General features: G+C 46.8%; 2 long non-coding RNA genes across 2 annotated transcripts; both read left to right on the forward strand.

The window, feature by feature from the left end:
• The first annotated feature begins 14316 nt into the window (after positions 1-14316).
• On the forward strand, positions 14317-43692 carry LOC135812620 (uncharacterized). Its single transcript, XR_010552876.1, has 3 exons — positions 14317-14610; positions 28264-28653; positions 43553-43692. It is a non-coding gene; the product is annotated as an uncharacterized LOC135812620 (long non-coding RNA).
• A 5318-nt stretch (positions 43693-49010) lies between these two features.
• LOC135812621 (uncharacterized) lies at positions 49011-54024 on the forward strand. The gene is made up of 2 exons (XR_010552877.1): positions 49011-49041; positions 52959-54024. It is a non-coding gene; the product is annotated as an uncharacterized LOC135812621 (long non-coding RNA).
• The last annotated feature ends 18065 nt before the right edge of the window (positions 54025-72089 follow it).

Below are 72089 nucleotides of genomic sequence, written 5' to 3' on the forward strand. Positions count from 1 at the left end.
GAAATGCGCGCATGGCGGATGGTCGTCTTTTCCAATTTCACCAGACTTCAGTCGATCGATACTGCAAAAATTTGTATGGTAAGTATGGTTGTTTTTTACACCGTTGGAAAGCCTGGGACCTCAGCTACGAGTGGAGCACCATTTTAGTTGTCTCCTAGCAACAAAACTCACAGAAAATGCGATTTTACTGTAAGGGTCACATACGACCCTTACGCTTATGTGAGACCCATAAAGGGTTAAGAACAAGGCATGCCTACCGAATATTGACGACCTCTTTGATACCGTCCAAGGCAGTGCGTATTTCACCAAGTTAGATCTGAGGTCCGGTTACAATCAGATTCGAATAGAAGAAACAGATATTCCGAAGACAGCAATAAATACCCCATTCGGTCACTTTCAGTTCACAGTGATGGGTTTCGGCCTAACAAATGCCCCGGCAACATTCCAAACCTTGATGAACAGTGTCCTCCAGCCATACCTGCGTAAATTCGTTGTGGTGTTTCTAGACGATATCCTCATATTCAGCAAATCATGGGAGGAGCACCTCGATCATGTCAGAACCATCTTAAACGCCCTCAGGAGGAATGAGCTATATTGCAAACCGTCTAAATGTGAATTCGGCCGGACAGACGTTCTGTTTCTTGGGCACCGGATAGACGGCCAATGCATTTCTCCAGATCCAGGGAAGATCAAGGCCGTGCATAACTGGCCTGTCCCGACGACGGTCACGCACGTAAGACAGTTTCTGGGATTCGCTAATTACTTTCGAAGGTTCATTAACCATTTCTCGGCCATCTCCAAACCCCTGGAGGAACTGACAGGGAAAGATGTGCGCTTCGAGTGGAATCAGACTCAACAGGAGGCATTTGAGCGATTGAAGTCTGCTCTGCTGGATGCACCAGTGTTGCGACTAGCAAACGTCAGTCAGGATTTCCGCGTTGAGACTGACGCAAGTGACTTTGCTGTGGCAGGAGTCTTAACGCAGCAAGCAGAGGACCAGTCCTGGCATCCTGTGGCTTACGTGAGCCGAAAGCTGTCTTCTGTGGAACGGAATTACACGGCCGCCGAGCGAGAAACTTTGGCTGTAGTGTACGCCCTGCAGTGCTGGCGAGTCTACCTATTTCGCCACTTTCAACTCTACACCGACAACATGGGAGTTGTCTACCTCAGGACCAAACCAAACTTACCCAAGAGAGAGGCTCGATGGATTGAATTCCTGGCCGACTATGACTACACGGTACATCACAAGCCAGGGAAGTGTAACATAGCAGACCCGTTGTCACGTCGACCAGACTTGGAACTGAATGGAATCGAGTTCTCTCTGGATGTGAATCAAGGAATTGCGAATCAGATCTCAGCAGGGTATGATAGTGACCCAGAGCTTTCGCCAGTAATCAAGCGCTTGATGGCTTGCAGCAAAGACGCCATGCATGAGCGATACGTCTGGAACAGTGTGGACCGGCGGCTGTACCTAGTAACATCGGGCGATGCTCGCCTCTGCATTCCTCGCGGTCCGGTACGGCTGCAACTGCTCAAACAGAATCATGATTGCCTGACGGCCGGCCATCCGGGGAGAGACAGGACCTACCTGAAGCTGAGCAGATACTTCTATTGGCCAGGCATGAGAAGTACTGTGAAGGACTTCGTTAAATCTTGCGACCGGTGCCAACGCGTAAAGGGTAGCCAGACCAAGGCAGGACTGTTGCAGTCCCTTCCAGTCCCCGAACAGCCCTGGACAGACATCAGCATGGATTTCATCATGGCACTGCCGCTGACCTGCCGAGGACATAGCGCCATTCTAACCTTTGTGGACCGTCTGACGAAGTATGTGCACCTGATCCCGACGACTGTTCATGTTGACTCTAAGGAGGCAGCCCGATTGTACGTGGATCATGTGTTTGCTGCCCATGGCTTGAGCAAAACGATAGTTTGTGATCGAGATCCGCGATTCACGTCGGCGTTCTTCAAGGAGGTTTTCAGTATTCTTGGCGTGGAGCTAAAAATGAGCACGGCCAACCACCCGCAGACCGATGGCATGACTGAGCGTGTGAACCGTGTCATTGAGGATACGCTAAGAGCTTTCGTCAACCATAGGCAAAACAATTGGGATGAACTCCTATCGCTATGTGAGTTTGCGATCAACAATGCCGATCAAGCGTCAACAGGTAACACGCCATTTTTCCTCAACCATGGATGCCATCCAGTTACTCCCTCGAGCTTATTGACGAAGCAGAAAGCTGGAGCTGGCATGGACACGAATGGTCCGCTGTCATGGCTGGATGGCCGCGTAGAGGCACTACGTGAGGCACAGGATGCCATCGTGGCGGCGCAGGCCCGGCAATCATTGTATGCGGATCGAGGACGGGTGGAGGACGCCCTGAAGGAGGGGGATGAGGTGTTGGTCTTCAGGGACTTCCTGCTGACGCCCGAGGAACGAGACAGGCCTTCACACAAATTAAGGCTCAAGTGGTATGGGCCGTTCAAAGTGCAGAAGAAAGTGGCCCCGAATGCGTACAGATTAGCTCTTCCAAGAATCATTCGGGCCCATCCAGTGTTCAATATTGCTGCCCTCAAGCTGTACCATGGCAATGAGATACCGGGCCGTACTCAGCCGGCACCTCCACCCCTAACCGATGCGGATGGCCATACGCGGTACATTGTAGAAAAGGTGTTGTCGCACAAGAAGAGAGGACGGCGCACGCAGTACCTAGTGAAATGGAAGGGCTACCGAGATGCCACCTGGGAGCCGGAGGAATACTTGATGGATGAAGCAGGAAACGCTATTATTCCGCTGAAAACCTACCTGGACCGTTTTTCATAAAATTGCTATTTAATTGGCAGCCACAGTTGTATTGCTAGTTTCTACGTGTTGCAATAGAAATGTAGCATTCTGCATGATTAGGATAGTGCTTCCCTGCCAGCCAGGCGTTATTTGCAGAGGACATGCACTGGATCTTGAGTTCATCAGTGTTGTTTTCGGCTACCATGCATTCCACATATCCATGCATGATCATTAGTTACCATAACTGTTCCTTCGAATTGGTACTGTTCTGACAGTTGAGAGGGGGGAATGGTGTAACAGATTCACTGTTACTACTAACACTAGGAATAGGATACACTTATCACCTGCTATTATCACGCTGCTGCTGTTAGGTGTTATGTCCATCATTGCTTGTTCATGTATATAAGAATGTATTATGGCAAGGATGATTGCTTATTCCAAGAATGACTACTGAAGTTAGTTGGACTGTTACACTCACACTAAATGCAGCCAGTTCGCCGATGACACGGCACTCATCGCGACGCATTACATGAGGGATTTGTCAGCTGCATTCCTCCAACGTGCCGTGGACGCAGCAGGACGATGGTTGAAGGATTGGCATCTCCTCGTCAACACCACGAAAACCGTCGTCCTTTCCTTCCAACCCCAACACACCATCCACATCACGCTCCACTCGACTCGGCTGCAGCAGGTCCACCAACATAGGCACCTTGGTGTTACACTCCAAGACGATTTGCGATGGACCCAACACATCATAGAAACCACCAACAAAGCCAAAAAACTACTACACCAACTCCACAAGACACGTGGCACAATGAACGCTTCCAGCCTATTGTTAATATACACAACCTACATCGTTCACGAATATGGCAGCCTTGCCCTCTCGAACACCACACAGCAACAGCGGGACACACTGGAGAGAATTCAACGCCGTGCTATACGCATCTGCCTTCGGATTCCCCTCTTTGCACCAGTTCACCACAGCTCCCTCCTCCATCACGCAAAGCTCCCCACCCTTAGCTCACGACTCCTTGTTAAACAAGCCCTACTAGCATGGGACATCCACCACCAAACCTCCCCACCACACCTGCAACAACCACATCTTGCACCACAACGTCAACACCAACCATACACCCTTCGACAGACAAGGACCTACTCCATCGGACACGCACACACGAACAGGCACCGAGATTCCCCCATCAACAGTGCCCTCACCCTCTACAACTCACTCCCTATCGACATCACAACCCAACCTCGTAGAAATTCTTTCCGAAACAATGCATCCAGTCTTCTTTTGAGCAGTACCTGCTCCTGCTCCGCGCATCCCCCTGGTTTCTGATATCTCGAACGTGTACTTAACTATCTCGATAACCCCTGCTAACGTTATTGCCCCCGCTTGTTTTTCATGATCCATTGCTTCTTGCCTCCCGGTTAATTTCCATCTAGCTGTTTCTGGCTAGTACCAGTTCTATCGCACTTATTAATCATCCTTATTGGCGTCACGCCATCGTGGAATAAAAGAATATAATATAATGACGAGCACTGCACAAAACTGAAAAACAGGAATCAGAATACGTACGGTAACAGTCAGTACTAGAGAACAAATGATTGTATACTGAAGACTTGCTATTACGAAACGTACGCACACAGTCTCGACTCACGCACACACCCTCACACCCACTGACTCTCAGCCTCACTCAGCTCACCTTCTCCCTCACTGCTCGAATCACAACTTGCTCCATCATCCACACCAGTTTGACTCTCCTCCTCATTTGCATCGTCCTTCGTCTCACCTTCACCCTCAATGCCAGCCGTAGATGCTGTTGCCTTCATGTCAGTCGTCGTCCTCTCCGATTGTTTCCTTGGTATGTTTACCGTGAATTCATTGTCCGGTTGTAATCTGCTGTAGATCTGCGCGGTCTTTTATTTGCTGCTTTGTTTTGTGGATTAGTTGCTGTTGTTGTTAGATGTGCAGTTGGTGTTCTCATTGCCGCCATGGTTGTTGGTCCTTCTGTTGAATCGGGCACTGGTTCCGGTGGGACAAATCGACCGCCACGTGTGCTACCCACCAACACAGACCTCGAAGGATGAGGGTCAGGGGGAGGCAAAGGTGCTGTCACCACTCGAGGCACAGCCACAGGCAAAGCACCCAGCGGCACAGACTTAGGCACACCCTAGGGCTGCGCCAATGGCGGTTCCGCACGCACCTCTAAAAAGCTCCCAAGCTCAAGCCTGTCGAACACTGATGTCAGAGGCGGAACGGCAGAGAGCGGCAGGGAACTATCCGGCCGTGCAGGTATTGGATTTTTCCTAGGCCTCCAGGGTTTGGGCCTCTCAGATTGTGCACTCAGTGGAAGGATGTGAAGTGGAGTATGTTGTTTAATACGTGAGTTCAGGTGCTTAACAGTCCTACCAACATACCGACTAGCACAATGTCACAACTTGTTCGAATCATCTTTTTTCCATCCCTTTTTCTTCCTAAATATATTTTTCCTTACCCTTTAGATTGTTTTTGCGTGGTCTCCATGCATCGTGTCCATCGCTTACATAAAGTAATCCAAATGTCACTTAAGCTCATCCTACTTACTGCAATACTACTAATACTAGTAGTAGTATAAGAAAACCCATGACTTGTTTAATTAAAAGGACTATTTTATTACTAACAAGGAGCACACACGTCCGGTTCTTTTAAGAACTTCAAATGGGTGACAAAACAGCGCACAGTACCGTGAAAGAATAGCTCAAAATATCAACACAAAATTCATGAGGTTTCCACATAGAAAAGGGGAGGTGTCCGACTGTGGGGATCACACGGTCCTAGGCTCTGAACTATTTGACTATGGCTTTGGAGACGAGGTTCTCGCCTGGTTTAAGACATTCTTGGCTGACCGAACCCAGGGAGTTGAAATGCCCTGATCTCTTCCAGGTGAGCCATACCACTGCATCCGCGGCATCCCAAGAAGGTCTGTCCTTGGCCCATATCATTCTTGATTTACGTCCACTGCCTGCCCCACCAATGTAACCATGGATCAAAGGAAAGAAAATAGTAGTAGTAGTAGTAGTAGTATTCTTTTATTTTCCATCGGAAGCCTCAACAGTGATGAACACAACTCTTAAGAGGGCCGATAACAGGGTAGAGGGGTGTGGGGTGAGAAAAAAAAAATAATAATAAGAGATATTTAAACTAAACTAAACTGATACTTGGAACAATAAAGCAGCAGTAAGCAGTAAGCAGTAAACACTGGTATACAATACAAGCGATGCAGATCAATGAGGCCGTTTGCTGAAAAGAAGATCTAAATACTTCTGAAAAGACGCTGCGTCTTTAAGCATGGGCATAATGGGATAATGCAAGAATTAAAGAGATGTTTTTAAAACGAATTTAAACTAGGAACGCAGTAAACACAGTTATACAATACAGGCGGTGCAGATCAATGAGGGAGTTTCCTGAAAAGAAGATCAAAATACTTCTGAAAAGACGCTGCGTCTTTTAGCATGGTCTGAAGGTGCTTAGCAAATGTAGTGCGGTGCTGGGTGCGCCACTCCACAGGCAAAGAATTAAAGAACAGGGCAGCACGATTTGAAAAGGAATTGACACCGTCAGTCGTCCGGAATTTAGATATTGCAATAGCAGCATTAAAAGAGCTTCTTGTTGTCCTAGGGCCGGTTGAAACTTGAGGGAAAAGGTCCGTCAGATTTGGGAGAGGGAACACGACATGATTAACATGGATAAATTTAGCAATGCTACGAATAAGGTAATGTTCAAACGGATCAATCGACAATCTAGCTAACAGCGGCATGACGTCATCTTGTAGTTTCGAGCCACAAGCAGCGCGTACAGAACGACGATAAACGGACGAGAGTCGCTGTCGGTCCTTGGCGGATAGCTTCATTGCAAAGCAAGAGCAGCAGTATAATAAGTCAGGCAGGATAACCGAGAGGATAAACTGCCGTGTTGCCTTCAAACTTAGTTGCCGAAAACACCGTCGAAGAGCGCCAATTTTCGTGCAAGTCTTCCTAACGATAAAGTCTATGTGACCAGACCAAGAAACATCACTGTCTACAATGACTCCCAGGATTCTCGTGCTAGACACTTGAGTCAGAGGCTGTTGGTTAAAAACGATTGGAGTTGAGAGGGGTTGAGAAGACTTAGAAATCATCAAAGTTACAGTCTTTGTTGTATTAATGCGCAGCCCAAGCTCGTCTAGATCCACAGAAATTGCAGATAACGAATCAGTAACGGCAGCGACGGCCTCAGCTTGTGTACGTCTGCTGGCATACAACGTCATGTCGTCAGCGAACATCGGGAGCTTGCAAGAAAAGGCCTCTGCTGTCAATGGGAGCTTCCGTACATAGATGTTAAATAGCACCGGACCCAGAATGGTGCCCTGTGGCACGCCACTAGTGATTGCCACCAACGGAGATATTCCAGTGTGGGTAACCACCCGCTGTTGTCTGGCACAAAGGTATGATCGGAACCAGGCCAGGGCCACTCCCGAAATACCGACAGCTGCGAGAGCAAGAAGAAGCTGCTGATGCTTCACCATATCGAACGCTTTTTTCAAATCAATACAGACAACCGCCGTATGCAGTCCAGCGTCGCGCGAGACAAGCCAGTCGTTCGTAACCTTGGTGAGAAGCTGTCCGGTAGAACGGTGCTTCCGAAAGCCAAACTGGTCCACATGGAATGGGCAACGATCATTAAAAAAAAGATGTATACGAGAAAACACAAGCCCCTCCAGGAGCTTGGCTAGGATAGATGTTAAAGACACTGGGCGGTAGTTAGAAGGGCAGTCGCGGGGGCCTTGAGTTGACTTCAGAATTGGTGTAATGTTTGCAATTTTGAACAAGGATGGGAATTGACCAGACGAGAGGGAAGTGTTGAATAAGATAGCAAGTGATAGAGCAATTACGTCTTTTGATATTTTAAGTAGACACGGAAGAATGCCGTCCGGTCCAGGGGCTTTATTACTTTGGAGGTCACCGATCCGAAGCTTCACCTCTGCTACTGTAACGGCTGAAAACGTAGTAAGGTCGTCGGATTTAGCAGGTCCCATTGGGAGCTTGTAATTCGCTTCCTTATCTGTGACAATCGAGTGAAAATAGTCGTTCAATCGCTCAGGTGGGATGGTAACCGTTTGCTTCGGAGAGGAACGCTTTGTGATCATATTCAAGGCTTTCCAGAACTGCCGAGGCTCCCGTTCATACCGCTGGCACTGGTCTGAAAAGTATAGATTCTGTAGGTGTCGATACAAGTTATTGCACTGGTTGCGCAGCCGCTTGAATTGTACAGATAGGCTCTCGTCTCGAAAGTTAGTAGCTTTTAGTTTCTTGAAGACCGATTTGCGCTTTCTAATCAAGGCAAGGAGGGGCGAGGTCATGAACGGGCAATTTTTCCGACGGGACTTCCTGTGTTTCCTGGTTACGTACGGTGCGATGATATCAAGCACAGCATTGACTTTCCCTGTCCACTCGTCCAACATCAGGTCTGGGGTACGGGATGTAAAGATATGAAGATCGGAGGACAGCAGCATATCGCAGAAACGCTGAGCGTTGAAGTTCCGGTAGTCTCTGCGTGTTTGATGGGTAGTAGTATTGCTCCGCGCATCCATGATGGGCACTGGGACGGAAGTAATGACGAGGCGATGGTCTGAAAACTCACAGTCCACGACAGAGGCTGACGGAACTCGATCAATGTTCGTGAGAATACAGTCAATGGATGTACGGGTAGAGCCTGTTATTCTTGTTGCTTCAGTTACTTTATTGGCCAGTCTGCACGGAAGTAGCAACGTGTCTTTGAGATGGTGGAACGCACTGGACGTCTGACGCAGAAAGTCCACATTTATGTCACCTAGCAACACAATATTCTCGCCGTCCAGCTGCTCCGTGGATGTAGCGAGCCGATTCCAAAACTCTACCGGCTCGGATGGGGGACGGTATATGCAACCAAACAAGGTACTATCTTTGCCTGTGCCAGCTCTAAGCCACATCAACTCTAGACTGGAGTGTGAGTGGTCCAAGATGTGCTTAGCCTTAACATGTTCCTTTACGAAGATGCAGATCCCGCCTCCTTTACGACATGGAGTGCAGGAGGATAGGCAAGTGCATCCATCAGTGCACGGCCTGTCTCGACGTAAGAGAATTGTGCCTGGTACAGAAACCTCAGTGTCCGAGATGCTTGAGTCGAGCCACGTTTCCGTAACCGCCAGCAGATCTAGGCAGTGCTCATCTATTAGCTTAGTTATAACATGGGTTTTATGTCGTAGGCTGCAAATGTTTATGTGGCCAACATTTAGTCGGTTGGATGGATGAATTGTAGAGTAGAATGCTGGGGTTGAGGGATTTGGAGACGAAGGGGTGAACACAGGAGCATGCGGGTTCAGGGGCTGTGAATACCGGTAGGTGGTGTGTGGCATTATGTGAGTGCTGGAGCTGTGCCGTCAGCACCAAAGCGCCATTCACGAACTGCAAAACCGAGCGAGTCCGGCCAAAATGCTTTGTCCTGTACGGTGGTGGCGTCCGACGCCAACACTGTGACCCTGGCAAACCCTGTTCGGAAGCGCTCCGAGGTGTACACAACACTCTGCACGATGTGTACATCCTGTGCCAGACAATGCTCTGCAATTGATTTGGCATCACATTCGGGGTCCACGTTGCCAACGTAGAACACTTTGACTCTTGGCTTACCCGTTAGGCCTCGGTCACACTACGGCAGTTTGAAGCTGGACGCAGCGTCAAGCCGCAGCACTTGCCGGAGACGCGGGGTCACACAGTGTTTTGTTTTGTTTTGCAGCTCATGACTGCCGCGGCTTGACGCGTTTGTCTACGTCACAAAACCACCAGGAAAACTCAATGACGACACGGATTCCCACGGAAACAGGCCTTTTGCTTATTATACAAAAAAATTGTCGGACAAAGTTTTCGAATTTTTCCTTGATTTTTGATTACAAGAAGACGAAAGGTACTAGGTCCACGCGTGCACGATCGTTGTTGTTTCTTTCCGAATTTGAAGCCATTTTCAGTTGTAGTGTCATTGATCAGGCAAGAAAAGTCCGCATCGCAGCTGTGTTTCTCCTGACTTCGTCATACTGGTTGTCCTTTTTGGGGCTCTTGACGACAGCACAACACTCACAAGTCAACAGGCTCCAGTTGGCCGATGACCCACTCAAACAACTGGTCCTTTCTCGACATCATTTTCTTCTCAGAAAACGCCTCGCTCTTCCGCCAGGTTCGGAGCAGAGCAGCCTCGGCCTCGTAGGTCCACGGACTTATCTCGAACAAAAAGAGGGAACAAAACAAACCTTGAACAGACGAATGTCGAATAACTGCTCAACTCAAGCAAAGTGTCTTGAAACTAATTTTACTTGAAAGACACTGTTTTTCCGCCAAGCGTCACTCCCATCAGCGGCAACGCAGCCGATTTCCCCACGTCAGACGCAGCAGCGTCTGACGCTCAAACTTCCCGCGTTGCGTCAGTTGCCATGGAAAAGCTTATGATTCTGACGCTGACGCAGCATTTTTGCCGTAGTGTGACCGAGGCCTTAGTGCACATCGGGTGGTGCTCTTTGGAAGCTTGGGTGCCAGCCAGCGAGACGATTCCTGTCGCCTGTACGGCTTGGGAGGCTGGCGTTGTGGCCTTTGGGCAGCTGGGGCAGCTGCAGGGGCAGTATTTTTGGGCTGCAATGCTGGTTGTTGGTGCAAAGTTTCTGCATACGTGGGTCGATGTTGTGGGGTGGAGGATACGGTTTTGGTAAAGCTTGGTTCAGTGGGGTCATTGTTCAAAGTTTGAATCACCGTATCGTACCTCTCAACTTTGGCATGCAGGTCGTTCCTAAGTTCCCGTACTTCCGTCTTCAGGCACAACACCTCTCTGGCAGAATCGTTGAATTTAGCTTCTATTTCTCTCATGGCGTGTAACTCAGTCTTCAACTCTCGGACGACATTAGTGAGTTCAGACAGAGCTGAGCACAGGCTGGCAACAACACCCTCATTAGCAGCCAGGGGGCTCGTGCTAGTAGGTTCACTTACTTCTTTGTCCTCATCCAGCGATGTTCTGAGCAGGGCAACAAGATCGGGTCTGGTGGCTTTTCGTGGGATTTCCAGTCCACGCTGCCTGATGAGGTCCCTCAGTTCCCCGTCGATCAGGACTGCAATGTCCACTTCAGCAGCGGGCTTATTAGCCATTTTATTACTAAATAAAGGACTTTTCCGGTGGCCTAAAGCCCAGGAAATTACAAAAAAGGCCGCTTTTCGGGAGCCAAAAAAGGTGCTGCCGCCCCTACGAAAAAAGTAATGTTGCGAGTTATGACTAATTGTTCACCAGCGTAACCAGATCACATATAGTCAGCCAATGCAACAACATGGCAACATGTCACCATGGCTGGCCAGTACATTAGAATTTTCCGGGTCAACTTTCGCTACTGTTGCAATTCTTGATGAGTTGTTGTTGTGGGCCAGTTCTTCTTTCTTGTCATTTTGGGCTGCTGTTCAGCAGGTGAAGCTTTTTCGCGGCTAAATGAGAGTTTCTACGAGAGTAGGGATTATTGCCACGATGTCTCAGTGCTGCTAGCATAGCGACAAGGCATATGCAGGCAATCCGTGAGTGCTTTCCTACCGCTCTAATGGATTCGGCTACCGCATCGCCATTGGAGAAATTGAAATTTGATTATTTCCTCCCGTGAATTTTAGTGGATAACCTTATTCACGACAACTTGTTGGCACTTGAGAACATGTTGTAGCGGACCACGGTGGTGGTCTACACCAAATATTAGGACGTCATGTCGCTGCTACTGGCCCTTAAAAATGGCATTCGTAATGTCCTCCATTGGACAGGCAGAATTGATCGATTCGCTCCACGAACTCATCTAGTTGCCAGTCAAAAGTCAGATGGGTAAACATTACAGTCATGTACTAGGTAACTTGAATTGCTGTGCGGATATTGTTCGTGTTTCTGGGCTAAATTGTTGTGAGCAGGCTTGGCCCCTTGTTCTTATACTTTCTCTCAGTGCGTATGTTAGTCGACGTGTTGATTTTGCACAATATTCAAGGATGAATGAAATACATCCAAGGAATAATGAAATCCATTCAAGGAAGAATTGACATTTGGTGGTTACAGACATTGGCTCTTTTAAATAAGGAGTAGGGCCCTCAACTTTTAGAAAATCGCTCATTCCAGTTGAGACAGAGATTTTCACACAGCACAATCAGCGGAAGCAGTTACAGTAGACGAATCTGAACTGCAAGTCAAATCGTGATGATCAGACAAATCGTGGTTCGAAACTTTCTTTTAAACCCGATCGCAAGAAGGGAACAGTGAAATGGAACATCAAATCAAAGCGTTGGGCCAGACAATAAGTCAGTCGACTAGGATAGTTCTGGCGGAGTGGAGATGAAAATAATCAGCACAATGGTTGTACGCTTCAAACATACAGTGACGCTCACACGCGCACACACCATTCGACCACTGGACGCTGGATTATAGCGATGCCACTGCAGAAGCCATAGCAGCTTGTGCTGGGATTGCAGCATTCAACAGCTTGCAAGGCTGAAGAATTGACCGCCACAATTCAGCCTGGTCTACACCACACAGCTATGAAATGGCTTTTTCTGGCCAGTGAATCCCTACTTTTTGGTCTTTTCATTTCTGTTTCACGCACACACATCACACCACATCCTCCGGCATGCATTGGCGATTGGTAACCACCCAGGAGAATGAAAGAAAAGTCAGGAGTCTGAGAAAGAGAAGAAAGATGTGTTTGATCATAATCGTCGGGAATCGAACCAGCAACCTATCGATCGGAAATCGCTGCACAAACCACTGCACCATATGGGACACACACACACACACACACACACACACACACACACACACACACACACCATGTACCGTCGCAAGAGAAGCACTTAAATCTGCAAACGCACTGGGTGTGCACCCACAGATTTTCTCTTTATAACGTTAGCAAAGATAGCGGATCTGATTCTGATTGAAACAGATCAAGACAAGCGCCAGATAACTGTCTAATCCACACAACTGGTGAAGCCATGAGAATCGACCCCCCCCCCCCCAATGCACACGTGGTCTACATCACACGGAGCACATCGGAATAGAACAGCCAAGACAGTTACCTATGCAAACTCTACACTTGCTGGGGTAACCAGTATAGACAGCACGCTGCTTTGATAGAAGTAGACACTAGATGCACTGGTACCTTTAAGGGAAATACACGCACACACACACACAAAGAGAACATACAAAGAAATAGGATAAATGTCGAAAATCTAAAAAGTGAATATGCGGAGTTATGGACGTAGAACCTGTTTGCAAGACAACAGGAATCTAATTTTGAGTTCTAATCGAGTGGAAGGATGGATCAGGATATTTCCAGATTATAGGGCAAAGCAGTGATAGCAGCGTATCATCTTCAACAAAAGTTGTCTTCAGCATTTTCTTTTTTCCTCACATCGTCTTTTTCCTTAATTTTAAGTCAGCCGGTTCTCGAGCAACTAGTGGCTTTAAGAACTTGAATTTTGGAGATGACCGCGTTGGGTAGCTCTCAATACCTGTTTAGCACAACTCCATGAATGACTCCCGCTGCTACCTGGGCCCTCGCGAGGTGTTTGTCTGGCTGGACTGTCTGTGTAATTTTGTATCCCTGGTGATTGTTTCGTTTGGAGAGCACTATATAAATGGTGCTTTTTAGGCACAATCTTCCCCAGCCTAGTCAAGCTCAACTAATAAGGGACGAATTCCACACTGTGTATTGAGCAGGGAGTTGCGCTTTCAGGTTATCCAAGTGGAAAGTGCGACATGCTTCACATGTCCCCCAGATGGCATTCATGGGTCAGTCAAGTGTCAAATTCGACAGTAAGCATGTTCCTCATTGGAGCGACCAAATTCATCACTATTACCGCCGAGGTGCCAACTTCTAAGTTCGTATTGTTATCGCTCAGACAGGCTAGCGACTAGTAGTTGGAGGTGACATCGTTGTGAATAGCAACTTGCTCTCGGCGTCTGAATTCCTTGATCCTAGTATTTGAAGAATATCGGATCTGCTAACTATGTATCTGTGTGTTGATGATGTGAAAAGCCCAGCCCAGCATCACTTACAATGGAGAAACTATGGTGAGAACAGTCGCTGGTCTTATGTACAAGGCACAAACTTACGTACTAACTAACAATTTAGGTATGGCCTTCCCTGCATCGACTATTCGCCACGAGCAAACAGAGAGACATGGTGAATAAAGAAGCTTTCTTTTTCCGAATTTTCACGCTCAGAAAGTGTTTTTTTGGGACGGTGTATATTTAATGCCGTTTCGACAGTCAGGTATGGTTTAAGCACCAGTTCTCTGCTTTTGTTTTGTATACAGTATCTTTCATTTCCTTCCCCAGTGGTTGTAAAGCGGTAAATGAAGTATTGTTTTCCCAGTAGAGTGTACCTAGTCCCAGTGTTAGTGATGTATTGAGCTAGTATTGTGACACTGTACCCATGTGTATGCTCATGCAGGTCAATCTGTCACTCTAACCGCTAGTGGCACAGGACAAACAACAACACCATTCACAGTGACATTTGGTGATGGACAACCTACAGCCAATGTTACCAGTTACTTACCTGTATGTATTGTGACCAGTGGATCAGGACCATTCATTCGACTAGAGAAGACTGATGGTAGTCTAGAGTTGGGTGAGACAGGTGCCTTCACCTCGGGAGTTAATAGTGCACAGGTGGACACCACAGCACATCCTATACTGGACACGTCATACACTGGACTGTACCATTGCAGAACAGCCATAGTCAACTCTACCCAGACATATCAACTCAACATTGTAGGTAAGTACAAACCGACTTCTTCATCCTCTGGAGTAACGTCCAGCTTTGACTCTATACTCTACAGTATGGCTACTGATGCATACAAGGTGAAGAGAAATACAGCAGTGGCTTACTATAAGCCACCCCAGGAAAAAAAAACCTCCTGCAGATTTGAGCTTTTGAAGTCGGTTTGGAATTTTGGTGCTCTGATCTATCCTTGGTCAGATCGAGCAGTGCTGCTGTCATGTACCATTACTGTTCTTTTCCGGTAGATGGCTACGGCCTAGAGTCTTTTCGGCCCTACCTTGACGCTTTGGCAGCCCAAATAAGGAGCCGTGACTGCATCAAGCAGGTAAATTTTGATCGTATCCGGGGACATTGCGTAACTCTGGATAAGGAAGAGTGTCTCCAAAGGCTGCTGTCGGAGGGCTTGACCGTCAGGAACATTGCTGTGCAGGTACGTCCCTTTTATGGTGATGATGTTGTCCGGCTACATGTAATTGGGTGCCCCTTTGTCCTCGAGGATGCCACTTTGGTCACCATGCTAGAACCATTTATGAAAATTGTCCATGGACCATCACGGCAGAAAGTCCGCCTTGCAGAGGGGGTGGATGTGATGGTTGAGAGCGGGAGACGGTTCATACTCGGTACGCCCCTGAGGTCAATCCCCTGCACGCTAGTTGAAAACAAGATTGCGCCTTTGGCACGAGGGACAAGAATCGACATGCTGGGAATGTCACCAGCCGGGTCACAAATCCCGTAGCTGCCCGCGCCGCCAGACATCCCGTGAGACCACTGTGATACAAAAAGAACTGACCAAAACATCAACAGCACCTGTTGAGGATAACAATGCTACGTCAGCAGTTGAACCTATTGAGGATAACAACGCTACGGTAGACTTGAACTCCAGTGAGCTCAAGCCCAGGGCAGGTCAGACAACCCCCGCCGTGCGTGGCAAGTCCAGTGCTGAGCACACTCCTACAGATGATACGGCACAAGACGATGACGACAGTGATGGCTTCACACCAGCTCGTAGGCCGAAAAAGAAGAGTCAACAAACGGCCGACCAGAGACCAGGTAACCAAGCTGCAAATTGTGAGCCCCTGGATGATGCCTTGAGTAGTGTTCTGCACCGGACAGGATCACATTACGAGGTTCTAGCCGACAACATGAGGAATTTTGTTCACTGCAGAAATCCGCCATTGTTGTTCCCGACAAGGCCCCTGCACGATCTACTCAGCACCAAGTCCAAGGCGACAAATCTCGTACCCGTACGAAACCTCGTAACCGTCCTCCCCAGCAGGGCCAGCCTGACCCAGCTGCAGCAGCAAACCAGCTCGACCCAGCCGATGCAGATGCTGGACAACAGTCAGGGCAGATCGACGTGGCCTCTGGCTCTGCACAGCACGAAACCCGTACCCATATGGACGACCCCGGCTTTGTCGATCCTGAGCCTGTGCAATCAGACTGCAAGAAGAGCCAACCTATCATGGCCGTCATCAAGGATGACAGTTGGAAATTAGTTGCGGCGGGCCCGCCAAGAAAGAAGCGATCTGTGTTCTTTGTGGGCAACTTGAGCCACGACTGCACAGTGGACAGTCTCACTGAGTTTGTACACCGTAGGTCGGAAAGCGTAGGGACGCCTGTCAAAGCCCACCAATGCAGCCTACATACAGCCGGAAACGGGCAAGTGTCAGCCAGGATATCGGTTGATGCCACCTCCAAGCTGACAGTGACGTCCGCCAATTTCTGGCCAAGGCCACTCTACTGCAGGCCGTGGAGATTCCACACCTCCACAAATGCGAATGCAGCCAACAGCACCAGCAGCAGCAAGAGCAGCCGCCACAACAAGAACAACAACAGCACCAGCAGCAGCACCAGCAGTCGCCGCAGCAGCACCAGTAGTCACCGCAGCAGCACCAGCAGTCGCCGCAGCAGCAGTAGCACCAGTAGTCACCGCAGCAGCACCAGCAGTCGCCGCAGCAGCAGTAGCGACAGTAGCACCAATCAGCTGGAAGCACAGCAGCATGATCAAGAGCAACAGCAACTTGGGATTGCCGCCACGATAAATAACTTCCTGAGCGCGAGTCGTGGCCTGTCCGCTGCCGCTGCCGGCACACCTGTAACTACGCCACACAGCCACAAACGTTCTTCTGCCGAGCGGTCACCTGATTTGCTGTCGCATGATGCGAAGCGTTCTGCCCAGCCTGGTGCGCAGCCACCCCGGCAGGATAACCAATCCTCACAATGATGGCTCCAACACGTGCATGGCAACCACCTAGAATGCTCCGCCTCATGCTGACAAATGCTTTCGGTATCTTGTCAAAACTTGGGGAGTTCCAAGCTTCTCTCAATGCCCACCACCCAGACATTGTCATCGTCACGGAGACAAAAGTCACGGAGGACAAGGCCACGCCTGCTGACCTCACATTCCCTGGATACTTCCCACCAGTTCGAAGGGACCGTACGGCCCAGGGGGGGCGGTGTTGCTATCTGGATTCGGGCCGACCTGGCTTTCACAGAACTAGAATGTATTGATACTGGTGGAAATGAAATCCTGTGGGTTCGCCTCAAGACAGCAGCTGGCCCATCCATTGGAGTATGTGCTGTGTATCGCTCAGGTTCATCCGCTGATGGAGACATCTCTGCCCTAAATAGCATCAGCTCTGGCATAGATTATGCTAGGCAATGCTGCCAGAATATCATCGTTGCAGGTGACCTAAATGTTCACAACCGGGAATGGCTAGGCAGCAGTAGAACTTCCCCTGCTGGTGAAGCTGCTGAAGATCTGTGTTACCACCATTGCCTCGATCAGCATGTCCATGGGCCAACACGTGGCAATAATATCCTCGACCTCATAATGTCAGATATCCCTGGAAGCGTCATCTCAACTCTCCATCCACCTCTAGGGAAATCTGACCACGCAGTTGTGGTAACTGACTTTGAAGTTGCCCCCTCCTGTGACGTCCCAGTAAGCGAACCGTGTGGCGCTACCAGCATGCTGACTGGCCTCGGCTACGGGCTTTCTTTCGGTCCACAAACTGGGTGTTGACTGATGACAACAGCATTGACGTCTCTTGTGTGAAACTCACACAGAAGATCAAAGAGGGTATGCAGATATTCATTCCATCCAAAACCCTGAAGCTACGCCAGGGAGACCCAGCCTGGTGGTCACCTGAGTGCCAGGAAGCTGTTGACAGGAAGCAACGTGCCTGGCGACGTCACCGATCTTCGCCCAACAATGCACACCTGCGGCTGGCCTACTCTATGGCAACAGGTGAAGCAACAAACTGTCTGCACAGAGCCAAGCAAGCGCACACTACCAGTATCCGCCGAAAGATAAGAGAAGGTGCCCTTTCCAGCCGACAATGGTGGACAACCGTCAAGCGAGCAGGTGGGCAAGGACACCGCTCTGCAGACATACCTGTTCTGCGTGCGTCGAACGGAACTGAGCACACCACCTGCAGCGAAAAGGCCGAAGCATTCGGGCAGTATTTCTCCGCAAAGTGCAGTCTTGGTGACAACGACTTGCAAGCCAACAGCCTCCCTCCAGTCCGCCCCCGATCTCAAGCTCAACTCCGCAATGTCCACTTTCGGCCAAGCACGGTTGAGCGGAAGCTGAGGCAACTCCACCCCGCCAAAGCCACGGGTCCAGACGGCATCCCCGGGCGTGTACTCCGGCAATGCAGCAAAGAGCTGGCTGCACCAGTGTCGCGGCTCTTTTCGCAGGCCTTCCACCAAGGTCGGCAACCTACAATGTGGAAGACGGCAATGGTTGTGCCGGTACACAAGAAAAAATCCAAGTCTGATGTTAAGAACTACCGCCCGATCTCCCTCCTCTCTATTCTGTCGAAAGTCATGGAGGCCATTATTAACCACTCAATCCGACAGTTCCTGGAGGCACACAACATCTTATCGAAAAGTCAGTATGGCTTCCGCAGCCAACTCGGCACCCAGGACATACTCACGCTACTCAACTACCAATGGAGTCGCGTTGCAGCCAGAGGTGGTGTGGTTCGAGTCATTGCAGTTGATGTGGCTGGCGCATTCGACCGCGTCTCTCATGTAGGCGTTTTGCACAAGGCACAATGCTATGGTGTAACTGGTCCACTTCTCGCTTGGCTGAGGGATTACCTGACTGATCGTCACTTGAGGGTTGCAGTTGGAGGTGAACTTTCCAGTCCGTACCCGACCAAAGCTGGCGTGCCGCAGGGCAGTAACCTTGGTCCCACCCTGTTCATCCTCTACACCAATGATGGTGAGGACCACCTCCCACCAGGTATGGAGCTAGCAGCCTACGCTGACGACACCACTCTCTTCCACTGCCTCACATCAAGAGCTGACATTGACTGTGGCTCCGAGCTCCTCCAGCAGGGCATTGATGCGTTTTCCCGTTGGGGACATAAGTGGAGGATCAAATTTGAGCCCTGCAAGACGCAGGCTATGTCTATAGGCCACCATCGCCAGCCCTGGGAGCTCCCTCGAGCAACATTTGACGGCACACCGGTAAGTGAAGAGAGTCGGCTGAAACTCCTGGGAGTCACCTTTGACGACACCCTGAGCTACTCCTTCCACCTCCGCTCCCTAGCTTCCCGTGCTAACCAGCGGATTGGCTTCCTGAAGCGAGCGTCTCCCATTTTGGACGCCGAGAGCCGCCAACGCGTCTACAACGGCTTTGTGCGACCCACACTCGAGTATTGCCCCCTAGTGTGGATGGGCTCACCCTCGTCCCATCTTAAGAAGCTGGACCAGATCCAGCGAAGGGCCCTCCACATCATCGTAGCAGGTACTAGGCTCCCTAGCCTGGCACTCCGTCGCCTGGTAGCTGCACTTGCCTATACCTACAAGCTCTGCTATCTAGATGCATCCAGCCCTCTGAAGCAGATGCTGCCTAAACCAGCCACTCACCGTGCCCCCGAGACAAGACCTACCCGTCAGTCTCTCCAGCTGCAGGATTCCCATCCATACCAGATGACAACTGGCCTGCCTGCCAACACCCGGAATAGCTGTCTCCAAGGATTCCCTGCTTGCACCGTTGCAACATGGAATGCCCTGCCACCAGACCTGTTCCACCACCCACTCGCCCAGCCCCACATGCAAAGCTTTAAGAAAAAGGTGTACCGTCACCTTCTTGCTCAGGACTGGCTCTCTGCTACTGATGCACTTTGAATCTGCTCGCTAACGCTTTCCCTGTTCTTATGAGTGTTCAGCTGCTTACCTTATAACCCTGCTGCCATCATCACCAATATTCTGATTCTCGCTCCCATGCACATATCCCAGAACCTGCTATCCTTCGCAGCCCCCATCACCAAGAGCACTGTGCTCTTCTATCTCCCAGCTCTCTCTCTCTCTCTCTCTCTCTCTCTCTCTCTCTCTCTCTTCTCTTCTTCTTCCCCCCCCCCATCTCCCGAGAATTATTAGCCCCCGTTTTCTTTCGACGCGTTTGCTGTGCAGTGAAGCCGAGACCCTAGGTCGGTGGAGCACATCAGACCCCGTCACCACGTCCACGATTCATGCCTGCGATGCTGCACCGCTGCTTTGCATGTCATGATTGGAAGCTGTGGCCTTAGTAAAAAACAAACAAAAAAAAAAACATTATTCAGGGAGCCAGGCAGGGAGCCGCTAACGCCCGCAGGCACAGCCAGGCGGCTAACGACACCTGCAGTCGCTAACAAGCCCCAACCTCGGACGTACGTACACCATTGCTACATAATGTATCCTCATTCAACAAAAATAATAGTCATGTATATTACATTGAAAATGATAGGAAATTTCACACACATTAGTTCTTCCTTTTCTCTACATCACTAAATCCCCTAGCATGATTCTTTCATACCAATGAGCAACCGAAATCTGCGATCATGTACCAACCACGACACATCCCACTTGTCCTTAGGGTTCATAAACGTATGCAGTCTCCGCTTCAAGGTCCATGCTCTAACCGCACTGAAACCCAAGAACGACATCCTGTGTATAGCCGAAACATGGCTAAACAGCGCGATCTCTGACGGAGAAGTACAAATCCCAGGTTATAACCTTACCGTTTTCCTCACTGTTTATTTCTATTGCATGATTTGCATCAGGAGATCCCCTCGACAGGCCATCGCCTCTGGGAGATCCTTTAATAAAGATTATTATGACCAAATGTGACCGCGAAAACAGGACTGGAGGCGGTGTATGCATCTACTACAAATCATCACTTCCCATCACGCCACAGCCAAATCTCCGCCTAGACGGCGTGGAAGCCGTCTGGATACTGCTGCGATCGAAGTCCCAGAAGCACCTGTTCGGATGTGTATATCGTCCCCCGCAGGAGCCTGTCACGTACTGGACCCTCCTTGACTCTGCCTTCCATAGAGCGTCTCTGGTGACAACATCAATGACCGTTGTAGGAGACTTCATTGTGGACATGTTCCGAGACCAGAGAATGGCGCAACGTCATCACCTTGAAGATGTCGCATCTGCTTACAGCCTCACAAACCACGTGCTCTCCCCGACAAGGATTACACCTCTCTGTCCCCAAGGTAGCACCATAGATTTAGTCCTTTCTACAGAGAACTCAGTGTCAACGTGCACGGTTGTTCCGTCCACCATAAGTGACCACTTTACCGTCCGTGCTACTATGACCTTTGCTGTACAGACGAAGAAGTGCGTGCGTGCTCCACCAACACGTAAGCTGCACAAAATCGATATTCCGCTATTTCGCGAGGACCTTAAATATTGCTTTGCGCAAGACTTCCCCTCTGATGCCGACGTCGACACTTACTGGGAGCTCTGGCACGATCGGTTTATGACTGTGTTGGACACACATGCCCCGCTTGTACAAGGGGCAATGAAATCTTCAGAACCTGTGCCTTGGTCAAACCGCGACATTTATCAGTTGGTCAAGAAGAAGAAAAGGTATCATCGCCTTTGGCTGGCCGACAAAGGAAATGTTCAACTCCACTAGCAGTACCGGAAGGTTCGAACTCAGGCAACGAACATGTATCGCCGTTGTAGGAATGAGTACTTCGCACGTCAATGCCAAGAACATTCCAGAAACCCCCGCCAGATTTGGAAAGTCATCAATACCGTCACCGGACGCGGGAAGCAGAAAACCGAACCAACCTGCAACATCGAAGAGGTAGCCAACGTGTTTCATGACATTGTGACGGATCCAAAGCGCCCATCATGCCTAGCCTCTCCCGTCGGCCCACTTCCATCGGATAGCCTGCACACGTTCCAGCCAGCCTCTTGTTCCGTAATCTACCGTCTACTAAGTCAAGTCAACCCTGCGAAAGCAACGGGCAGCGACGGTGTCCCAGGATTCCTCCTGAAGTCCTGTGCTGAGGTCCTCACACCATCTGTCACCACACTCTTCAACCTGTCACTGAAATCTGGTGCAGTGCCTGCCGGTTTCAAGTTGGCGGCTGTAAGCCCGCTGTTTAAGTCTGGGGATCCGTCTCAGCCGACAAACTATAGGCCAGTGTCGCTACTTCCGATTTTGTCAAAGTTGCTGGAAAAGCTGGTCCAGCGGCAGCTTGTACGGCACCTCGACCACACCGACGCTATCCAGGAAACTCAGTTTGCATTTCGCCGGCAGCACTGGACGGGTGATGCACTAGCCTTACTGGTTGATCAGCTGCAAATGGCTCGCGACAAGAAGGACTCCTCTGGAGTGTGCTTCCTTGACATGTCGAAGGCCTTCGACAAAGTGCGGCATGCAATTAGGATCCAGGACTGCTTTGAAATTGGAGTTGGCGGTACAGTGATGAAATGGCTCGTTAGCTACCTTACAAACCGGACACAACAAGTCCGCATCGGTAGCGAACTGAGCAACATCACAGTATGCACAAGTGGAGTACCCCAGGGATCTGTATTGGGGCCCATCTTGTTCAATATAATATACACCCGAGCGGTACCTGCAGTAGCTCACCCGACCCCTAGCATATAATTTGCTGACGATATTGCACTGTACCAAAGTGGTTCCAACACGGCAACTATTTCACTGGGACTCTCGTCATCCGTCACTGCGCTGGCCGGCAACGAACATGTATCGCCGTTGTAGGAATGAGTACTTCGCACGTCAATGCCAAGAACATTCCAGAAACCCCCGCCAGATTTGGAAAGTCATCAATACCGTCACCGGACGCGGGAAGCAGAAAACCGAACCAACCTGCAACATCGAAGAGGTAGCCAACGTGTTTCATGACATTGTGACGGATCCAAAGCGCCCATCATGCCTAGCCTCTCCCGTCGGCCCACTTCCATCGGATAGCCTGCACACGTTCCAGCCAGCCTCTTGTTCCGTAATCTACCGTCTACTAAGTCAAGTCAACCCTGCGAAAGCAACGGGCAGCGACGGTGTCCCAGGATTCCTCCTGAAGTCCTGTGCTGAGGTCCTCACACCATCTGTCACCACACTCTTCAACCTGTCACTGAAATCTGGTGCAGTGCCTGCCGGTTTCAAGTTGGCGGCTGTAAGCCCGCTGTTTAAGTCTGGGGATCCGTCTCAGCCGACAAACTATAGGCCAGTGTCGCTACTTCCAATTTTGTCAAAGTTGCTGGAAAAGCTGGTCCAGCGGCAGCTTGTACGGCACCTCGACCACACCGACGCTATCCAGGAAACTCAGTTTGCATTTCGCCGGCAGCACTGGACGGGTGATGCACTAGCCTTACTGGTTGATCAGCTGCAAATGGCTCGCGACAAGAAGGACTCCTCTGGAGTGTGCTTCCTTGACATGTCGAAGGCCTTCGACAAAGTGCGGCATGCAATTAGGATCCAGGACTGCTTTGAAATTGGAGTTGGCGGTACAGTGATGAAATGGCTCGTTAGCTACCTTACAAACCGGACACAACAAGTCCGCATCGGTAGCGAACTGAGCAACATCACAGTATGCACAAGTGGAGTACCCCAGGGATCTGTATTGGGGCCCATCTTGTTCAATATAATATACACCCGAGCGGTAGCTGCAGTAGCTCACCCGACCCCTAGCATATAATTTGCTGACGATATTGCACTGTACCAAAGTGGTTCCAACACGGCAACTATTTCACTGGGACTCTCGTCATCCGTCACTGCGCTGGCCGACTGGCTCGAAAACCGCGGCCTGATATTGAATGAACGCAAAAGTCAAGTTCTGTCCATCTGTGGGAGGGATGCGCAAACCAGTATCGCTGCAAATTGCCATCAGACCCGCTTACCTGCTTGTACTGCGTCCAAGTACTTGGGTTTAACCGTCACCGAGCAACTGCCCCGGGACCACCATATGCACGATGTTACAGCGAAGGTAAACAGGAAAGCCGGAGCATTGTGGCGAGCCCAGCGATCCCTTTCCCAGAAGGCCAGGGTCCAATACCTAAAATCCGTTGTGATGCCCGACCTATTATATGGAAGTGTGGCCTATAGCACGTCCCTCTCAGCTTTCGCTCTAGGGAAACTCCAACGTCTTCAGAACCGTGCCATCCGCGCTGTGTTCAGCCTACCACCCATATCTTCGGTGAGCCACCAAAGGGAGAGCATATCCCTCCGCAAAATCGAGGAGACACAACACCACCGACTCCTCGATCTCATCTGGCGCGGCCTGAACGGCCAATGTAGTACAGCGCTTTCAAAGCAGCTGACGCCCGCAACCACGGCCCCAACTCGACATCAAGCCAACGCCGGGCTCATTCTCCCGCTGGCCAGGACGAATACAGGCACTCGCCGACCGTTCTTCCGTGGACCTGCGCTGTGGAACACTCTGCCAGCCAGTGTACGTTCCTGCAAAGCCGTGGCCGATTTCGCAGCAGCCGTGTACACGTACACTCTCAGGCCATAAACGTTTTTAAAAGAAGAGAAACAGTGACATGCCCCCCCCCCCCCGCCCCACACACACAGAGGGACAGTATGTATAGGCTTATAACGAACGGTCTTTTCCTGTTAGCTCTGTTTGTCTAATACATGAGATAAAACGTCTTTCTTGTGGTTTTTCCTTCTCCATGTAGCTGCTTCCAGCATGGTAAACGACAGTACCATGGCCTTTTCAGATTTTCATTGTACCTATTTGTAGTACCTCCCGGGATCAGTATTTTCCACTTGAAATAACATCCACCCCAATGCCTCATTCTTAGCATTCTTTTATTGGCTTCCATGTAATTGGGCTTATTGCCCGTTTGGTATTGCGAATTCAAATAAAAAACAACAACAACAAAGTGCATGACGTCGCGTATGACGCAAGCAATGTAACAGGCGAGTTGGCGCACTCTTGTCTTGGTTGCTCTAAGGCACCAGGAGTATATTAAAACTTCAAGGTTCTAGCCAGAGAAGAGTAAGGGGGCACAGCCCTAGTCATTTTTCGAGTTTTTAGTACAAACCTCGAAAGTGCTGCCACAGATCGGTTGTTTCGGATGCTCTGCGCACTTGCAAGTTGCATTTTGTGTGACAAGGAAATAGTGAAACATGGAAAAAGGGGTGAAATGTATGTTTCCTCTGCCCTCCCCCCCCCCCACCCCGACGATTACATAACATTGTATTTCTTGGCTGGAGTCATGAGCATGCCGTTAAATTACAATTCTCCATGCTGAAGACAACAATGACTAGTTTTAGCACTGTACGATCACGAAGAAACAAAGCATGAAGAATATTCTGGAGCCTTTCACCGTACAACAGTACTCCGGCCTCCTGACCTCGCACAGCTTTCCAAACGGCTTGACCAAGGAACTACAGTACAGCGTAATTTGTAGTTCCTTGGTCTTTCTCTTTTGTATAAGTTTTAGAACTGATTTCCCTTTCCTGAGATCATTTTTTCAATTGCCATTTTCAACATATATCGCATGGTTTGCAAGGATTGTTCGAAATATCCGATTATTCTAAAAACTAGCAACAGGCGCAGAGCGCAAAGTAGTTCGGCGAAGAGATCGACATTAGAACGTTTATGCTTCACGTGGTTCAATTTCGAACATGAGAAAAAACCTGTGTTGAATCGCATTTTTCACCATGAATTGGCCCTCTGTCGCAGTGAAATCTGACGTTGCAACGTGAGATGCTCCATTTTGACCTTGAGGTCTCACGTTCGAAATTGAAAAAGTGAACCGTAAACTCGTTAAAAAACAAGTAAAAGAATGATTGAACAATCCACGTACCCACCAAGGATTAGAGAGAAAATGTCAACCGAGCAACTAGCAACAATAATCAAGGGAAGAGAGAGCCAGATAGTCAGAAACAACGCAGACGACAGCAGCTGGCAGCGGTAAGAATAGGAAGTACAAATATGTTCCAACTCGACAACATACATTCAAAACAAGCAGTTCATGTGCTCATTAAAGTCACGATATTGCAGTGCTGTCGGAGGACACATACCATTAGCGTACTAAAACTCAGCTGATGAGGGGTTAGTTCCCCGAAACACTGCGTGTTGAGCAGGAGTGGTACTTTCGTGCACGTTTGGTGAGTGGAAGGTTCGTTAGAATTCTCGTGTACGCTGGATGTTGTCTGTCAAGTATGGATTCAAGTTCGCATGAACAGCGTGATCTCCCAATTGTGATATACAACCAACGTGCGGATAATGTGAACCCCATACTACAAATGCCTCGCACCGTTTCCGAAAGTCCTATTCTGTTGATGTCTGTAGAGTCATTCACATGTGTTAGCAATCTTGGTCCTCGTTCCAGTACAAAGGCAGTCCAGCGACAGACATGGTGGTGTGGCCAGATACAAACCATAGGAATGATGTACTGAATATGTGAGCGACGGGTGATCTTGTTCAATGTGTATAATGCATATGCTCAAGACGTGACTTTTTCATAGACACCAAAATGCAAAGACTGCAATTCGAAAGAAACCCTCATTGCAATGACGCCCAGGGACGGCATTCGCTACTTTAGACTAGTCCCTAGACAACAACAGACAACAGTTAGAACTAGCGCCTGGTTATAGAACAAGACATTATTGTAAGTAACACAGCGACATAATAACATTCTACAAAACAGGATAATTCCCCTCTACGCACAAAGTAAACGGAAGGGCAGAGCTTCCTTACAGGTATGGTGGAAACGTTATTACAACTCAGAGTTTCACGCTTGCAAGATCATCAGGCTATACTTATTCTGGTCTGGAACGGGGAGCTGTGACAAATGTATATGTACAGGAAAGTAACTGAAGAATCATTGCGTTAGGAATACCGTGGGAACCTTGCATATTATGTGCACTCACACCCGCACTCTCATACACGCACATACACACACGCCCGTGCGCATGCAATAAACAACCACACACAAACATTATACTAACACTCACTCCAACACCCACACCTCCACAATCACGTACCCACGCGCGCGCTCCCCCCCACACACATACAGACGCACACACTCATCCTCACCCTCCCACCCCCCCCCACCCCCACACACACAAACTCACACCTATACGAGACACCTTCACGCTGTCCAATGGGTGACTCAGAAACCACACATTCACAGTGACACTCATCCATACATGTACATGATACCTGCTCACATTCACGCTGACGGAATAGTCACATAGCAGCGAAACTAAATGCATGCTGGCAGAGCACTTCTCTACCATGCCATATTTGGGTGTGTACGTGTGTGTGCGTGTGTGTTTGTATATGCATGTTGATACGTGTGTGTGTGTGTGCATGGTGAAGCGTGTGCGTGGATGTGCCAGTGTGTGCGTTTGTAGCTGAGTCTGCAGTGGGTATAGGTGAGTGCGTGGTGTGCATGGATGAGTGTCCTGGGTGGAAATGTGAGGATTCTGTGGAGGGAACAGTATTTACATGTATGCACGTGTGTGTAGTGTAGGAGTGTTCGCCTGTAAATTGTGTCTATGAGAGAGCATGAGTTCAAAGTGTATGCCGGCGTGAATATGAGCAGACATCAAATGTATGTATGGATAAGTGTGGATGTATTGTGTTGGAGTGTCCCAGTGGGCAGCGTGAAGGTGTTTTTAAACATATGTGTGGGTTTGTGTACCTGTATGTGTGTGTGTGTGTGTGTACGTGCGCGCATGCGCGCGTGTGTGTGTGTGTGTGCGTACGCGCATGCGCGCGTGTGAATGTGTGTGTGAGTGTGTGAGGCGGAGTGTTTGCGTATGTGTGAGAGTGTGCACATTTGTGCCTGAGTGTGGGCGTTCGGTCGTGCGCTGGAAAGAGTGCGAGTATAATTATGTTTGTTTGCTGTTGTTATGGCATGCGTGCGTGCATGTGTGTATGTGTATGTGCGTGTGTGTCACACACTGTGTGAGAGTGGTAGCAGGTGTGAGATCATTTATATGCGTGGTTCCCACTGTCTTCCTCCCGCAAAGATTCGTCACTTACTTTCCTTTGCATTATTCATACCAGAATATTTCCGGATTATCACGCAAGCGTGTAACCGTGAGATGGAAAAGAAATGTGCTCGACGTTTCCTGTAATTACTTCCTAGACTATTTACTGATCCAGGTGTCCGCCTTCCAAAGTACCTTCTCTCAGAGGGTCGTTTTCTAGTCGCCAAGGGCTTGGTCTCGCCCTCGCACCACCATGTGTACACGCCATTGGCTGTAACTATTTCTGCAAACATTTCTTCATGCTTCAACCATAGTTTTTCTGTCAATGCACGCCCAGTTCTGCGTTGGTCTTTTAAGGTGCCATGAAGACTGTTCTCGCGTGGTCAGTCTTATCATACATTTCAGTATTGTACCCGTGTGTCCTTCTCGTACAGCTCAACAAGTTCGGTATGGATCATCGCCTACATCACTGACATTGCCCTACTCTGGTGTTTCGTACACCATACCATGCATATCAAGTGCAATCTTTCCTCTCAACGCATCTTGGAGCTCAACATTATCTCTGGACTCACAAATAATTCAGACGGTGACACATACGAATATGGTGAATTCTATATTGAGCTTCCAGCGGAATGATTCCAAGATTGTGTTTACAGAAAGTGATACATCAGGTGTTACCTTCAATGTAATGTGTACGACCTCGTATACTACAAACTTTGATTGTATTGGAATGGGTTCTAATCCTCCACGCCCACAAAGTGTGATTGATAGATGTGTGAATGCCGCCCAGGCAATATCTACCACTGTCTCTGTTACTATTCAAGGTTGGTAACGTTACTTGTTCAGAACTACTTGTTTTGAGCCAATAACTAGTGTTACGTGGGGGATGACAACTAAACAATCAGTCATGCTAAACCTTTCACCACCACTGTTGGCTGCAGTCGAAGACCCATTCATGCACTCCAAGACGTTCCGGGATTGGAGCGAACGTTTACCAAAGAATGAGTCGAAGAAAAAGCAGAGTAATGTCACAATTGGTCAAGAGGAATCAATGCTGCGATGAAAAATCGAACGATGCATACACAAAATGCAGGAAATTTCGGCAATGAGGATCTATTGGCATAATGAAGAGACGAAGCCAGTTGCCTCTTATGAGGCCTTTCGTACCATTACTGAAGCAAAGGAATTCAAATAAAACAAAGAAAGAAACATACTTTACTTCTCAAATCTATCCCATAAGCCAACAGGGCCAGTCCGAGGCAGCTCGAAGCAGGGCAGTTCACGCATACAACGAATGCGAAAGGCTGTGCAGCTGTAACTTCAGGTTGCACGCAATTCAGCGATCATCAAATAGTAGCTGTAGTAGCATAAGGCATGCAGGGTGAATGCCAAATACTGCAGTCTGATGATCGATGAAATGCGTGAAACTTGCTGTAACGGCTACACAGCCGTTCGCCTTCGTTGTATGTGAGGAGTCTGAGGACAGAATATACATGCATGTATACGTCATGACCCACGCATCTGATTCACTGATGCCGTCGTGTTTTGAGTTTGTACACGCATGAGACATCTATCAATCTATATCCCGCTTGCTGAAGTTCCTCAAGTAGACTGATATCAAACTTCAAGGGTAAGTTTGGAAAATATTAGACTATGAAGTCAAATGTACATGTCAGATATGCATGCAGGTCACAATGCGTTTCCATATGTGTAAACCTGTCAGGGGTGGATGCAAATTTGCGAGCTCCTGAACTTTACTCCTTTTTCGGTTTCCCGGGGCACTAGGCCCTTGGAACACCAGTAAAATTAGTGATATAATGGCTGGGAAACTCGACCCCAATACGGACATCGCCGTGCTTACTGACGACGAGCTCAAGGAGCTCATCCAGCGACTGGGACTGGAGTTCACCAGAAAGGCGAACAGGCCAATGCTGATTGCCCTACTGAGAGGATCCAAGGACTCGGCTCCCGTAAGTCATGCTAACCCTGATGTAGCTAGCCTTTGCGCCGCACTCTCCGAACCTACTGGGGTAGTAAGGGAACTGAAATCAGAGCTAAAGACGATGAAAGACGTGAATGTACAGCTGAGAGATTCCGAGAGGAAAATTCAGGAGTTGAAGGAAGACGTGCAAAAGCTCCGCCGTGAACTGCATGCTGAACAAGATCACCAATTCCGTTTGACCCACGTCCACGCTGACCCTGGGGATACAACTCATCTCAGAACTAGTACAAGTAGTACCCTTCCCATGCACTTTAGTACGAGTACCGTCGCTACCCCAGACCTGTCACTCACATCACCACGTGCACCAGTACAAACACGAGGCCCAGCTGCACAGCACATTGTTGGAGAAAATTCGTATGCAGACTCCGCAAGGCAGCCACCAAGGCCGCATGCACCTGGCCACGACAAACGTACGCAAAAGCCAAATCACCGTAGAGAGGAGACATCGCGGTACACAGCACCGAAAACACCCAAGAGTGCACCTGGACTCGTAGGACGACCCCGCGTGACGGTGTACTACATTGGAAATGTTGACCCGGACTGCGATGCGGATTCAATAGCTGAACACTGCAAGGCACAAGGCGTATCTGTAGTACAAAGCGTCGTGTACACCTCCGTCCACTTTAGAACAGCCTCTGCTCGTATCTAAGGCGGTGTTTACATGAAGCGTTTCAACCCGGGTTGAGTTCGACCCGGGTCAGATTTCAACCCCCCATGTGCATAAAATGAATTGCGCGTTTACATGACGCATTGCGCTTGACCCGGGTTGAAATTTCGCCCCGGGTCAAGAAAATCGTACAAACGTACTTCTGTGCGTATCTCGCGCCAGGTTTGAACGGCACTGCAGATGCAAATTTCGCGCGAACGGATTCACGTGACCATACAGGACTGTAGAAGTGGACTTTTGGCGGCATATCAGTATTTGACCCGGGTCAACTGTCTTCATGTAAACGCTCACCTCTTTTGTCTATCGTACAGACTTTCAACCCGGGCTGAACTCGACCCGGGTTGAAATTTCTCATGTAAACACAGCCTAATGGCCTCGGTCACACTACGGGAGTTTGAAGCTGGACGCAGCGTCAAGCCGCAGCACTTGACGGAGACGCGGGGTCACACAGTGTTTTTTTTTTTTTTTTGCAGCTCATGACTGCCGCGGCTTGACGCATTTGTCTACGTCACAAAACCACCAGGAAAACTCAATGACGACACGGATTCCCACAGAAACCGGCCTTTTGCTTATTATACAAAAGAATTGTCGGACAAAGTTTTCGAATTTTTCATTGATTTTTGATTACAAGAAGACGAAAGGTACTAGGTCCACGCGTGCACGATCGTTGTTGTTTCTTTCCGAATTTGAAGCCATTTTCAGTTGTAGTGTCATTGATCAGGCAAGAAAAGTCCGCATCGCAGCTGTGTTTCTCCTGACTTCGTCATACTGGTGGTCCTTTTTGGGGCTCTTGACGACAACTCAACACTCACAAGTCAACAGGCTCCAGTTGGCCGATGACCCACTAAAACAACTGGTCCTTTCTCGACATCATTTTCTTCTCAGAAAACGCCTCGCTCTTCCGCCAGGTTCGGAGCAGAGCAGCCTCGGCCTCGTAGGTCCACGGACTCATCTCGAACAAAAAGAGGGAACAAAACAAACCTTGAACAGACGAATGTCGAATAGCTGCTCAACTCAGGCAAAGTGTCTTGAAACTAATAATTATTTAGAAAAGCGATCCTGTCAGCTTTTCTATTATTGTGTTCACATGGAAGAAAAAACGATACCGCTATGCTACGTAAGTTTCTACGTAAGGTGCTCGGTACTTCACTTAGGCTACGTAAGTTTCTACGTACGGTGCTCGGTATTAGATCTACTAACGCGTGGTATCCGCGTGCTGTGCACGTGCACGGCAGACATTGTGTTGCATGCAGTGCAGTCCGTTTTCGGATGTGCATGCGCGAGGAACTTCCTTCTTTGGAACTGCTTCTTGCATGAGCTGTTTCGGATATTTCGTGTCCTGGCTTATTTCGCTTCGGCTCTGCTGAGACCTCTTTTCACGGAATATTACTCAATGACAGGTGAGTTGACCAGTTCCCTTTGATTCATTTGCTTGTGTTGACTCTTTCATTTACGAAAAGTGTGCTGATTTTAGGTGGAATAAAATAAAATAAATAATGGAAAAGCTGACAGGATCTCTTTTCTAAATTTAGCTTTTCTGCTGTCGAGGCCTCCTTTTACGGAATACTCAATGACAGGTGATCTCTGAGTTGACCAGCTTCCTTCGATTCATTTGCTTATGCTCACCCTTTCATTTACGGAAACGTGTGCTGATTTTATTCGGATTTAGATCCATTCGTTTCTCTTTGCCCTTGCCAACAGTGTGCGAAGAACGCGAGTTCACCTTCTTGACGGTAAGGCTTATGTTGCTGCTGAGGCTTTAAATAGATGTGTTGTCGAAATACTCATGTTCATTGTACATTGGTACGTTACAAGTAAGGCACTGGTCATGATTGCTTCCGGCATTCCGTGCTCCGATCATAGGGTAGAATCTGAATTTTGCAGTGGCATAGCATCGTTGGCAGTTCCCAATCTGGAGGGAAAGGTTCAAAGACGCATTGGCCGAGTACTAGTATGCAAAATAAATTCGCATATCAGGGAAAATCTCCATTATGCATGGAGAGGTTCATGCATTCAGTGACTTGTTTGCTTCATACGAAACAAGCCAATGGGTGCAGTCTCGTCTCGTGAAAATCTCGTACGATTGGATTTGTTTACTCGAGTCTGGGCTGTTTGATTTGTGAGTAGCGCCGAGATTGCACTGCCCCAAATAAAGGTGCGTGCCGGTAGAGCAAGAATTACGATCTGCAATCTGTTTGTAGTACCTGCAAGAATGTGCTATACATGTACTTCAAAGAAGTATCGTATTTTCTCTGTTGTTGTTTCAGTTGCCGTCATGTTGCTAAAGAAAGGTTCAGTGACTCATTTGTTTCATAAAAAACGAGTCAATGCTTTGGTCTGGCTTAGAATCTTTCGCTGTAGAAGAAATCTATTCGTGTCTCTATTGGAGAAATAATTGTATTCACTCGTTATAAAATAGGGTTAACACAAACTCACAGAGCAAATGCCATCGGTCCCTTGATGTTCGTCCTAAAGAGGTTTGACTGGATATCATTCATACTCTCCCGAAGTCGTGTAACATTTTACTATTGTGGAGTGCCTTGTTTATCTCTCAGTACCTAAAACTATATCCTTGCCCCTTATATCCTCAGGATCAGTGTAGTTGTTGGAACGAGGTGTCGGACTCAGCGATGTATTTGTTTAAATTTTAATGCATGTTTATTGTTCCTACTTTGCTGTGTTGTTTTAGACAATCGTGGACACTTTGAAGTCACTGAACTGCTTCCAAAAGTTTTATCGACATCAACAGGATTACGATTTCACTACAATATGATGCCGGATGACCTTATCACGACAACCCAATGACTACAATAATTATTATAGCAATAAAAACTGCTTTATGGCAGTTTTCTAAAAAGTAAGAAATTAACGAAATGTGATAGCCGAAAATTAAAATTTCACACAAAACCTCACAATAATCACGACACTTGAAGATCTAATAGTACGGCTTTCAACACTTGTTTATTCCGACACTTGTACTTATACAAGTACATGTACTGCGCCAACATGCTTGCATATGAAAGAGGACCACGAGGGGAAAAGGTCGTCTCGCATTCTGTGTGTGATTATTGTGAGGTTTTGTGTGAAATTTTAATTTTCGGCTATCACATTTCGTTAATTTCTTACTTTTTAGACGGGGTCCATGGACTAGAACACAATAACTTTTTTTAGAAAACTGCCATAAAGCAGTTTTTATTGCTATAATTTCTTTTGTTTTTTTGGCTAAAGGATTGTGTCACCAATGGAATGCCCAAATAAATGATGGCCTACATGTAGCACCTCTACATGTTATTATTATTATTTTATTTAAATTATTTTACTAGGGTGTTTCCCACAGACCTATGGTCTTCTTACGGGAGCCCCTATGTACGTGTATCATATCAAATTCAATACCGTAGTATACGCAATTACGCATTGATGTGCAAGCCTTTTCTTGCAGAAAATGGAACTAGTCTTGCATACATGTATTCATGTTCTTCTGCAGGGGAATCATATGGGTAGTGGCGGTGATCCTTTTTTTATACGCAGGTCATTCTGTGGATGTTGCAGAATTTCATGACTCTGTCATAAAATTGTCTTGTCTTTCAGAAAATTCAGGTGTCCACATCCTAAATCAAATTTACTTGAGAATTGTAACAAGGTGCGTGCCGCAGATGTTTTTGTTGATTCTGTGCTTATAATTGTAGTCATGGGTTGTCGTGATAAGGTCATCCGGCATCATATTGTAGTGAAATCGTAATCCTGTTGATGTCGATAAAACCTTTGGAAGCAGTTCAATGACTTCAAAGTGTTACAAGTCCACGATTGTCTAAAACAACACAGCAAAGTAGGAACAATAAACATGCATTAAAATGTAAACAAATACATTGCTGAGTCCGACACCTCGTTCCAACAACTACACTGATCCTGAGGATATAAGGGGCAAGGATGGTTGGAGGTACTGAGAGATAAACAAGGCACTCCATAATAATAACATGTTACACGACTTTGGGGGAGTATGAATGATATCCAGTCAAACCTCTTTAGGACGAACATCAAGGGACCGATGGCACTTGCTCTGTGAGTTTGTCTTAACCCTATTTTATAACGAGTGAATACAATTATTTCTCCAATAGAGACACGAATAGATTTCTTCTACAGCGAAAGATTCGAAGCCACACCAAACCATTGACTCGTCTTTTATGAAAGAAATGAGTCACTGAACCTTTCTTTAGCAACATGACGGCAACTGAAACAACAACAGAGAAAATACGATACATGTACAGCACATTCTTGCAGGTACTACAAACAGATTGCAGACTGAATTCTTGCTCTACCGGCACGCACCTTTATTTGGGGCAGTGCAATCTCGGCGCTACTCACAAATCCGATCGTACGAGATTTTCACGAGACGAGACTGCACCCATTGGCTTGTTTCGTATGAAGCAAACAAGTCACTGAATGCATGAACCTCTCCATAAAGGAGATTTTCCCTGATATGCGAATTTATTTTGCATACTAGTACTCGGCCAATGCGTCCTTGAACCTTTCCCTCCAGATTGGGAACTGCCAACGATGCTATGCCACTGCAAAATTCAGATTCTACCCTATGATCGGAGCACGGAATGCCGGAAGTAATCATGACCAGTACCTTACTTGTAACGTACCAATGTACAATGAACATGAGTATTTCGACAACACATCTAAGCCTCAGCAGCAACATAAGCCTTACTTACCGTCAAGAAGGTGAACTCGCGTTCTTCGCACACTGTTGGCAAGGGCAAAGAGATACGAATGGATCTAAATCCGAATAACATCAGCACACGTTTCCGTAAATGAAAGGGTGAGCATAAGCAAATGAATCGAAGGAAGCTGGTCAATTCAGAGATCACCTGTCATTGAGTATCCCGTAAAAGGAAGTCTCGACAGCAGAAAAGTTAATAATATAGAAAAGAGATCCTGTCAGATTTTCCAATATTGTATTCCACCTAAAATCAGCACACTTTGCGTAAATGAAAGAGTCAACACAAGCAAATGAATCAAAGGGAACTGGTCAACTCACCTGTCATTGAGTAATATTCCGTGAAAAGAGGTCTCAGCAGAGCCGAAGCGAAATAAGCCAGGACACGAAATATCCGAAACAGCTCATGCAAGAAGCAGTTCCAAAGAAGGAAGTTCCTCGCGCATGCACATCCGAAAACGGACTGCACTGCATGCAACACAATGTCTGCCGTGCACGTGCACAGCACGCGGCTACCACGCGTTGATAGATCTAATACCGAGCACCTTACGTAGAAACTTACGTAGCCTAAGTGAAGTACCGAGCACCTTACGTAGAAACTTACGTAGCATAGCGGTGTCGTTTTTTCTGCCATGTGAACACAATAATAGAAAAGCTCACAGGATCGCTTTTCTAAATTATAAACACAGAATCAACAAAAACATCTGCGGCACACACCTCGTTACAATTCTCAAGTAAATGTGATTTAGGGTGTGGACATCTGAATTTTCTGAAAGACAAGACAATTTTATGACAGTCATGAAATTCTGCAACATCCACAGAATGACTTGCGTATAAAAAAGTATCACCGCCACGACCCATATGATTCCCCTTGCATGTATGCAAGACTAGTTCCATTTTCTGCAAGAAAAGGCTTGCACATCAATGCGTATAATACGGTATTGAATTTGATATGATACACATAGGGGTTCCCGAGAAGAACATAGGTCTGTGGGAAACACCCTAGTAAAATAAATAAAATAATAATAATAACATGCAGAGGCGCACATGTAGGCCATCATTAGGGCATTCCATTCGTTACACAATTACATGTATATCCTTTAGCCAAAAAAACAAAAGAAATTATAGCAATAAAAACTGTTTTATGGCAGTTTTCTAAAAAAAGTTATTGTGTTCTAGTCCATGGACCTCGTCTAAAAAGTAAGAAATTAACGAAATGTGATAGCCGAAAATTAAAATTTCACACAAAACCTCACAATAATCACACACAGGATGCGAGACGACCTTTTTCCCTCGTGGTCCTCTTTCATATGCAAGCATGTTGGCGCAGTACATGTACTTGTACAAGTACAAGTGTCGGAATAAACAAGTGTTGAAAGCCGTACTATTAGATCTTCAAGTGTCGTGATTATTGTGAGGTTTTGTGTGAAATTTTAATTTTCGGCTATCACATTTCGTTAATTTCTTACTTTTTAGACGAGGTCCATGGACTAGAACACAATAACTTTTTTTAGAAAACTGCCATAAAGCAGTTTTTATTGCTATAATTTTACTTGAAAGACACTGTTTTTCCGCCAAGCGTCACTCCCATCAGCGGCAACGCAGCCGATTTCCCCACGTCAGACGCAGCAGCGTCTGACGCTCAAACGTCCCGCGTTGCGTCAGTTGCCATGGAAAAGCTCATGATTCTGACGCTGACGCAGCATTTTTGCCGTAGTGTGACCGAGGGGGAAAATGCTGCGTCAGCGTCAGAATCATGAGCTTTTCCATGGCAACTGACGCAACGCGGGAAGTTTGAGCGTCAGACGCTGCTGCGTCTGACTTGGGGAAATCGGCTGCGTTGCCGCTGATGGGAGTGACGCTTGGCGGAAAAACAGTGTTCTTTCAAGTAAAATTAGTTTCAAGACACTTTGCTTGAGTTGAGCAGCTATTCGACATTCGTCTGTTCAAGGTTTGTTTTGTTCCCTCTTTTTGTTCGAGATGAGTCCGTGGACCTACGAGGCCGAGGCTGCTCTGCTCCGAACTTGGCGGAAGAGCGAGGCGTTTTCTGAGAAGAAAATGATGTCGAGAAAGGACCAGTTGTTTGAGTGGTCATCGGCCAACTGGAGCCTGTTGACTTGTCGTCAAGAGCCCCAAAAAGGACAACCAGTATGACGAAGTCAGGAGAAACACAGCTGCGATGCGGACTTTTCTTGCCTGATCAATGACACTACAACTGAAAATGGCTTCAAATTCGGAAAGAAACAACAACGATCGTGCACGCGTGGACCTAGTACCTTTCGTCTTCTTGTAATCAAAAATCAATGAAAAATTCGAAAACTTTGTCCGACAATTTTTTTGTATAATAAGCAAAAGGTCGGTTTCCGTGGGAATCCGTGTCGTCATTGAGTTTCCTGGTGGTTTTGTGACGTAGACAAATGCGTCAAGCCGCGGCAGTCATGAGCTGCAAAAAAACAAAACACTGTGTGACCCCACGTCTCCGTCAAGTGCTGCGGCTTGACGCTGCGTCCAGCTTCAAACTGCTGTAGTGTGACCGAGGCCTTACAGTCTTGGTCACGGACGCCAAGAAGGTCGCGGAAGAATCGTTCTGGCCTGACGAAGTTGGCCGTACTGTAAGAGAGTGGCGATTTGGTACAGAGGCCTGGGCTCTCAAACCCGTTAAAGCATAATGGCTCAAACCACTGACCCACTCCCCTTGAACCCGCATGCTCCAGCCTTTACACCATCGTCTCCTCTTCAACCTTCGGCCCCCGTAAGCTGTTCATATACCCATATAAAGGTTGGCCACATAAATATTTGCAGCCTTAGACACAAAACACACATTATTGCTAAGTTAATAGACAAACATGCCCTGGATCTTCTGGCAGTTCCTGAAACGTGGCTTGACTCCAGCATCTCGGACAACGAGGTCTCGGTGCCGGGAGCAATTCTTTTCCGTCGTGATCGGCCGTGTGCTGAGGGCTGCTCGTGCTTGTCCTCCTGCAGCCCCTGCAGGAAAGGAGGGGGAATTTGCATGTACGTGAACGACCAAGTTAATGTGACTCCTGTCTTGACCCACTCGCATGCCAGTATAGATTTTGTGTATCTCAGAACCGGCACAGTCAATGATGGTGTTTTATTCGGTTGCATATATCGGCCCCCATCCGAGCCAGTGGAGTACTGGACTCGGCTTGCCACAGCCACAGAACAACTGGACAGCGAAAATGTTGTATTATTAGGCGACGTCAATGTAGACTTCCTGCATCAGGCATCCAGCGTTTTCCAACACCTCAAGAACACACTTTTACTCCCGTGCGGGATGGCCAATAAAGTCCAGGACGCAACCAGAATCACTGCCTCGACACGCACGTCGATTGACTGCATACTGACGAACATAGACCTCGTCACGTCAGCATCCGTTATAGACTGTGAGTTCTCAGACCATCGCCTGGTCCTCAGTACTGTCCCATTGCCCACAGCGGGCACACGGAACTCCGACACCGATGGTCAGCAACCAAGGAGACAACGAAGAGACTACCGAGGCTTCGACGCAGACCGCTTCTGCGGTATGTTGTTGTCTTCCAATCTTCATCACTTTGCAACCACTGACACTGACCTGATGTTAGACGAATGGGCCGAGAAATTTAATACTGCACTTGATATTGCAGCACCTTATGTGCCCAGGAAGCGACCGAAGCGGAATCGGAAGACTTGCCCTTTCATGACCAAGGCTCTTCTTGACTTGATCAGGGAACGCGAATCAGCCTTCAAGAAGTTAAAAGTAGCCCACTTTCGTGACATGGTCATAATGGCGCAGTTCAAGAGATTACGTAGTCAGTCCAACAACTTGTACCGTCATCTTCAGAATCGTTACTTCGCGGATCGGTGCAGGACGTATGAACGGGAACCTCGACAGTTCTGGAAAATATTGAACACGATCACCAAGCGTACGCCACAGAGGCAAACAGTTACTATCCCAGCTGAGAGACAAAACGATTACTTCCACGCTATTGTCACCGATAATCATGCTACCTATGATCTGCCAATGGGTCCGGCTAACTCTACGGACCTCAGGACGTTCGAGGCGGTAACTGTCTCAGAAGTGAAAAGGCTAATCAGTGCCCTCCAGAGCCGCAAAGCTCCTGGCCCGGACGGAATTATGCCTTTTTTGCTAAAGGTATCGAAAGACGTAGTCGCCCTTTCACTTACCATTTTGTACAACACTTCCCTCTCTTCTGGACACTTTCCATCCCGGTTCAAAATTGCCCACATCACCCCGATATTGAAGTCAAAACAAGGCCCCCGTAATTGCCCTTCCAATCACCGCCCGGTGTCTCTAACATCTATTCTCGCCAAGCTTCTTGAGCAGCTCGTGTTCTCTCGTCTCCAGGTGTTTTTCCAAGAACGTTGCCCGTTCCATGAAGATCAATTTGGTTTCCGGAAGCACCGGTCGACCGAGCAACTCCTCACGAAGGTAACGAATGATTGGCTGCTAGCCCGCGAAGCGGGTCTGCATACAGCTGTTGTTTGCGTTGACCTGAAGAAGGCGTTTGATACCGTGCAACACCAGCAACTTCTCATCGCAATCGCGGCCGTGGGTATTTCTGGCATAGCCCTGGCTTGGTTGCAGCAAGAGTACATAACCCCCCAGAGTGTGCAACGCCTGATCCAGCTCTGCATAGGGTCTTGGTCGAGCGGAATCGGATCTTTGCGTCATAATACCGTACACATCTGAGGGGAACCCGGGGAGTCGCGGGTACTCTTGGATCAAAAACAATGGTGCCCTGCCTCGAGACCGGCCTTGCGCTGGTGTGAAGTGTACGCATGACATCAGAAGATCCGATTCCGCTCGACCAAGACCCTACACAGAGCTGGATCGGCGTTGCACACTCTGGGGGGTTATGTACTCTTGGTTGCAGTCATACCTCCGTGGACGGCAGCAGCGCGTGGTTACCTACATCGGAACGTCTCCTCTGGTACCAGTTACTAGTGGCGTACCTCAAGGCAACATTCTGGGCCCTGTGCTCTTCAATTTATATGTGCGGAAGCTGCCGCTCACAGCTGATGCTCTTTCCTGCAAGCTGCCGATGTTCGCGGATGACATGACGCTGTATGCCAGTAGAAGGTCGCCAGATGAAGCTGTCGGTACCGTCAACAAGGTACTTTCAGTGCTTGCTCTAGATCTTGCGGTCCTAGGGTTGTCAGTCAACTCTGCCAAAACTGTCACCATGTTCATTTCCAAACTCCCCCTGCACCTGTCTGTTCCTGTGATACTCAACGATCAGGTATTGACCCGCGTTACCAGCACCCGAATCCTGGGGTTCATCATTGATGACCGCCTAACGTGGTCGCCTCACATTGACTTTGTAATTCGCAAGACATGTGCTAAGGTTGGCGCTCTTCGTCGGTCCTTTCGGCAATTGAGCAGGAAGGCCAGGAGGCAATTTATTGTATCAGTCATTCTACCTGATCTTTTGTACTGTTGTTCGTGTTTTGTAACGAAGCTGTCCGCTAAGGACCGCCAAAGGCTCTCTACTGTGTTCCGCCGTGCTGTGCGAGCTGCCTGTGGTGCTATGTCACAGGACGACATCACGCCATTATTGACCACATTGGCGATTTATCCATTTGAACACTATATGATTCTCAACTTTGCCCAGTTTATTCATAGAAATCATGTCATCATCTCACTGCCTACCCTAACGGAATTATTTCCACCGATCACAACAGGCCTTAGAACTAGAAGCCACTCTAATGCTTCCATTGCCATATCTAAGCACCGGACAACTGATGGAGTAAATTCTTTTTCTAATCGTGCCGCAATTTTCTTTAATACACTACCTGCCGAGTGGCGCAGACACGACCGTACCTCTACATTTGCAAACCAACTCAGGGATCTTTTTAAAGACCCAGTGGCGTTTAAGAAGTATTTTGACCTTCTTTTTGGAATCTGTTGAGTTTCTCGATGATCTTGATAGTTCTTGTACTAAGCTTGAAGTTGACTTGGTGTTTGATTACTGTACTGCTTGATGTCTGAATTCCAATTGTTTTCTTTTTTTTCTTTTCTTTTCTTTTCCTTTCCTTTCCACTTATCCCGTTATCGGCCCTCTTAAGAGTTGTGTGTATCACTGTTGAGGCATCCGATGGTAAATAAAATAAATACTACTAATGCACAGCACTGATGTGCACACGTATTGTATGTTGAGTATAGAGTTAGTAATTGACATGGTTGAGAGTGGTTCCGGAAATGCACAACACCCGGCCACTTTCCAGGCATAACAAGACATTATTCCCGTAGCTATGCAGAAGACGTTACTTCAGTAACGTCTGGCGCTTGCCAGGGTCCACACAGCTTTAATTTGGTGTTTGTTTGTTTGTTTGTGTCACGCCTGGCGCTATCCCGTATCTATCCCGTACCGTATCGCACCATCAAACACAGCTGGCCATTTGCTGGCTCCCGTATCTGTCCCGTACCGTACCGTACCATCAAACACAGCTGGCCACAATATTGGTCGTATTATGTACATGTATACGACTCCCTGTGTGTTGCAACTGTGGTTGAAGGGGACGGTTGCACTTTTTGTAGCTCCATTTTATCTGAGTTTTCAGTCGTTCCTCTTACTAGTCTTGCCAAGGGGGTGGCGCTGGGTCCACCAGAGTCGCCCTGGCGTGTTTCTGAATTTGCTGGGGCGAGGGTTCCGCGACGCGGTCGCCAAGGCAGTGTCTTTTCAGTCACGACCGTTGTCGTCCTCGTCTCTCCATTCGCGGAGCTCGGAAGAGTACAGTGGTGACAGAGGCATGAGCTGTGAGTGGAGACGGTTGCTGGAAATGGATGGTGATGCAGGGAGAAGAGTTACGCTGCCTGGCGACGCGTGGGAAATTGTTTGAACCTGCAATTTCAGTTCGAGCGCGGTGAACTTCTAGACGATGTGTCCTCATGGCTGTTTTTCAACGCTTGACCTATCGCTGATATCCCTGCGTGGGATGTTCTTCCAGTGGAGTCCAGGGGGGACTTCGGGTGCCCACACTCCATCACCTGGTTGATTGTTTCGGAACTGGAAAAATAATTTTTGTTTCCTTTTTTGTGCGTATCTCTTGTCATCTCTCTTTTCTATATGTCGCACATCAGATGTACTGCTATCGCTGTCTTTCTCTTGCTATCTCTCTCTGCTTGCTGTTTTTTGTTTCTGTAGCCACTGTCCCTCATCATACCCATGCTTGGGTGGAGCGCGGCGTGACCCGTTAGGGTAGCTGTCAATACAGTACGACTCCCTGATGTATAGGGAGACTTTCTGGAAAGAAATAGGGACACGAGGAGGAAATGAAATTAGAATGGACGTTAGTTGCCGAATAGGTGATAAGATGCGTCAGCAAACACATACTTTGGAAGAGAGATCCCGTCGTCTCCAAAATAGGCGTGAACGGGCGAGTCAGCGCCGGTCACAGGAAACATCGGGAGAGAGATCCCGTCGACTCCAGAACGCCCGTGATCGGCAGAGTCAGCGCCGTCCCAGGAAACATTTCCATCAGTTCCCACACCATGCACGATGAGCTAAGCCACAAAGCATAGCGTAGGGCCCTGAGCTTCCAAGCTCTCTCGTTTATCACCTGTGCCACGTCCGAGCGTGGCCAAGGGGGATTCTTCAATGGACGAACTGATCAAAGTGAGGCAACCTCTGGCACTGCACTAGCTGCTAATTTTTGCTGCTGTTCGGTTGCTGGCATTGCAACTGAAGCTATTGAGAATCCTCATCTTCCATCACCTTCTACTTCTTCAACATGTCGGATAACTGAACTAGCCACAATTTCTTCGCAGCCATGCAGTAACCTATCATTAGGATGAATGTACTAATGGTAATCTCTCCATGAAAATTAGCCACGCACACCGAGCACACTTCTTACAAAACCGTACATGGTCTCCCATTCCAAAAGTTGTTGTTTTCCTGTCATGTTAACACGGGTTGTTATTCGCTTTCCAGGTTTCATCAAATTGTCACCTATACTTGTTCTATTGAAATCTGTGAATAATAAGTTTTCAACAGAACACGGGCAAGTGCCGAAGATCGGGCTGTAACGTTGCAGCTGTGGACATGGAATTACCAAACTATTGTCTGCGTCTATCTCTATGGACCGTCATGCATTTGTTTTAGTTGGGGTTTTCACTTATTGTTTTTAAAAAAGAGTTTTCAACAGAACCTGGACAAGTGCAGCAGGTCTGGGTATAACCATGTTCCGTGTAATTACCAAAATATTGTCTGATTCTATCTCTATGGACCGTCATAGCAATGGTTTTACTGTAGTTGTGGGATGTTCACTCATTGTGAGTAACTGTACTGAATCTTGTCTCTTTGTTCACAGCGCAATGTCCTACTCTCACTAACAGCAAGTTCAATTACAAACCTGTTGCCAGTTTCAACACACTACCAGGTACCACAGTATCCATCGAATGCATAACAGGTTTTTTGTCTAACAATAATATGGAAATAAGCCATTCTACATGTCAGGGCAATGGAAGGTGGCAACCAAGGCAACCTTTATGTGAAAGTAAGTCTTTACCTAGAAGTACACCAGTTATGCAATTACAAACAAAATATTTATGGAATATCCAGTGCTTCAAATATCTCTTCCAAGGAAACAAACATTCACATTTGGCCTTTGGGGTGAAATCCTGTCTGCGCCTTCTAGGTTCGGCCTTGTCCCATAGGTTAGACTGTAAGAGTATTGCTCGGACAAACAAGGTCTCGGGTTCAAGTCATGGCGGAGCTGGAAAATTCCATGGAGGATGACACCTGAAGCCGACGCCCATCTTCACCTGGTCGAAGGTAATAATTATATGATTCATTTCTCCCCTCCAGCGTGCATCTTGGAATGCAATGACACTAATGTGGTGGATTGTAATCATGTAGTGGGAATGGCAGCTGTCAACTGTATTTGTGGACAAAACCTCCAATGGACCATGGGCAAATGTCAACGTAAGTTCCTTCATTTGTTCAAGTAGTATTTTGTGGCGTGTGTGGCCGGCCCTGGGCACATATTTTCTCACTTATCCATTTTGTTGATGTTTTAGATTTATCCTGTGACAGTTAGCGCTTATTTGGTTTCGGCTTTTTTTCACACACTCGGTCCTCTGTATTAGTGTCGCTTTGCTACAGGTGTTATTTCCAACCCTTTTCCATGGCACCGTAAGAGCCTTGCTCTCCGAAACCCGATTCTTGCGTTTCAAAAGATATGCTATAGCATATATGCTATGATGGATGCAGAACGCTAGTGACCACTAATGTCGATATCGAAGTTATTGTGCAGTGGCGCGAGCCAATTGCTTCATGGCATTCTAAGAAGTAGATTATTGTTCCAATTCGTCACTGAACACAGCTGTATCACTGGGAATTGATACCAATCATGTAGAGCCTAAATAGCCTGGAATCCATTCGAATTAACACCGTTCGTTTCAGATGTCTTACTTTCATAAATACATTACGCGAGAGCTACATACCTCTGAGTTGTAACAAGATCATCAGAAATCGGAGCAATATCCGTTTATTGACCATTGCCTCTGCCAAAAGATAACTCTGTTGATATTGGAGTTCGCTTTCTATTTGGTCTTTCGGTTTGCATTGATCTGTATTCTTTGGTATTTTGTTTCTATGCATAGCAACACATTGTCCAGAGTTAAACTCAACAACAGTGATGACTATACCCAGGAGTACTACTGGCAGTGGCATTACTGTATCATGTACGCTTGGTTTCCATACTATCTCAATGCCGTCTTCAGTGACTTGCCAAGCTAATGGAACATGGACTACACTACCTATTTGCCAAGGTTAGGCATAGCCGACATGATAATGCGGGAAAAGAAAAGTGTGAAGTACTGTTGACGCGCATGGGACATGCATGCAGCGTCAGAAATTCAGCACGGAAAATCTATCTCTAATGCTGTCAATATTGCTGAAGATGGGCCTGGCCCGAAAATTTGGATTATATTATTTTGTTGAAGAATTTGTAGCCGAGAGACCGTTTTTGAGTAGTGGTGTATAACTGTGTGAAACATGAAGTGGCTACAGCGGAGTCTGCACACCCTTAGGAATATAACTTTCAATCCAGAAATAATGTGCCAGAATCAGTGTACTGTGTAGCTAGTGAGAGTCTGTGTCTTGCATTTGTCAAAGCGCCAAAGAAAGCCTGCAAACTCACCTCACGACCCGGGACGTTGACAGCCCCAGCAGCCCCAGGGCATAACACTGTAATGCTCAGCTTTGTATGTAAAAAAAACCATTACAGCAGTTCGGTCATATATATTTTAATCACCCAACATCCACTTCGAAGTACTTTCACTGATGAGCTATGTATTAGCGAAACAGAACAGCTGTCTGAAGGAATACACGTTATAAATACCGTCAATATAAGTGTCCTCGCAGAGGTGATGGTTGTGTGCAGGAGGGTCTAGTCGGCTGAGAGCGTAGTATAGTGGTGGAGGTGATATCAATATTTTATTCATGGCCGAGGGCTCTGTCGCACCCCGTAAATATTAAACAGAAAGACATAGTATTCTTATGTCTTTCTGTCTATAACGCACGTCCTTTGTGTGCTGGTATCTGTGTGCTGGTATATGTGTGAGTGCATTTTTTCCGTTATATATTGCAGTTATTCCTACGGATCCGGTCACTACCACGGGTACGTTCTATTCTTTTTCTTTTTTTGTCTTACTCTGCACCTGCACTGAATGCACCAAACCTTTTTGAAAACACACTATGCACTCGGATGGAGAGCCAAGCATAAATTTATAGAAAAAAAGGACCAAGTAAAACCGAACGCCTCAATAAAACAGCACTGTACGTCGACTATGACAATTGAGATGGACAATAAGCAGAAACAACATGCAGCAGTTTTACACGACGACGTTTCGCCGTATAGATAAGGATGGCTCATCAGGTGTGCAAGAATGGACTCGGATGGAGAGCCAAGGATACATTTATAGAAAAGAAAAGTACCAAGGAACCAAGGACCAAGGTTTCATTGAGGCGTTTGGTTTTGCATGATTCCTGTTCGCATAGCTTCCCCTTTAACTGATCTTCGCATCTTTGCGCCATACAAGTTGTGTGGAATGTTACTTTGCGTCCTTGAATCATGGTTTGACCGTATTTTCCAAGGTCTTGCCAGTATTGTCCTCGACGTACATGTACATCCGCCAACGTCCTTCACAGCTGAGACTTTTAGGTCGTGCTTATCTTGGTTGGGCTCACCTTGCTCACCTGATGTTATTTCTGTGGCTTAGAACCTTCCAAGTTGGAAGGATGTTGGAGTGCGAATCAGAGATGTGTTAGAGCTGATTGACAGTTAGGTCTAGAATGTCAGTACCATTGGTCAATGTCGTGCAAAAACAGACAACAACAGAAAAATTTAGACAAGGACAATAGCGCTAGTTCTCTAGATGTTAGAATTACTCAATCTGCGACCAGCACTGTCTCATCCTTTCTGGACTCGTCAACCCAACACAAAGAAACGGATGCTGAACCTGATAGAGGTTGAGAAATTATTGATTACGGAATATACTGAATCTGCGGACAGAACTGTTTCGTGCTTGAGGACTCATCAGCGCAGTACAGAGAACACGAGGCCGAACCTGTTAGCAACTAAGGTGATGAAGCGAAAAAACTAAGGTTTAAAATCCAAGTAAGTCTGACAAGAAAAGGCGTAACTATTATCAAAGTGAGGTCTAAAATAGAGAAAGAACGTAAGTGTGACAAATGGGCATGAAGTGTGCAGAAAAAAAACTCATGAACAAGCCGTGTAGACTCAAGAAAATAACCTAAGTGCTACAACATGTTCTTTTTGATTACAAAGATCAGGCTTATGCTTACGAATACGAACAGCTTCAAGTACCTCCAACTCCTGTACATGATAAGCACGACATAGTACAGAGAAGTGGGCATGGTTATACACAGTCTAACACTCCAGACGTGGTAACAACCCTCATCAACTTCATCACCATCCCTGCCACCTGACTCCTTATAACGTCCGTTTCTTCGCAATCACCACCAACCGTCTCATCGTCATCCGCCGCCTCATCATCCGCCGCATTGTCATCATCCACCTTGTCCTCATCCGCCGCATCGTCATCCAACTCATTTTCACCGCCAGTCCGTCTCATACCGTCCGTGTACTCTCTGCTAAGTCTTCCCTGGGTCTCTGTCCGTAGCTCATCAGCGTCTCCGTGTTTCGTTTCGCTTCTGGCTTATGTTTTTCTTCGCTGCTGTGTGTTGGCTTTGACCATTCATTGAATAATCTCTGTTGAGTTGTTCGCAGTTGACCTCCGCTGTCTCTGTCCCAACGGTTCAAGCGCTGCGGTGAGCTGAGATGCCTGCACAACCCGGTTTCAAAGAAGCGGGTTCAGTTTATGTGATTGTCAGTACTGTCGCTGTTGCCGACTCCACCCTAATCCCAGGTCTGCTGTTCTGGTGGTGATTCCGGTGAGGAAGGCACACTCGGTTGGCTTAGTGATCCATCCCTCTTTCTGTCAGCACTCAACTTACTCACATAATGTGGCAAATCAACACAAATCGAGAAGCGGGAAACAGCTCCGCAGTCAGAAATTCATTGTCGTCTTCCGTTGCCTTCACTATATTGCTAAGATACTGGCGCAAGGAGTGAACACTCAACGAACTCACATTATGTGATAAATCAAAACAAAGGGCATAGTGTAGAATGGAGGTGCAGAATGAACCCTACCAGACACAACTATCACAAGTCGATCACAATGAGAAGGAGAGGTACACAGGAGTAGGCTGCGTAAGTTAACACGTCACAAAGAGTACTGGGTGGTGACAAATAAGGTGAAAAGTAGAAGTCAAGTGAAAGCCGACAAATCTTCATGGACGTCCAACGTCATAATGAAAACTGCTAAGTAAACAAGACAAATACTTCACGACCCTCGAAAAATGAATATTCAGCCAGCGGTAGGTGAAAGGAAGGCGGCTAGGGTGTGGCATAGTCGACAACAGTGGGATTCTGAAGCAACGTATTCAGAGCGTCTATCGCTATATTCGCATCCCGATTCATACAGTAGTAAAATTCATGGTGTTCACATTTGACGCCGTCAGATCGTCCTGTTGCTTCCCGTAGATCCTTGCATCACGCCAAAAGCTACAAGTACATCCTTTTTCTGAATGGACTGTAGGCTTAACAGGCGGGACACGATCGTTAGGAGAGGTATCGGACTATAGGTACTGGAGATGGTCGATGTCCCCACTTTGAAAAGGGGAGACAGATAAAAGTGCTTGAATTTAGCTGCCACTTTCACCGATCGCAAGGACTCGTCAAATAAGTCACTCAAGGAAGGGGCAAGTGTGGAGGAGGTCATTATAAGGACCAATTATGGTACACCGTCAGTCCCCGTAGCTTTGTTTGCGTCAACCTGGAGAGCAGCTTCGTCACTTCGGCTGGGGTAAATAGTTGGAGGCCGAGAAGACCTGACTCGGCGTTTAGCCCGTGAGGAGGTAAGCGGTCATGTGGACTCCGAACGTCTGGCACGACTTAGCCTAACGTGTTACTGAGGTGGTGAAGCGATGCCTGATGTTCTTGATACGACTTTGACCGGCCAGTACCTTTGTCGATGGTTCAGAGGGCAAACTCATGGACATGCGTACTGAAGGATTTAGGAACAGCTTTAAAACCAATGGTGGACCTGTTAGTCTCTCTGGCTGTGTTGTGGACGGTGATTATTTCTCTGAAGATCTAATTTTTATGCCATTGTCGTGTGCTACTGTACATGTTCGTTTTTGATTTTTCAGTCAGTTCTACACCACGGTCCACACCTGTCTCAACACGTGAATCCTGCACGACAACTAGCGGTATGTACAATCTCAAATGATTTGAGAATAGCAAGTTGTAAAAGCAGTACTCAATTATTTTAAAATATCGTGGAGGAGACAAAAAACCGTAGTATTGAAATGAAAACAAGTATTGAAATCAACTACTCAAGTACTAGTATTCAATGCTTTGTGGGAAAGACACCAATGGGAAAAGTCTGAAGAAAACATTGACTGTAACCAGACTCGCTACCAGGACTCGAGCCAAGGATCTTCGCTTGAGGCCAGCCATGCTCTAACCACTGAGCTAAGGTGTAGCAGTCATCTCGCTTCCTGTTTATTCATACATGCCGGTGAAATGTAGCCCTCCCTTTAACTTGGGGCTCCTAGTATGGGGCCAGGTGCCCAAAATGTTTACTTTCGTTGCAGTTGAGAGCGCACAACTTTTTGAGAGTTTCAACGTGTAGAGAGGACCACAAGGAGCTCAACGATATATTGTTTTGGCCCTCGAAACGTGATGGAAGGTGCTGAAATTAGCCATTGAAGGTTAGTGCATGGTAACCATGGCAACTATCCCCCTGTCTTTCTTTGTACGTGAAGTGTGTGGACGTGTCTCCGCAACGACTACCGCAACTGGATCTCGCCGGAGGTGGCGGCACATGTAAGTGGGTCGAAGCACCTTGATAGCAAATACACATTCTGCGCCATGCGCCAGAGTCCAAACTAGAGGGCCAGCGGATCCGTGGCCCGCCAGGGCTGTTTACTGTATCAAGTCCTGACAAGCAACGCATCTGGACTTTGCACAGCAGGCGCAGCGTGTGTCTGACGCAGATTATCACCAACCACTCAATCAGTGCGGCCCACTGGTTCCACGTCATCAATGGCAAGAACTGGCGTATCAGACTGCTCCTTCTCGCAATAGCTGTGCAACAGTGTGACTGCGAGTGCTACGTCGCAGTTGTAAGCGCCAGCTTACTGTTAGACTACGGCCTGTTAGCGCAATTTGTTTCATAATCGGTGATATCATGGCAGTCTCTTTTCCAAATCTTGCCAAACGTACTGTATGCAGCTTTGCCATCAGGCTTTGTGAACGCCTGGTGAACAAGCTTCTTCGTAGTGATACATGTACTGGGCAAATCCATGTACATGTAGGCGAAATTGAGTTTGTGCTGGATTGTTGACCCATGACCCTTTCTTCAACTTCTGGTGAAGTTTGAGGTAGATTGCATACATATTCAGTTAGATACAATGACAATTTCTTTGCACTTTTCCTACAATTTTTTGAGGAAAAGTAGTAAAAATCCTGGATTTTATGCTACATTTTGGAGCCAATGCTGTGAGAGTTTAAGCAGCATGATTGCAACCAAACTTTGCAGAATAAATCTGTATGTGATAATCTTCAAAAGGAAAGGTTTATGATGGCATTGGATCTTCCTGTTGTGGAGATAGACACATTCTATCTTTGTTCTGTGGATGGTGTTGCTCACGATCTGCTGGAAGAGGTATTTGGCTCTGTATGAGGATATGCCAGCCGGAGTGATGGGTAGAGGGAGGTGCAAAGTAGTGAAGAAGCTCGGATCAATGCTGGGTTAAAGGATATTGATAGTTTTATCTGGTACTTGTAGTAGAACATCTAGTTATGTCTACATCTGCCGCACACGTTGTTTCATAATCGGTGATATCATGGCAGTCTCTTTTCCAAATCTTGCCAAACGTACTGTATGCAGCTTTGCCACCAGGCGTTGTGAACGCCTGGTGAACAAACTTCTTCGTAGTGATACTGGGCAAATACATGTAGGTTGGTACTGGCTTGTTGTGCCCATGTGGATCTGCAGGTTAAGGGAGGCCATGAGCTATAGCATAATGCTCTATAAAATGCTTCAGCTCCACAACATCTTCCACAGGCAGTGCATTCCACTGGTTCCAGAGTTCATTCAATTCCTGTGTTGGGCTGATTTCACTTGCACTGACACAGCATCCTGCACAGATTTCAGCACCCAGGGCTTGATCCTGGGCTGGAGGCATACACAAAGACTTCCTGACATGCATGTTTGTGACTTCCACACTGACTTCCACCCTGACACTGACTGTAGTCTTCAGTAGTTCAGAGTAGTATTGTTGAGCCCCATCTACCACGTCTCCCAGCATGCTGGACGCGCTGGGTAGCCTCACCACGTCTCCTGAGCACGTCTAGCTTTCCGCCTACATGTACACACAAGCAGCTCTCTGACTTGGTCAGGACTTGCGCTGCTGTGAGCGCTGTAACTATAAAGCAAGGTTTCAAGTGTCACGCTCTTGAAACAGCACCAGTGCGGAACAACTACAGCCCTTGTCAAACTTGTCGCTCGCCTTCTGGATTGTAGACAGTACTTGAACCGATTTTATCGGTCTGCACTCTGTTTATTGCCGGCATTGAGGGGCTGGGCTGGTGGCAAAACTGACGCCTGATCGAAATTCTTCTCCGCATGGCCGTCCAGCTCGATCAGCGTTGCGTCCTGCGATTCCACATCCGACTCTCTTCGGCACTGCTGTCATCAGAACTGCGATTGGACCAGGCCAAAAAATGACTATTCAGCGTGAAGGAGTTAGGATGAAACCTCTGGGAGAAGGCCACAGCAATTATTTGAGCTAGCGACCGTCTTCTGCTTCGTTCCGCCATGACTCTCACCTTGTGATCTTCAAATATCGACAGACCGTGACGTTTTGTTCTTTTTCTCGAAAAAAATACGAAGCACCTAAGGTCGGTTTTCGCAGAGCACGGGTCATTTGGTGGTTGAAAATTTGGAGCATAATTTGGCAGGTTTACACATTTTGCTGCAGTTAGAGTTTTCTTATATATTCTCAGATACATGTACTTGAAGTACGTGTAAGTAACCATGCTATGAGAGAGGGGTATGGTGTAACAGTGTGAGTGCGAGTGATGCATCACAGTAATTGGGCTACTGCCTGCGCACAATACATCTACAAAATACTATTTTTTGTACTGAGAACAATGTCGAATCTACCAACACTATCATTCTGTGCGTGCTGAGCGGGCACAAGCTGAGCATATGAAGGGCTGATGTAACTCTGCTCTGAGCCAAACGTTTGCCAAACTGCCGTGGACGATTATCACCAAAGCGACCCCTATGACTAGTTCTACCCTTTTAGCTGCCCTGGATCTGTAAGATGTCCATCTGTCCATACCCCAAGACAGCCCTCCAAGTGTTTGCCGCAATCCTTGGCTGCAGTGGAACGCCCTACACGTTTTAGTAATGAAGAGAATAGTATGAAGAGCCTATACAAGAAATAACCCTCAATTGAATTTCCATAGTTCTTTAGAGAGCACCTTAACAAAAATCTTGCTTGGTAGCCCCATTGAGCAGATTAAGAAGATTTTGTTGCCACCGAATAGCCTGGTTATAGGCGCGGATGACAGTATCGCATGGTAAGCCTGGAAGGTGTACCTTCCTTTGAGGGCAATGAGACAGGTGCATTATCCGACCCTTTAGCAGGGCCTTCTCTATGCGGTAAGTCAACACAAAGAGGTAGCCAGGAACATTAAACATCAAGCAAAGCGCATCCACTGTCATTTTTGTGTGGTTCTCAAAAATCGGTCAACATCCTGGGGAACCCGATCATAATTATCTTCCTAATTGGCCTTGGTCATGGTGGAAATATAGAATACTCTATACTCTTTACTCTATTATTAAGTTGGCGGAAGGCATGTCTGCATCACCATTTTGCCAGGTGTGTTTTCCAACAGTTCTCTACAAGTCGAGCGCAAAATATGAACAAAGCATGTTCAGATTTTCCAAGCAGTTCCCATGACATGTTTTTTTCACTTCAAAATCTATACATTGTGATCTAAACCATAGATTCTAGAACTGTGTTCAGGCATCCAAAAATTGTGGTTATAATGCACGTACAGTATGTGTAGATGTTGGAACGTAAAATGTGCTGTGTTCTCTCACCTACAGCGGAACATCAAACCCGGACGTCATGCGCACTTGGGACTGTGATCGGCGGTGTTGTTGGAGGAATCTTTATCGGGATAATAGCAACAACTTTGGTAGCCATAATAGTCCATCGTAAGATACAAGGCAAACCAGTCAAGACCGAAGATCCAGGTCAAACACACAATGCAGCCTATGAAGACGCTGATATTGCGGAGAGTTCCCTCACCAAAAGTGATGCTTATGGTGTTGTCGAATCCGCCCAGCAACCACAGTATGAATTTGTTTGCCCGCAGTAACTCACTGATTGTGCACATTTAATCATGCTCTATAGTTTGGTGTGCTTCTCTGTGTTCTTTGCCTATTGTTTTGGCTCAGCACAATTCATCTCAGTATACATTCTTGCATTTCTACCCGTCGCAACGATTTTCTTAATCAGTTTGTTTTGCAATTCCTCAGTTTGGTGTTTAGTTTTTAATAGTTTTATTCCAAACAATACATGGCTGGGGTAGCCAATGACCACTTTGCGTGGCGATTGCAGGTTTTTTATAACCACAACGTACTGTCCACCGCCTTCTTTATTCTCATTCTATCTTTGGATTATTTTATTCTGGGAGCGTGCTCCCAACGAATTCAGAGATTGACTTTCAACCGTGGCTTTTCCTTGCAGCTCAAAAGAGTTAATTTCAAATCTATGCCTTCAACTCACGTTGTGCTCAGCGGAGCACACAACTTATCCATAACTAGGCTCAACACACTCGCCCCCAAACACAATTTACCATTAAATCGCGTTAACGCTTTTTCCAGGGTTATTAGTGGTACTTAAAATGTAAGATTGTTTTCCATTTTAAAGAAACTTGTAATGTTGTTTCTTCTTTTCCAATACTCTCTGATTGACTTCATATGCATACACACACTTCACGTCGTCTTTTTCTCTCAATTTTTATCCCGCAATCATTTCTCACTTTTCTCGTATAAAACTGTTTCATATTTCTATCCTTTTTCCGGATGTGTTTTTCCATGTACACGTAAAAAAGAATATGATTGATGCAGAGGGATTTTGGGATTGCAATAAAGAGAATCAGCTGAAGCTTCATCTCATGAAGGATCTTTTGAGATGCCATGAACATACTCTTGAGAAAGTGATGATGGACAAAGAAATAAAACGAATGTGGTGGGAATGTAATGTCAAGAACAAAAATGGGAACAGTACAAATAATCAACGAGGAGAACATAATTTTAAAATAGATATGAATACGATGATGGCCGTAGATATCACGCAACTCGACATATGTGTGTATTTTTATAACAATAATATTGAAACCCAGAATCGATTTTCTCGTTCCTATCATCAGTGTGGAAAAATTCGGAACTAAAGGATACAAAACAATAAAACTGAAGTCGTGGAAAGGTGGTTTTATTGCAGTTGCATCATGATGTTATGTGGCATTTCCACTACCTTTCTACTATTTAACTGCAGTTTCATTGGTTTTTATCCTTTAGTTCCGTATTTTTCCCCACTGATCATGAAACAGTTCCGCACCTGCATGAGCGATCTTTTAGAAGAGCGCATGGAAACGGTCCTAGATTCCATTGCTCGTATCCGTGAGGAGGTGTCAGCCGTCAGTAACTCGTTCAATGGCTTGGATACTCGACTCAATATTCTTGAAAGAAGGCTTGAGAAGACGGATATCGGACCCTTGGAGCAAGCGATCAGGTCGCAAGGCGAAGAAATCCGACGTGTGGCTGCTAGCGTAGACGTAACTTGCAGTCGAGTAAGGAAGCTGGAGGAGTGCCTGGCCGGCACCCAACCAGCCTGTACCAGTCCTTCACCGCGGGTACATCCACGGCCCGCGCAGGCTGTGGGTGCGTGCCAGGCGCAGATGCACCCCCACTCCTACTCCAGGGCTGCGGCTGCGCCGGCTACCGATGGCTTTCGTGCCAAGGCTGCCCAAGGCTGCACCAGACAGGACGAATGCAGGCTCAGTAACGGAGCCCGCACTTCAGGCAACGGTGACATCTTGCTATCAGCGCCCTGCACGCGAGCACGACCGGTTAAGGGGTGCCAGTCGGCTAAAGTGCAAGGCCGTCTACGTTGGCCGTGTTGATGTCGGTTGCTCGGCAAGTTCAATCGCTAAATGGTGCGAGGACCGCAGTGTGACTGTAATCAAATGCTCAGTATCTGCGGCACGGTATTTTGGTCTGGCGTATGCCCACCTTGTTATTTCGGAGGAGCATTGGCAGAAGGTCCAGAGTCTAGACTTCTGGCCAAGTGGCATTTCGGTTCGTGAATGGCGCTTCAAATCAGACCGCATCACTCAACAGAACTGAGTGCGTCGCTCAATCCACTTGCGCCACCATTCCTTCCTGATTCTGGACGACAAACTAATAAAACTCCCAATCAACCTGCCCAATTACCTTCATCCTTCTCAGTGCTCTCACTTAACTGCCGCTCCATAGTAAATAAGTTAGCTGAGCTTAGTCAAGTCTGTGAGCAGTATTCTCCAGACATAATCTGCCTATGTGAAACGTGGCTGACAGCTGCCATAGACGTCTCAATTCCAGGCTACACGTCATACCGCCTGGACCACCCACCCATGATCAGCTCTGATAACCTGCCAGCAAGAGGCTATGGCGGTGTTGCTACTCTTTTAGCTGACAGATCGTTCATGTCCATCAAGCGCCGCTTCGACCTTGAGCGCTGTGGACTGGAGGCGGTTTGGCTCGAATTGCGGCCAGTGATCCTTCCCTCACTCCCCTTCATCATCTGCTCTGTTTACAGACCCCTGGAGACAGCATCTCCCAAGTCCAGGCATGTAGTGACCTCCTAGAGGACTGTCTGTCCAATATTAGCCTCCCCAATTCGGCGATTGTACTTGCAGGAGACTTGAATGCTCGCTACTCTGACTGGTCTCCTAGTGACACCACGAATCGTGCTGGAAGGGAGTTCCGTAACCTCTTCTCTTGTTTTGGCCTTGAGCAAATGGTGACATTCCCCACACACTTTACATCCCCACGGCTCAACATCGTGTATTGACGTTGTACTCACGGATCATCCTCACCTACTACTCTCTGTTACATCTGCTGCTCCTCTTGGTGCATCTGACCACGCACAGATCCTCAGTCATTTCCTACTGCCTACTGATGCTGTTTACCGTGAGGAACCTGCTGCAAGCGGACATCCCGCTGCTGCACCCCGAAGCCACTTCAGCAATGTTCCTGCAAAGCCGGAATATGACTTTAAATCCGTGCCATCTTCCGTCTGGGATAGTGTGAATGCAGAGCTCTCTGATATTGACTGGAGCTGGCACGTGCGTGCCAGCAACGTCAATGATGCGCTTTCGCACTTTTCTTCCATTCTCAACAGTGCCCTTGAGAAGCACCTCTGGCCATTCGGAAAGCAGCCGTATTCTCACCGCTGCCCACGGCCCAGTCAGCCACCCTGGGTTGATGCCCATCTCCGCACAGCAATCAAGTGGAAATTCGATCTCTATAGCATTTTTAAGAAGTACCCAACACAACAAAACAAACAAGCATACCAACAGCAGCGAAATATAGTGAAAACCCTGACGCGGACAAAGTACAGAGCTTATATCCGCTCAGTGCAAACTACTTTGCAGGGTAGACACCGTCCATCGCTTCACCAGTTTGTGAGACAAGCAAGAATTCGAAACGTATCACGGGAAATTCCGTCACTCACAACAGGGAATCAGCAGGCGGCTGACCCTTTGGCCAAAGCTAGGGCATTAAACGCCCAGTTTGCCTCTGTGACTCGGCCAGATGACCCGTTGCTCTCTATTCCCCCTATTCTCACCCCCTCGGAGCCCTCAGCTTGTTTCACGTCCGTCATCACCACAACTGCCACTGTCCGGCGTCATCTGAAGAAGCTTCCGGCGTGCAAGGCGTCTGGTCCTGACGGCATCCCGTGTACAATTTGCAGATCACATAGCCCTGTACGACTCCCAGGCCTCAGCGGCGGAATCGTCCAGAACCCTCACCACAGCGGCAACTGCTCTGGCCGGTTGGCTGAAGTCCCGAGGCCTTATCTTGAACGCCACCAAGAGCCAGGTTCTGACTATCTCTCCCCAGCAGCATGTACAGGAAGTAACAGTCAAAAGCGGCGACTGTCTCCTCCCCTCAGCGTCTTCTGCGCGCTACCTCGGCGTTCACCTTGACAATCGCCTAGATTGGGACACCCATGTAAACTATGTGGTCACCAAGGTTGCCAAGAAATTTGGCGCCTTGTGGCGGGCACGCCGAAGCCTATCAAGACGCTCTCGTCAGGTGTATGTGAAGGCGGTCATAATGCCCGACCTGCTTTATGGCTCCTGCTGTTTTTCAGCCGCAATGCGAGAGGGTCAACTGAAACGACTGCAAACCACGCAAAACAGAGCCATCCGCTGTATCGATGGCAACCCGCCCCGGACAGCCATGCAGCCGCTGCTCACTGCTCACTCCTTGTACCGTGTCAGCGAGCTCTACAGGCAGACAATATTGATCACCATCTGGCGGTGCATCCACGCCCGCACCAGCCCTGTGCTCGCCCAGCTTCTGACCCCGGCACAAGGCACCCCTACCCGCCATCAGCAGTCAAATGGCCTACTAAGCCAGGCAAACCGTAGCCGCCGTGGTCAGCGGAGATTTTCTGTTGCTGGTACTCTGCTGTGGAACGCTCTCCCTGGCGAGGTCCGCACAATTACCCGGCTACCTGAGTTTAAGCATGCATGTGTACCATACGCCTGTTGGGAGTAGTTCGAGTTGCTGCTGATTGCTCTGCTCTCCCTCCCCGTGCAGTTCAGTAACCCGCACGTAGTATCACAGATACATCGTATTCTCTCTCTCCCCCCGTTTACCCGCAGTTATTAGTATCCTATTCTCTTACTTTGTGCTTCCATAGCTTTTACTATGTTCTTCCATAGCCACTTCTAGGCTAAGCCTTCGCCGTCATTTTATTGGGTCGTCATCCCGTTTGAATGTGCGAAGTGAAATAAAAACCAACCAACCAACCATCCCCAACCGGGTCCTCAAGGCCCTGGCATCATCCATAGCATTCCCTTTGTGCCATATTTTCAACATGTCATTTACCACGGGCATATTCCCTTCCGCATGGAAAACAGCGAAAGTCATACCTGTATTCAAGAAAGGTTCCCGCCACGAACCTGCAAACTACCGCCCTATCTCTCTTCTTCCCTGCCTGTCCAAAGTATGTGAACGCATTTTTTATGACCACTTATACAGACATGTTTCGCTGTTTCTGAGTCCCGCACAATCTGGGTTTCGTAAAGGCGACTCCACCTCCCTTCAACTGACCCGCATCGTGCAGGTGTGCCAGCACAGGGATAACAGAGCGCTTGCTGGCATTTGCTTCTTTGACTTGGCCAAGGCTTTTGATACCGTCTGGCATCGAGGACTTTTGGCAAAGCTCGAGCATGCATTCAGGGTACGCAAACAACCACTCTCCTGGCTGAAATCGTATCTCTCTGGGCGTTATCAGTACGTAACTGTGCTTGGCACATCCTCGGCTGCAGAGCCAGTATTGTCAGGCGTTCCTCAAGGATCAATTCTTGGTCCCCTACTATTTATAATTTACGTAAACGACTTACCTGCAGTCTTCCCTGGAACGTCTCTGTTTGCTGACGACACGACCCTTCTCACCTCATCAGCTTCCCTCACTGGCCTGAAAAACAACTTGCGTGCTGGCATTCAGGAAGTTCTTTCCTGGATGTCGTCCTGGAGGTCCCCAAATCTATCAAAAACAAAGATCATGCTCTTCCCGCCCCAGCCGGAGTTCACAACCCTCATCCATGCCAACTTTCCAAATCCAGTTGACATAGTGTCTTCTCGCAAACACCTTGGCATTGTGATTGACTCTGCACTCTCTTGGGTACCTTACATCGAATATATCTGTAAAAAATCATCAAGTAAATCCTTAGGAATTCTCTCCCCCCACTGCTCCTACCTCCCACTTTCTTGCAAGCTTCTTTTTTTATTTAGCCTACCTTATTTTTTATTTTATTTTATTTTATTTTATTTTATTTTTTTATTTATTTCACCTTCCCGTGGCCAGAGAATATAGGCCAATATGGAGGGAGGGGGGCGGTAGCCAGCCATGGCAGTAAACAAAAACAAAGCAAAAATAAATAAATATTACACATTACTGGAGGCAAAGAAAACCAAATGTGGATGAAGAACTACCAGTTATTAGAACACGAGCTTCATGTTGGCCTTGAAATCCTTTAACGTACAAGACGATTTTACTGATAGAGGCAGGGCCAGCCAGAGAGAATAGGCACCTTCGCCCAATATTTGATTATGCAGATACGTTTTGGGTTGGGTTATCCTCTTCCGCTGCTGCAAAGCTTGAAATACATCTCAAGAAAATCCTTAAAATTCTCCTCCGTCAACCCCGCATGCTCTCATCATCCGCCCTTTATAAAATCGCTCACACAACCCCGTTATCACTTGGACGCAGTGCACACCTGGCTTCTCTTGTCCATTCTATTAAGCTTGAGTTGAGCCCACCTCATCTCATGTGTTTTAATTGGTTCTCTTCTCTAAGAACTAAAAACTCGCTCTTACTCCCTAAGTGTAACTCATCCACTCTTTTGCGCTCCCCTCTCTTTATTGCTTGTTCTGTTTGGCTCACTCTACCCAGAGAAATTAAGGACCTGACCTCACTCCGCCTGTTTAAGATCCGTGCCGCCCCTTATTTACTACGACATACATAGCTCATTATCCGCATGTCCTTTACGTCTCTGTGTTTTCACTGTTTTTATTTGACATTATCTTTCTTTACGGAGTTGTTGTTGCTGTTCGTTTTGCTACTCTTTCTTTTTCCCTCCCCTTATTTCTATTTATCGCCGTGGTTGGCAATCACCCACTCTCGTAACATTGGCCGGTGTTTCCGCCGAGTCTTGAGATCTTGTAATAAATAATAAAATAATAATGATAGGAACGCGAAAATCGATTCTGGGTTTCAATAGTATTTGATATAAAAATACACATACATGTCGAACAAGTAACGTAGTTGCATGATGTCTGCGGCTGTCATCCTATTCATAGCTATATTAGGATGACCCAGAGGCTTAAGCCTGCATTGAGCACCAAGAAAAAAATCCACACGAACACCAAAGTTTGGAAAGCCCCCTCCCTGTTTGCAACGCATATGGCGCAGTTTGACTGAACTGATCATTATTTGACAAATAGACTACTTCAAGTATAATATAAAAAAGTACATGACATAAAAAGTACATGTATATATAACAAGGTACGGTAGGATTATTGTTTGTTTGTTTGTTTGTATTTATTTTGATTCCCAAATTCAAACGGGCTTATAACCCAATAACATGAAAGCGAATATGAAAATTATAATGAGAATGAGAATTAAAATACTTAGATCTTCAGCGTAGAGTCAGCGGTACATCAGAGGGAGATCGGGTACAACAGAAAGAGAACAGACAAAAAAACAGAAGATTTCGCTTGTCTTCAGCATCTACAGAGCACAGGTATAGGGGATTACCTGAGTGCGAAATTGCTGAACGTGATGGATGGCACGGATGTCGCCGGGAAGGGCATTCCATAATACAGCACCCTTGCAAGTAAAGCGCCTCCGCCCCGCAACCGAATGGGAAACTGGCACGCACAGGCCCATGGCAGATTGGAGCCAAGTAGGGCCAGGTGCAGCGGGGGTTAGCAGGACTTGCAACTCTGGACTTGCCAGTGCATAACAACAGCGCCACACCAGGTATGCTAGCTTCTGATTGAAGATTTCTGCCACACGGAACACTGCCATGCGCTCCAGCAGGGCGCGGGCAGACGACCACGGAGGGCGGCCAAAGACAGCGCGAGCCCCACTGTTCTGCAGGACCTGTATACGGTCGAGGTACCTTCTTTGCAGTGAGCTAGAGTACGCGTTTGAGGCATAGAGCATGTCAGACATGATCAGCGATCTAAAGTAGGTCATGCGTGACTGATGATTCAGGCAGCGGCGCATTCGCCAGAGTGCCCCCATCTTCTGCGACACGCGTGCAGAACATTTGGCAATGTGGGCGTGCCAGGACATGCCGGAATCGATTGTGGCGCCAAGATAACGAGCACTCAGCACACTAGGCAGTGAAGTGGCATGGCTTATGATTTTGGTACGTTCTTGTCTCTCCTCTGCTGCTTACCTTATCCAGGCCAGTGTGGCTGGTCATCATCTGTTGCTTTTGCCAATCCATGGTATGGTTCACCTGAAACTATAAAGCCACAGCGATTTGTAGCAATGTGCTTTCGCCATCGTTATTTGTATTGCGTGTGTAAATAATTCTATCACAATTCGGGCTGCATTAGAACATGAAATGACTGGGAGTATGAAATTCAGGATTTGAAGTAACTTTCGTATTGCAGTTACCACTACTTGTTACAGTGCTTCTCGGTGTGCTAAACTGTTCTTTTGTTCTGTTTATTATGACAAGAAAATGTACAAATTCTTAGAAGAAAAGATGTTCAGCATTTCCGGCTTGTTTTGAAGTTATTTTTACACAATAACCAATTACATGTACGAAGAGAATTCACCTTCAGCATTAGGGTACTTCCTCCTTATAGCTGAAACTGTACATGATGGTGTTCAGTACCGGACTCCTCAGCCAAGTTTCCCGAATACCAGCCATATGTATTGTCGATATGCTGCATAACGGTACGAGCGGCAGTGGGGAACAAGAGAGTAGATCTTCCTGTTGTTAATCTCACATGTCAGCGTACATTTCAGTGCAACAGCAGACCACCCTGCAACACAATTATTTTTGATGAAGTATAAAAGCCAATATCCTGGCTATATCTTTGCCCTAGGGAACAGCATTTTGTTGATGAGAAAATATATTTCTGCTATGCAACATCGAAGACAGTATTCACTATTAGCACGTACCGGTTTTCAAATTCGGATGACTTCGATCCAGCCGGCTGATGGATCGTGTCCAAATAGCCGCGCAGCCCAGTATACAATGCGTGCTGGTTGTTGCAGCCTTCCTCGAACTGTGAGGTGCAAGTACTGCAGCCACACTCACCAATCGCTGCCGATTCATGAACATCTTTGCAGCAAATGCAGTCGTTCCGCAATAACTGAACGACGCATTTGCCACATTAACACAAGGACGTAGTGCCAACGCGATAGGCAGGTGGCCAGCAGTCTTCTAAGCAAACAGCAAGGTCAGTGTCGACAGCAGCCGCTGCAGCTTTGTCAGCATTTACACCAACTTTCTCCGCACTCATCATCTCCATGATCTCATCCTCGGTATATTCAGGTTCCTTCGCGTACGCGAGGACATCACTTGCATCCAACTCGCTCCCCTCGGATTCACTGTCGTCTCCTGACAAGGAGCTAGACCAACAGTCTGAATCGTCTCAGCTCATACTGTTTCTGCCTTGGACATTCACGCCTTAACTTTCTTCTCCGTCCAACTCCATGTAAAACTAGCTCCTCTATCTCTTTGACGCCACAGTTCCGTGACGCAATGGCGGCGCCAAAAACAGGGGATCCAAGTGATATTTCAGCTGCGTACTTCTCCGGTTACAGTCACAGGATGAAGACGAGACAAACACCATTTGACTCGGCTGATTTTTCCCAATAACATGTTATCTGATTTTGACTTTAGGGTGAACTTCCCCTTTAACAACTAAAAATAAAGTAATAAGCCTTCGAGTTGAGAAAGAGCAGGAGATGCTATTAAACAGTGTGGTGGAAGAGTTTGTGGAGCGTTTTCTGGGCATAACGCAAAACCGGATGAAATTCTCACTTTGATACCAGCATGCACAGTAGTAAGAGATAGTACCCGACAAAACAATACACTCTTGCATTATTGGATTGCTTACTCTGTTCACGTCAAGAGCTCATTATCTGCAGCTCCATTTTATGTGTTAGAACAGGGGACATGCTTTTTTCAAAAACTTTCCCACCTGTAAGTTGATGCACATTAAATCAGCGGAAGGTAGATCCATATTTCATGATTCATTCTCCATTGTTGGCTGATGGTGCTGATTTTCGTGTTTGCCAAAACGCATGATATAGCGGTAGTGACACTACCTCTTCGCGCTGAAATGCCTTGCGCTGAAGTGGTCGCGCTGAAATGCCTTGCGCTGTAGTGGACGCGCTGTCGGGGGATGGAATCGTAGTTGTCCATAACTTGTGAACAACTGACAACAGGGGTGGGAACTATCTGTCATGTGGTTGCACCAGCTGCATCAGCTGGCTGCTCTAATCTACATGTAGTTCTAGACTTGAAAAAAGTTAAGTTCCAGACCTGCCGTCAGCGTTGAGTATCTGCCAATAGACACGATCCAGGTGTGCGTAAATTCTAGCCACATTACATCGCTGCAACACTACCCGAAAATGTAATGTTCATGTCCAATGTGCGGACAGCCAACTCGTTTGTCAATATACAGGCTCATCAGATGACTTGAGTGGAGTTGAGTGAAATAAGGATCATGAACATCTTACGAGTGTATATAATTATATAGGCTTCCCTGTGGCTAGTAATCTACCATTCAGAGTTTTGATTCATTAGGGGCACTACTGTTCGCCAGAGCAGACTTTATCGCTGATGTGACTGTTGCCATGTATGGTTTATCAGCACGAAAGCCAAGTTCAAATCCGCAAAAGTGATGTAAACTACTCCTTTTCATATCGAATATATTATATACTCAAGTACACCAGTAGTGCTGGACAGCGTTCAAACTCCTTCTGCAGTAATAGTATCTCTACAGGAGATTTGTGTGAAATGTACCTGCGCGGCTACCAGTGCCTCGCACAAAACTGTCAGTCAGAAGCTTAGTAGACCCTGGGAGTGTCGGTGACAGATGGAATCCAGTTGCCAACCAGCTGACATGAGCATGCACTGTACTCAGGTAGACTTTGACTGGCGTTCGATGTGTTTGGCAAATCGCCCGACTGTTTCTGGAGACCTAGGAAAGAAATGCCCTGCCATAGAATGAAATTTAGGAAGAACCCGGTTTCTGTATTGGCTTACAGCTGCTTGTATCCAGTATTAGCTTTGTTGTGTACATGTAAATGGCGTATAGAATGGAGTGGAGACGCAATGCCATTGGCGTGAATACGAGTTTTAGAGGTGAGTCGCTAATTCCTGTGGGTGCGATTGGATGTTTTGTTGGATGCGTTGCACAACTGCTTGGCATGGAGTGGGGAGGTGGACAACGCATTTAGCTAACTTACCTATCCTGGTTTTACCATAAGCTATTATGGGACATATTCATGAGATGATATATGTAGGACTCAGTATAGAGTCCATGCACTATATGATGTCCAGCACCCTATATAGAGTCCATTGGTCCAAAATCCACAGAGTCCAGGAGTCCACTCAGTTTTGATCAGCTTCATCCTGCCGCGCAATCCCCTATAATGAGTACACTTTTTCTACAAGTCCCCTATTCACGGTCCAGGAGTCCAGTTTATCCAGTCACGCCGTCCTGTGTGTTGTGCCCGAAAGAGAAAACAACTTTTCAGTTTTGCTTGCCTCATGGGAGCGCATTCCTTTCTTCACTTCAGCCATGGCTGCCAGTTCTGCTGTGCAGTTGCTGACAGTAATCTGTCTCGAGGTAACCAAGGAGGATAAGGAGACGTTCAAAATCAAATCTGGAAAGCGTCTTGTGGTTCTCTGAAGACGTTTCATCCGTGCGCGGGATGAAAGCAGAAATTGCAGAACGAGAAAAGTTCAGCACAGTTCAAATCTGACGAGTCAGGTACACTGACACTCTCTTTCGTTCGACGCCACAAGGATCCCCTGTTCGGCTGGCCATTGCTGCCACGAAGGCGTTTGGACGGTTTCATCAGAGCGAGGGATGAAAGCAGAAAGCGGAGAACGAGAAAGGTTCAGCACATTACCAATCTGACGAGTCAGATACACTGACACTCTCTTTCGTTCGACGCCACAAGGATACCCTGTTTTACTGGACAAGAGCTGCCTGTACCACCGTATCAAAAGGCTGTCCAACTACATGGCAGGACGATGACTGGGGTAAGGAAGCTTTTACTCGTTTCGATTGGTCTGCTGTTCTGTCGTTATGCTTGATTTTTTTTCCATTTTCAAGTATCGTATCGCGTTTTTGTTTGATGTTGCTTGAATGAATGCCATAAAAGTAATCAACCACTTCGTAATAGTCCTCAAGGACTGCAAGGACTTTTCATCAATCGAATACGATCGTCTAGCTATCATCAATTATTATTTTATTTCATGAGAAAAGTATTTTTATCCCTCAGATAATTATGTGAACTCCACGACACTCTTCCTCTACTACTAGGCTCTAGTATGATGTCAATTACAATGGGATCCACAAACGCAGTGCCAGTGTACCGTAGTAGTAGTAGGAGGATTTCTTGTATGCCGATGAAAAGAAAAAGCTTCTCAAGCTAATACACGTACTGGTATTCCATGAAGTAACAGTTTTGATGTCACAAACATGACATTGTGTCAGTGAAACTGCCTCGTGACAACAAATCATTGCATTTCCATCTTGGGGAGGACTGACTGACTGCAACGCTGCACAGATTGTATAAATCATCTCATTTCAATTTAGTTGCAGTGAAGTGAAACACTGTGTACACTACATGTATGGTGGTGTGTCTGTGCGTCTTGAGTGTGTACAAACGATCTTATTCCTCGTATTACTAATAGATTATTGTCCCCACCGTCACCTGTTCACAGGTCTTTATGTGGATGGATTTTCATTGAGCATCACATTCGTTGAGAACTTGGTAGTTGTGTGCTCCCATGCATCATTACGGTAATAAGCGTATCCTTGTGCTATCTATTTGTTGCAGGTGCGCTGATCTTCAGAAGTTTGCGGAACTGAGTGCTGCTGAACATTTGCATGGCCATGAGCAATGGTGAAGCTTGCTATTGCACTCTCAGCATGTGCTAGTATTATGCTGACTACTGCACTATGTTACTCTCTTACACTACTACATGTATGTAAACGTGCGTGCAGCCGCCCACGTATGCATTCGTTTCGTATAATTATTTGTTATCCCTCTTGACTTTACGTGTAAATGGGTGGACGTTTGCATGGCTGTTGGAGTTGCGTGTGTATTGTGTCTCTACTCTTTTCTTGGTGTTTTCTAGGCGTTGTATAAGTTTGTGTGTGTGTGTGTGTGTGTGTGTGTGTGCGCGCGCGCGCACAAGAATTTGAAAACAAATAATTAATCCTTGTCTCTCCATTATTCTCTTTCGATTCTTGGTTTTTTCTAGGTATTGTCTTGGCGGTGTGTGTGTGTGTGTGCATGTGTGTGTTTGTGCGTGCACAATCATTTGGCAACACTACATGATTGAGATATCGTAATTTGCAGCGTCTGCGAAGAGACCACTTGATTTGAGGATGGTGTTTGTAGGGTTTTTCATGTAATGAAGTGGATGCAGTGGCGCCTCAATACTTATTTTATCTTGAGAAGTGAATGATGTAAAGGATTAAAGGGAGAGGCCGTTGTCTGGTTAATATTCACTGCTTACAGCAGATCGCATGTCTAATTTCAAACTCTGGATAGGGGATACCTATATGGCTGGACTTTATACAGGGAGTGTTGTCCACATAAAGACTCCTTATAGTTGATTTCAAAGTTTGGACTCCATACAGTTGATTTTGGACCAATGGACTCTATATAGGGGTGAAGCCAATTGGCTGGACTCTATACAGGGAGTGATGTCCATCTAAACTTTGAGCTCACAGTTGATTCCAAGTTTGGACTCTGTACAGTGGATTTTGGACCAATGGACTCTATATAGGGGTTGGACATCATATAGGGGCTGGACGCTCTACTGAGTCCAACATATATGCCGCAGGATATGTGACACCATTATGAGCATGCATACCTGCATGTACATTAGGTAAAAAGACAGAATTGTTTTGTAGAAATGGAAAAATGATGATACCGATATTTACTCGCACATCATTGCAAAAAAATGATACACGAACATATCGATGTCAGAGGAACTCAACATGCTGTCCTTTGGCGACTCATCAGAGCATCACATAGACAATAAGGCCGAACCTGATTTACAATGACATTTGCTATAGTGTTTCTAAAGCTAGATGTAAATTTGGTCAGAATCTAACTTGCTGGAGTGCTCAAACTGACAAACCCGTGAGTTCTGCGTTTCAGAAGAACAAGATGTTTAGGTATTTGATTAGTACTGATTACCTTTACACAGAGACGGATAGATATCCTGAACCACGCGCCGAAGACACCTTTTCATTGTGATAATGCCGACCTAGATGTAGTTCTTCCTAGACGCTGTGTGTCTTTCCCACCTGTTCATATTCTATAAAATATGTACCGGTATTCACAGTTCGCGTTCACGTGAAGACAACGCAGATAGTATGGAATACTAAATGTTCCTAGTTACTGTTGAATGTTCTTATATTCACTGTACAGCTTGCTGGCTAATGGCAGTATATATCCTGTTGGAGATCCAAGTTGTGAAAGGTATTAAACTTAGTTAAAAGGTGGAATTATTATTATTATTGTAGAAGTGAAAAGGACATATAGATACGAGTTGAGAGTAACTCTCCATCACTGTAACATGATACTATATACAGTCAGAAAGTGCAATAACTAGGCACAAAACTGACAGCTGTCGGTTAGCGCTACGGAGATGTGTTGAAGTTAGGTGTCAGGACGTCGAATGTCTGTCAGTTTTGTCCCTAGTTATTGCACTTTCTGACTGTATATAGTATCATGTTACGGTGATGGAGAGTTACTCTCAACTCGTATCTATATGTCCTTTTCTCTTCTACATTTATTTATGGCTCATCATCCGAGTTTCAAATTAATATTATTATTGGCTGGTAGCTCGACCTATTTAGCTCGTAGCTGTACTGATGAGGCCTTTATGGCCAAAACAGCTTGCTGTCTACAGCATTAGGTATTATTATTATTAATTCAACATGTCCTGGCTCGTAAGAAGACTAACAATATAAAATGAGAAGTCGGGTGGTAGCCAACCACGGCGAACTGAATAATAAGGAGAGAAACAAAGAGAGTACTGCAAGGGGAGGCATGACGAAAATGGTGAGATTATTTAGGACGAAGAAGCTGAAGCTTGAACTCCGTTTATGTCTGTGTATGCTTCAAGGCTAGTTGGCAGGGAAGACCAGAGAGTGTACGCAGAGAAGATAGGAGATTTCAGAAACAGGGAGGTATTGGCACGGAGTAATGAGAAGGAATGACGTGTTGATCTGGTGGACACAAACCAGTTATGCTTAGCAAAGTGTTTGGGAGCCAGGTCTGATAAGATCATGTGTACAAGGATGCAAAGACGTTGCTGGTGTCGCTCTAAGAGGGGAGATCCTGAAGCTAAACTGTAGAGACGTTGGGAGGAGAATGTTTGATCTTTGCGAAACAGGATTTTTAGAAGCAGACGCTGGTGTATTTCCAGAGTTTGAACAAGGGTCTGACACAGACCGCAACACGCTGTGTCACAGTAATCAAATATAGGTAGAATATACGACGTAAAGAACAATTTTTGGCAATGGTCATTTAAATGGTGGCAGTGAGGTTGCAACATGCCAAGGGAGGAGCTAGCTCGCTTGCATACTGACTGGACCTGTGGGGACCAGGACATATGGCTGTCGAATATAACACCAAGGTGTTTGTGATCATGAACAATTTTAACGTTAGTATTGGCTCCTGGAAAGTGCAACGGCTGAGTGGGCGGCGATTGGCTGATGAACATTGCTTCGGTCTTCGCGATATTGGGCCTCAGCTTCCAAGCTTCCGTCCATGCTATGGTGTAGTTAATACCGGTCTGCATGGAGGTAACGAGGTTGGACGGCGAGCTGTCAGAGCACAACAGTGCAGTGTCATCAGCAAAAAGGCTGACGTCTGGAACTAGAGAGGGCAGATCGTTCACATAAGTTAGGAAAAGGAGTGGACCCAGTATGGACCCCTGTGGAACACCAGACACTACAGGTAAATGATCGGACAAGGAAGCAGAGACACGGACAGTTTGATGACGGGACGACAAAATATGACGACAGCCACTGCAGAGCTGTACGACGTACTAGAAAAATAGACTCGAGCTAAACAAGTAGGCCTCGATGCCAGACTGTGTCGAACGCTTTTGATAGATCAAAAAAGACAAGACCTACATGCTTCTTCAGGTTACAATGTCCGTAAATATCCTGGATTAAGCGTGTCAATTGCAAAGTAATTGAGTCGCCACGACAGAAGCCGGATTGTGCAGAGGAGAGGGCAGGGGTGACATGATGGTAGAGAGATTCATAGAAGACGCGTTCATAGACCTTGGATATAGTTGGTAGGAGGGAGGTGGGCCTGTAATTAACAGATTGGGAGCGTTTCAGATTTCCACGGAGATGGGTGGACTCCTGCACGATATGACAAGTTGAAGAGCAAGCACAGGGAATACGACAAGGAAGGCACAAGCAGTTTAAGGACTTCATTTGGGATACCGTCTTTTCCAGGAGACTTGCAGCTCTTAAGACGTTTCAGTTGTTTGCGAACCACACCAGTTGTTTTAAAGACCTCCAGAAGTGGAGCGCGCAGCCCTGGAGCTGGATGCAGGGGCGGGATAACCCAGTTCGGATCGTCGGGAAGGCGGGGAGAGACAAACTGTTTGTTCAGAGTGTCCGCAAGGGACTTTGCCTCAGACTCCTTTATAAATACTAGTTTAAGAAAAAATATGACTTGTTTAATTAAATGTAAAAGAGAAAAGGACATAGGGATACGAGTTAAGAGTAACTCTCCATCACTGTAACATGATACTATATACAGTCAGAAAGTGCAATAACTAGGCACAAAACTGACAGAGTACTGAGACATTCGACGTCCTGACACCTAACTTCAACACATCTCCGTAGCGCTAACCGACAGCCTTCCAACTTGGAAACTTGGCTGCTTTGCTGCTTCGAATTGTAGTTAGACCGCTTTGTCAAATATCGTACTGGTCTCGTCATCGTCCAGTAACAATCGACATTCTTTGTTCCGTTGGGACTGTAGCTTTTGCTCGTTTTCGTTGCGCTTGCCTTCCCTCTTTGGTCTTTCCATAACCTTGAACCTTCCAAGTTGGAAGGCTGTCGGTTAGCGCTACGGAGATGTGTTGAAGTTAGGTGTCAGGACGTCGAATGTCTCAGTACTCTGTCAGTTTTGTGCCTAGTTATTGCACTTTCTGACTGTATATAGTATCATGTTACAGTGATGGAGAGTTACTCTTAACTCGTATCCATATGTCCTTTTCTCTTTTACATTTATTTATGGCTCAACATCCGTGTTTAATTAAAACTATTAGTTTGCTTTGATAACCGCAATCAATAAAACCAGCTGAACCGACATTTGTGTACCTTATTCATGCAATGTAAAAATGGTGGAGACGATGTGCAATAAAACGATGAAAATATGAAGAAATGGTGTAGGGAAAAAAATGGATTCAAACAAGTTTTCGGACAACAATCATCAGGAATCGTCGTTGTACTAAAGGGCACTGAAACAAAAATTGAACTATTATAGAAAATTGGCCGTTAATGTTCTAGGTGTAATTTACTGCTGTTATGTGTTATCACGTTGTCTTTCCTTCCTTTCTCCTTTGTTCATTTCTCGCTTTGATTGTTAAAATTCACACTTGTAAATTTCACTGTTGTTGCTCTTAGTGTTATTTCTCTAACTTAGATTTTCTATAATAGTTCAATTTTTGTTTCAGTGTCCTTTAGTACAACGAAAATTCCTGATGAGTGTTGTACGAAAACTTGTTTGAATCCATATTTTTTTCCCTACACCATTTCTTCATATTTTCATCGTTTTATTGCACATCGTCTCCACCGTTTTTACATTGCATGAATAAGGTACACAAATGTCGGTTCAGCTGGTTTTATTGATTGCGGTTATCAAATTATTGTCTCCTCGCCGTGTGTTTAAATTATTTTGCTTGTTCGCGTTGGCATCAACCTGCATAAAGCAGGTATATAGTCTTCGCTTAAGCTGCCGTAAAAAAGAAAGCTCATCCGAAGACAAAGAAATCAAATGAGTTAAACATACAGTTCAAAACCTGAAAAAACAAAGGAAAACAGAGCCTAAGTTACTAATCGGAGTTACGAATGCTTTGGTACTGATTGATCCATCAATCGACAAAGGGGACTAATCCGTTAATATTGCAAAGCAGAAAGTGATTTTAGTTGCAGATCTCCAGGCCAGGGCCAGCATATTACCGATTCTGGATAGGTCTCTGCAGCATTCGATGTGGTAATTATCATAATTGTTGATAAAATTGTTAGAGTATATAGAGTATCTATTGTGTCAGAGTATTTAGTGTAATTATTGTATCCGTTATTATTGCAAAGTAGAAACTGATTGTAGTTGCAGATCTCCAGGCCAGGGCCAGCTAATTGCCGTTTCTGGAAAGATCTCTGCAGCATTCGATATGTGTTAATTATCATAATTGTTGATACAATTGTTAGAGTGTTTAGTGTAATTGTATAACTTCAGCCACTACACACAGCTCACATCAGTTCCTTCCACTTTCGACGATCCTGGGCGAGCTGCCTCAGTGCAACTAGATCCTCATGTGATGTGAGGGAGTTTGTGGACCTGGAATTTTTCAGGTCTTTGTTGATAGATCGTGGGAGGGTTGTTCTCGGGCGGCCTCGGAACCCTGAGCTTCCTGCTTCCCTATAACTGCTCGTAACTGCTGGCGGTGGAACGAGTCAAGTTTCTTTTCTTGATTTTCTGTCAGGCTCCATGTTCCGCAGTTATAAAGAAGAATTGGAAGAATAAAGCTGCTGTATAACCTAATCCGAAGGGGTTCACGGGCATGGTTACCTCTTAGCCAGATCACTCACAGCTGATGTAAGGCACATGTTGCTAGACGTTTTCTCCGACTGATATCTTCCTCCACTCCAAGCATCGATCCTACTTTGACCGTGTTCCGCCATCGCTCTTCTACTCTTTAAAGTATATTCGGTTTTGGCTTCATTCATTTTTAAATTGTATTCCGCTAACGAGGATGATAGTATGGGTTGATTGTCGTGCAAATAGTGTAGGCTGGTGCTGATGAAGTCTACGTCATCCGCATACGCTGTTTCATTAGGCAATTGAAGCTGAATATCCAATGCTGGTCGCGGTGAGAGTCGCTCTCGAATCAACCTCAATGCAGCCTCGAG

Source organism: Sycon ciliatum, chromosome 3 (genome assembly GCF_964019385.1).
Source record: "Sycon ciliatum chromosome 3, ocSycCili1.1, whole genome shotgun sequence".
Lineage (NCBI taxonomy): Eukaryota > Metazoa > Porifera > Calcarea > Leucosolenida > Sycettidae > Sycon > Sycon ciliatum.